This window comes from Vipera ursinii, assembly GCF_947247035.1.
Source record: "Vipera ursinii genome assembly, chromosome: Z".
NCBI lineage: Eukaryota > Metazoa > Chordata > Lepidosauria > Squamata > Viperidae > Vipera > Vipera ursinii.
This window is the reverse complement of record NC_139517.1, coordinates 13,968,179-14,038,901: the sequence shown is the minus strand read 5'-3', so window position 1 is coordinate 14,038,901 and position 70,723 is coordinate 13,968,179. Positions and strand designations below refer to the sequence as shown.

General features: G+C 42.0%; 4 protein-coding genes across 11 annotated transcripts; 2 read left to right on the top strand and 2 right to left on the bottom strand.

The window, feature by feature from the left end:
* Positions 1–11,576: 11,576 nt before the first annotated feature.
* Positions 11,577–29,719, top strand: MAZ (MYC associated zinc finger protein). 7 transcript variants are annotated; one of them, XM_083376524.1, is made up of 7 exons: positions 11,577–13,083; positions 15,488–15,574; positions 21,025–21,815; positions 25,094–25,157; positions 25,360–25,531; positions 27,381–27,588; positions 28,400–29,719. In XM_083376524.1, the coding sequence occupies exons 1-6, from the start codon at positions 13,048–13,050 to the stop codon at positions 27,566–27,568; spliced, it is 1,338 nt and encodes a 445-aa protein (XP_083232650.1). In that variant the 5' UTR covers positions 11,577–13,047; the 3' UTR covers positions 27,569–27,588; positions 28,400–29,719. The 7 variants fall into 7 exon arrangements, with proteins under 7 accessions (XP_083232650.1, XP_083232649.1, XP_083232647.1 ...); XM_083376523.1 differs by having other exon boundaries at positions 15,485–15,574; XM_083376521.1 differs by lacking the exon at positions 11,577–13,083 and adding an exon at positions 13,703–13,925.
* Positions 29,720–40,372: 10,653 nt separating this feature from the next.
* Positions 40,373–45,532, top strand: PRRT2 (proline rich transmembrane protein 2). The gene is made up of 3 exons (XM_083378014.1): positions 40,373–41,725; positions 43,349–43,481; positions 45,135–45,532. Exons 1-3 carry the CDS (start codon positions 41,144–41,146, stop codon positions 45,143–45,145), a joined length of 726 nt encoding a protein of 241 aa, XP_083234140.1. The 5' UTR covers positions 40,373–41,143; the 3' UTR covers positions 45,146–45,532.
* A 6,931-nt stretch (positions 45,533–52,463) lies between these two features.
* On the bottom strand, positions 52,464–62,072 carry CDIPT (CDP-diacylglycerol--inositol 3-phosphatidyltransferase). Of its 2 annotated transcripts, XM_083378485.1 has the most exons (7): positions 62,063–62,072; positions 61,822–61,913; positions 61,097–61,231; positions 57,763–57,916; positions 56,008–56,089; positions 53,912–53,993; positions 52,464–53,807 (listed from the first exon to the last, which is right to left on the bottom strand). In XM_083378485.1, exons 2-7 carry the CDS (start codon positions 61,862–61,864, stop codon positions 53,656–53,658), a joined length of 648 nt encoding a protein of 215 aa, XP_083234611.1. In that variant the 5' UTR covers positions 61,865–61,913; positions 62,063–62,072; the 3' UTR covers positions 52,464–53,655. The 2 variants fall into 2 exon arrangements, with proteins under 2 accessions (XP_083234611.1, XP_083234612.1); XM_083378486.1 differs by lacking the exon at positions 62,063–62,072 and having other exon boundaries at positions 61,097–61,146; positions 61,822–61,971.
* Positions 62,073–65,021: 2,949 nt separating this feature from the next.
* LOC310648578 (uncharacterized protein) lies at positions 65,022–70,236 on the bottom strand. Its single transcript, XM_083376481.1, has 5 exons — positions 70,109–70,236; positions 69,739–69,820; positions 69,563–69,641; positions 67,090–67,164; positions 65,022–65,360 (listed from the first exon to the last, which is right to left on the bottom strand). Exons 1-5 carry the CDS (start codon positions 70,152–70,154, stop codon positions 65,238–65,240), a joined length of 405 nt encoding a protein of 134 aa, XP_083232607.1. The 5' UTR covers positions 70,155–70,236; the 3' UTR covers positions 65,022–65,237.
* Between the last annotated feature and the right edge of the window lie 487 nt (positions 70,237–70,723).

The window sequence follows — 70,723 nt, the reverse complement described above, 5'->3', positions numbered from 1 at the left end:
GTGGACATGTGATAAAGCAAAGGAATATTGGAGTAGACTTCATATTTTAATACAGAAGATTCTTAAAGTGAATATAAAGATAAAACCAGAAATTTTTCTTTGGAGTTTAATGGAAAAAGACTTGGTAAAAAAATGGAACTTTGATATTATGTATGTTGATGGCAGCAAGATTACTTTATGCACAAAAAGATGGAAGATGCTTCTGTCCCCACAATAGATGAATGGTTGCAAAAGCTGGTGGAGTTAGCAGAGTTAGCTAAATTGACTGTTTGATATTTTTTTTAAAAAAGTACTTTTGTTTCTACTTGGACAGGGCTTTTCAACCAGTGGTAGGGGTACCACCTGGGGTACATTGGCACCTGGCAGGTGGTACGTGACCATCCTAGAAAAGTGGTAGCGGGCGAGGGGAATGAGCTGAACCGGTGGTAGCACCACACAAGCCTGAGCGAGAGACGGCTGGAGCTGCAGGGCTGTCAGGACTCAGTGGAAGCACCAGGATCAGCGCCAGGCTCCAGCTGGAGCTCGGCGCTGATCCTGGCACTTCTGCTGAGCCCAGAAGAACCGCCGATCAGCTGGAATGTTGCAGCATCTCCAGGGTCTTGTGATTTACATTCAGATGCTTGGGAACTGATTCATATTTATGACGGTCACAGTGTCCCAGGGTAATGTGAAGTGACCAAAACCTGCTACAACCACCCAGCAGACGGGGGGAATAAAAACCAAACACCCCCCACCCCACCCCACCCCCACCGCCAATCCTCAACAGAAATGCTCACAACAATGAAAACCTCGGACAGGAGGAAGAGCACTGCCAGGCGGGCAGGCAAGTGTCTTACTCGGCTGTGGCTTGGGGGGAGCACTTTTTCAGTGCCATTGTAACTTCGAACAGTCACTAAGCGAACTGCTGTAAGTCGAGGACTACCTGTACTTCATCACTTTTTTCCTCTTTTTTTTGGTCAAGTTTTTGACACCTTGCTAGGCGACTGGTGGTACTTGGATGTTGCCATATCCTAAAAGTGGTACAATGGGTGAAAAAGTTGAAAAGCCCTGTACTTGGAAACCACTTCTGGACTTTGTGCTTGAGATGGGGAAAAAAATGAAACTTTGATTTTGGGTTTTACTGATTAGGTAGATCTGTTGTTATAGAAATGGGTGGTTTATGTTATTATGTAAAAGTAAGTTATTCGTGCTATTTGAAGTAAGTTCCGGTTTCTCACATAAACACTGCAGGCTGATTTATTCATGGGGGTTTTATTTCTTAGCCTTATAGTCCGCCTCCGCTGAGGATCAAAGCATGATCGTCTTCCAATGGTGCCGATGCTATGAAGTAGGCTGAGCTGACAGAGACAGAGAGTGGCACATAGTCAAATAGTAAGCATGCTGACTAGGGAATTCTGGGAACTGAAGTCCACATTGAAGAGGTTCCTTAGTCCTAATCCAACCCCTTTCCATTACAATATGCAGATTCTATTTTAAAAAATTATTAGAAACTGTCACTTGACAGTTTCAACCTTTCAACCTTGGCAACTTTGGTAGACTTCAATTCCCAGAATTCCCCAGCCAACATGCTGGAGAAACCTATGGCTAGATCTCTGTATTATAGTGAACTGTAAAATGACATAGATATGCCACGACACACACACATCCATGGTTTGTGGACCACAGTGATTTGTAAGGTGTTCAAACCTCCAGCCAGCATAGCCAATAGTAACGGATACTGGGTATTTTGCTCAGCACTTTACCCAGCATGGCTGGGGGGGATTCTGGGAGTTGAAGTCCACAAATCTAAGTGTTGCCAAAGTTGGGCACCCCTGAGCTAGATGATTCTAAACAACTCCTCTGGTTTATTCAGTAAATTATAATTAAATAAACCAAGGGTTGGCAGGATGGATGACTAAATGACAGAATTTATCATCTATATATTTAGAAATTCTGGATTCAATAATTAGCTTAGTTGACTAAAAATGTCATTTAATCCAGCAGAGGAAAAAAGTTGAAACTTCAGAAAGTGATAGCAAATATTCAGAATATTCTGGATATAAGTGGGCTTGAAGCTTGTGAAAACTCTTTTAACATTCTGCCTGGCTCTGGATTTTGACAGGTATGCAAATCCTACTCGCAACAAATAGATGAACAAGCTTCCTTTCCTTGGATATGTCAAAACACCTTCATTTTAGCTGCTGAAAAAATGAGACAGCTGGTCCTTTTTTCCATCATTAGGTTTCCATGCAAGACAAATTTGGCCCAGCTGTTATAAACATAAGTGTAGCAAGAAAACAGTTAACTACAGTTCAGCCAAGGTACATCAGATCAGAAAACAGACTCCACGATGTCTGATTTAGTGATAGATAGATTATAATAACAGAATCTTGCAGGTCTGTCTCTGTTTTCCCTCCCCCCCCCTATACTTCTCCTTCCCTGTTGCTTTCTCTGTACCTGTTGTCTTAACAGCTTCTGGATGACTTCTCAAAGGTCATCTCCATGGCTACCTCTGCTAACATTTATTCAGCTGGGTAAATTGATCACCATTCGGGTTAAAGAAGACTTCTTTGTTGAGGAGACTGAAAACAGAATTGTCATAGACCAGGGGACTTCAAACTTGGCCCTTTTATGACTTGTGGACTTCAACTCCCAGAATTCCTCAGCCAGGCATGCTGGCTGAGGAATTCTGGGAGTTGAAGTCCACAAGTCATAAAAGGGCCCAGGTTTGAAGACTCCTGTCATAGAATCATACCAGTGGAAATGATCTAAGAAGTCGTCAAGTTCAACCTTTTGCACATTTTTATTTTATTTTAATCCCATGTATATCCCGCCCTTCTCCGAAGACTCAGGGCGGCTTACAATTTAAGCACAAACCAATGTGCTTAGCAATAGCCTTCATTCTATGTATATGCCTGCTTATTAGGGCTTTCGCCTCCCCCCCAAGCGGCATTATTACAAAGTCAGCTTATTGCCCCCAACAATCTGGGTCCTCATTTTACCTACCTCGGAAGGATGGAAGGCTACTCAGTCTCCATTTAAAAACCTCCAGTGAAGAGAAAGAAACCACTTCCACTGACTGATGGCTCTTCACTGCCAAGAAGGTCTTCCTCATACCAGTAACTAATCTAAAAGCGCCATGGTGGTGCAGTGGTTAGAATGCTGAGGATCCAAGACACCATCCCTAGGAATTTTAAAGGAAGGGTGAATGAGAAAACAATAGTACTTAAAGGACTATATTACCCTGTAATATGTGGGCTGAAAATTACAATTAATTTTTTGTACATCACTGATATCATCCATAGATTGTCTGGATTATTATGCCCCAAAATCCCAAATAACGTTGTTGACTGCAGTCCATCAAGTCATGGGATTAAGAGCAGTTCCACGTGCATCCATAGGCTTTGAATGTAGGCTAAATCTACTTTGAAAAGGATTTGGAAGATGTGATTCAGACTTCCTGTAATCCTAACTCCTCTTTATTGTTGATTAAAACTGTGTGCTTTTCCACACTTTGATGGCTGCTGTTTTAAAGAATCCACCTATTAAAAAAAATTAAAATCACTTCTAAAACACCTTTTGATTATTTGAAGTGTGGAGACCTTTTTTTCAAACCATGTTCTATTTTGATTAATGATGCAAGAATATTATGAACTACATATACAGAGAGATTGCTCAGGATTAATATGCTAAAGCTGTTCCTGATGATGTGGGATGCATACTTTAAGTCAGTTAATAGGATTAAATTATACATTTTTGTTATCTGAGGTGTCGCAACATAATGCTCATTTTCATCTGTTCTGTTGTTAATACTATAGAAATGTCTTACCATTATCTTCTCCTGTGAGATTCTTTTGACTTCCCAGACTCCTATACTGTAATCTCAAAATAATTACTATTCTCCCAATATATAACATACAAAGCGTATTAAGTGTGCTGTTCCTGATTTGACTTATGACAGCAAGATTTCAGCAGGAAAAAAATTTCTGTTCATTAACCTGAAAGAAGATGCACTTGATGGAATAAATTCAAGTTTCTGGAATTTGGAAACAGCACAATTTCTTTCTTCAAGAATGGACAGCCTAAGATGAGTTTGGAATTCTGCTCAAACAATAACTGTATATTACAGGTAGTCCTTGAGTTTACAACAGTTCTTTTAATGACCTGTTCGAAGTTACAATGGCACTGAAAATGGTGGCTTATGACCATTTTTCAAACTTATGACCATTGCAGCATCCCCATGGTCACATGATCAAAATCCAGAAGCTTGGCAATTGACTCATATTTATGACAGCTGCAGTGTCCAGTGGTCATGTCAGCAACTTTTGTCAGCAACTTCTGTCAAGCAAAGTCAATGGGTGAGCCAGGTTCACTTAACAACCGTATTACTAACCTTACAAAAACAGTGATTCACTTAACAACAGTGGCAAGAAAGATTGTAAAATGGGACAAATTTCATTTCACCATGTTGGCACAGTGGTTAGAATGCAGTATTGGAGGCTAATTCTGCCGACTGCCAGGAGTTCAATCCTGACTGGCTCAAGGTTGACTCAGCCTTCTATCCTTCCGAGGTCAGTAAAATGAGGAGCCAGATTGTTGGGGGCAATAGGCTGACTTTGTAAATTACTTTGAGCTGTAAAGCACTGTGAAGTGCTATATAAATCTAAGTGCTCTTGCTAGTGCTATTAACTGTCTCAATTAGCAACTGAAATTTTGGGCTCAATTGTAGTCGTAAGATGAGGACTGCCTGTATTAATTACTGAATTAATCCGGTTGTTGACTTCACACAACATAGTGAACCCCAAATAAACATGCCACATGTTAATTTAGCATATTCTATGAATTCAGGTATAGGGATCTCTAGAAACTTGAGAAATTTGTTTACTTTTATTATTTCCAACTCAACAGACTGTTGAAATGATGGTTTCACTCATTCATTTATAACCAAAATACAGAAAGAAAAACAAGAAAAAGGGGGGGAACCACCACATTTTTTGCTATTATTGAAAAGCCAACTAAAAGAATAATAAAGGAAATCATGCAAAAAGTGACTTTATTGGTCAGCAAAATAACCCTTTGAAAACAGTATTGGACAAGAATTTAATGAGAAATGGGAGGATTATGTTACTAAAGAATGGGTGAGATCCAGCTGGGGACACGGAAAAATAGAAATCCTGAAAAATTATTTCTCTTCTATGGGAAATGCTAATGAGTGGGTAACACTGCTTCAGTCTCTAAGCCACTCTTTTGGTCATGTGACAGAGAATAAAGCACACAATACAGTAGGCAGCCTACCCTGTGCTTCCCTGTTCAAATGTATATATATAGGCACATGGTAGGTAGTAGACACATGTAGACAGATAAATATGGTGTTGTGCAACTTAGTGTTGTGCATCAATTACACCCTTTCCTGCAATGCACTCTACCTGGGGCTATTCTTGAAGAGTATTTGTAAGTTACAGATGGGTACAGTGAGCAGTGCAAGCAGTTTTGGGTGCCTCTTGAGTTATGGGTGTTACACCTCTGCCGCAGGAGCTGCATTGGATGTCAATTAGCTTCCGGGTTCAATTAACATCTTGGTTATCACCTTTGAAGTCCTTTATGGCATGGGATCGGGTTACCTGAGGAACTGTCTCATCCCAATCACATTGTCCAGTCCCACCTGATCCTGCAGGGAGGGTATGTTGCAGATCCCATCAGTTAAAAGAATTTCAACCGGTGGGATTCAAAATGGCAGCCTTTTCTGCGGTTGTGCCTGCTCTTCGGAATATCAGCCCAGAAAAGAGGTGGAACGCCCCCCCTCTTCTGGCCTTCCAAAGGAGTGTTAAAGACCCTGCTCTGCCAATTGGTGTGGGGTGTGTGTGTCAAAGAGTGTGATTCAATCCTGAGGGTGGTTGCTGATATGAGGGTTATTCCTCTGCCTTTTTAATATTTTAATTTTAACGTTCTTAATTCTATTTTACCTCCATTTTTATTTGTTTTTATATCACTTTTTATGTTTTTATTATAGATAATCCAGAGTATGTGAGATGGATGGTGTAGAGATGTGAAAAATAAATATAATCCAAGGAAAAAGCAGAAGACAGAGGTAATGTAAATATGCACGCCCTAATTAATCCCTACAGAGAAAGTACACACAGTTAACATGTTATTTCATTTCAAAGAAGAAAATAAGAGACCTAGTTTCTGGTTAGAGGATTGGAAAGAATTCCCAAAGTCAGGCTCTTTGGGATGTCCCTATTTTATTTGTGTTTTTATATTTTTATTTGCTTGACAGTACATTCTTATATTTACACTTTCTCACAAAGTATTGTAAAGAAATTGTATAAAGGAAGGTTAGAACCTTGCTTGTTGGTCAGTAAAATAACAGAAACATTAATGGAATTGGTCAAATTTTGGGAAGGAGGGGAGTTCAAAAATGGGCCAGACCAGAGAAGATTGGGGCTGCAGAGAGAGAGAGAGAAAAAAATCACCTCTGTGATTTTATATTCTCGGAAAAGGAAATTGGAAAGTCATTCTTTTTCTGTGTTTTTGTTTTCTTTTTTTCTAAATGACTTTTTGCACATTTCTCTTTCTTTCTGATTGTTAGTTTGTTAGTTTTTATTTGCCTGTTCTGTAAAAAAAATAATTTATAACAATATTTATAAAATTATTAATAAAATTAATAAAAATTAATAAATTATAATAGAAGACAATCCCCTCTCAGAGAAAGAGTTTGGTAATGGCTTGGGATGCTGGTTACACTCCATTTAACATGCCGCCACCCCCACCCCAATAGCCCAGAATAGGAGGAATAACTCATATAAACCCAGAATAATCGAGCATATGAAGCAACCCCCTGCTTTCCAGTGGGAATAGGGGCACTACTAGTAAAGGAGTTGCAAAGAATTCCATAAGCCATGCTCTGCATGTTTTCTTTGCCTTATTTTTATATTATCCTTTATGATGTCACCTATATGCCTTTATATTTTAAACTATCCTATTTATCCTAAGTACATCCCATGGGCATTGCTGACATTGCTTCACATGTGAAGCTGAGTGTGTATATGAATTTTTCATACTGTAGTTCAGACAATGATATTTACCCAGCAGAAAAGTTAAATAGTTGGAGACATCATCACAGCAAAATGCAGATGTCTTTGAAAAAATAAATAAATAATAAAACCTTTATTGTCAAAGTACAACGTGTACATTGAGATTAGCTGAGGTGAATTTAACCCTTTTGAGAGACTTAAGCAAGACTTCTGTTTTTCTTTCTCTTTCTGTTAACTTTCCCACTTAATTTCTCTATCCAGTTATGTTCTCGCCTCTTTTCTTCCCTTCTAAGTGTAACTTTTTAAAGCTCATTTTTAGCTTAGTGCTACAACCTACAATACTGTAGTCAATAAGTACATATACTGATATAAGTAAAACCACCTCCTCTATTTCTACCAGACTAGAGGAAAAGAGGGGAAAACTTGTACCGTAGGTATGTGTTTATTTATTTATTTATTTTTATTTTTATTCCATTTATATCCCGCCCTTCTCCGAAGACTCAGGGCGGCTTACAAGCTTAGCAGTAGCCTTCATTCTATGTATATGCCTGCTTATTAGGGCTTTCACACACACACCCCAAGCGGCATTATTACAAAGTCAGCTTAATTGCCCCCAACAATCTGGGTCCTCATTTTACCTACCTCAGAAGGATGGAAGGCTGAGTAAGAGAAGTCTGGGTAAGAGAAGTCTGTGGGTGAGAAAATTGTTGATATACATGGATCAATTACTTATGTGAGTAGGCTAACTAATTTTACAGACAATTGATTTTATTTATCCAGTTGAGTATTACAACATTTTTATAGTGCCCTAATTTCTGATGACTCAGGTATGTAATGTCAAATATACTGACATTTTAAAAAGCCTATGTGTATAAAATAATATAGATAATATGTCTGTTTCAATTGGTTTTTAATTCAGTGAAATATGTGCCTATTTCTGGTTCTAGAGCAGGGGTGTCAAACTGAGGGTCCATGGCCAGATGCATCATAGCGAAACCGTGCCCACCCCATTGCTGACAATGGCAAAAAAGTCACGACACATCACGTAACATTGCAGGTTTGACACCCCTGTCCTAGAGTATGTCTTCTGACAGATATATATATTTACAGATAGATGTACATTTGAACAAATTACATACATGTAAGGGTGGGTGGGTATCTCTGTGTGTGTGTAATCTTCAAGTATGTTTTCAGCTAGAATTGGCAATTGAGGGGAAACTGAGCACTGCAATGAATTTTTGTCTATGTTTATTTGTATTTGCTTTTTCTCAATATACAGTTGTATTTCTTTTAGCAATGAATCTAATAAAGGTAGAATAACATAAGACTTAAGATATCCATCTAGTCTTTATTCTTTTCCCCTGCATATGTCTTTATAGATTTACCTAATAATTTATGGCATCTCATGCCTGTCTTCTAATATTTATTTCTAGCCTTTATTTTTATACATAACTCAAGGTGGCAAACACACCTAATTCTCCTTCCTCTTATTTTCCCCCACAACTACAGAAATAAAAGACAAATGTCACATTTCTGGAATGCCCTTGTTAGAAGTTAAAAAAAACCCTCTGATCTGCCTGTTAGGCAGATAAGGGAAATCTTTTATGTCAATACTCGTTTGATTCCCTCATTATAAATCCACACCTAGGAAGGAATCTATACAGCTGAAGGCAACCTTCCTTTCCTTTCTCCGGATATTACATCACCTCAGACTAACATCCTAATATATACATCCAGCATGCACTTCAGGAACAAAGCCCAGGGCAGGAGCATCTGGATCTGCACATGTAAACATCAAAGCCCACGTCATGATATATTCCTCTACTGGTAGGCCCCTAATGAGGTAGGCTACCTTTAACCACTGTCTTATGTTGAATGAATAAAATACTTTACTTCCAGCAGCTGCCATTTGTGTTTATTGATGACTTGGCTCAGAAAACCAGACCAAGAAAATTCTTCTGATAAAGGTGAATATTTGTAGGTCGGGCTTGAAATGAGGGGTCCATGCTGCCCTATGAGCTTGGTTGTTTTCTTGCAGAGGTTTCATTGCAAAACTAGGTAGCATAATCAATGCTAAAAGGGGTGGGATTTGCTCTCAATTTGTATTCTCACAGGGAAAGCCACTAGAATATAAATTGAGAGCAAACCCGACTCCTTACTAGCATTGATGTTATCTAGCTTGGGTAATGAATCGTCTGCAAGAGAGCAACCAAGCTCAGAGAGTAGCATGGATCCCCTCAATTCTCCTAACAGCCTCTCTGAAGATAGTTGGAGTAGAGTGAAGACTTCAAAAGGAATCTTGCAGTACAGTGTGATGGGACTGGGTATTTATTTATTTATTATTTTATTGGATTTGTATACCGCCCTATTATCATAGGACTCAGGGCGGTTTACAGGGTACTTAATCCATCCGGAGCACCATCGAACTGCAATTATTTAAGGAGCCGTGCAAACGTTCACCGATCTCGCCTAAGCATCCAGTGAAATAGCGACCCCACGTCCAGTCGCCACCCGGAAGTTAGAATTACTAGCTAGCCGGTCTTATTACGCATGCGGCATATTGTCCCCGCATTCTCACGCTTGTGGAAAAACGCATGCGCAAAACGAGCTACTTTGCACACCGCGGCGGACGCGGTGTAAATCTGGAATCACAAGACCCCTGAGACGCATGCGCTTTACTTTATTTACAACTTCTCTTGCGCTCAGGCGCGCACGACAGTCGAGCACGAGCATATTGTTTTCGCAGTGCCTCCGCATCTCTCCGTGCACGGTTCCGTTCCTTCCTGGAGCGCATGCGTCTTTCTGATCTACGAGCGCGGAATTGGCGTACGCAGCCCGCATGTGCTTAGAGAAAATTGGTTGGTGGAATTACGGAGATGTAGTTTGTTACTATGTATCTGTAAGTGACTCAGCCAGTTGAAAGGATTGAGTGAAACAAAACCGGGAAGTGTGTGTCTCTTCTAGCTCGTCAGCCATTTTCTTTGACTTTCTCCTATTGAGGCACGAGACGTAGTATTGCTCCTACGATAAACATGAGGCGTTCTGTATGTTTCAGCACATTGCATCAATTCGTTATATTTGGTCATAAATATTACTGAATACTGTAAATATGCATACATCTGGATTGTACAACTGCAATGAAAGCACTTTTTATTGTCATCTGGTAATAATCTGATAAGATAAACTCTAGTCACTAGAAAGATATCTAATTTGCTCAGACCAGATAAGTATAAAGAAATGCCGAGCTTGTATTTTGATGTGCTTTTAAAACAAGGTTTTTAGAAGCTGCCAGGGCAGAATTTGGAAACCTGACAACTAAGAAAATATCTGCAACAACTGGAAACGATATGGTGATCAGTCCACAGAAAATGGTTGTATCAAAAATGGATGAGCATTTGTAGCAAGCCCGTGATATCAAAATGATACGTGCATGATGAGAGGATCACAAAAATGCCACCATTATTTCTCTCTTGCATCCTGTCAGCTGTGAATTATGTATGTGGACACTGGCCTGATAACATGCGCATTATTTGTTTCCTTTGAAGATATCCAAGGATTATATCTGCAGGATGTGGTTTTATTCAATACAGTACAGCTTTCTGATCAACATACCATGTCATAAAATAACCACATACAAAAGCAATTTGTGATCCAAGATGCTGTGTGAAAACAGCTTATCTGGACTGTGGTGAAGTGGATTTTGAAGACTTCATTAAATATTTTGTACTGCATGCAATTCAAAGTAATAAATACAAAAACTTATCAGTATTAGAAGATTGGGAGCATATCCTAATCCAGTGATGTTAATTGGTTTGAGAACTACTAAAAGGGTTCAGGTCAAGTTAAACCATGATTTAACCATGGCTAAATATGCACATCATGGCAAGTCATTATACTTGGATCTCTTTGTTGTGGTCAGTAGCCATATATATTTTCCCAACATGGCAATCCTGTTAAATTTCAGCATGGCAGGTATGAATTCAGGGACTATATATCACTGGATTTCCTTAGAAGAAAGCAAACAAAAGTAAAATAAGTGAAAATCAGAATTGCAATTTTTTTCAAGTGTAAAGAAATATTTTATTTTAGGTTATTGTTCACTAGAAATAAATTATCTTTCAATGTAAAAAATGACAAATTTCCAGCAAACTTTGGCAATATATAAAGACCTGTTCAGAGCTCTAGCTTTAAGTTCTGTTATGCAGCTCTCACAGCTCTGGAGTAGCATATCTACTATTGCTTATTAATACTTAATACTCCATTTTCTACTCCATTTTTCTTGAATTCCTTTTTTTCTTCTGTTGAATTGTGTCCGAGTCTTGGAAACTGCCTAGATAAGTCCCTGCAATTTTCTTTTTTTCAGAATTGGCTTGCTAATGCCTTCTACTGAGGGCTGAAAGAGAAGGACTGGCCCAAGGTCATCCAGCTGGCTTTGTGCAAAAAAGGTGGCACTACAACTCCTGATTTCTAGCTTGATTCCTTAACCACTTCACCAAAGGGGCATGCAGTAGTATACAAAAAGAAAAAAAATCAGTTTAAAACATTGGATCTATCTTGCTTATTGTTTTTCACAATGATTTATATCCCATTTTTCTATCCAGGGAGCAGGTAAAAATAGTTAAAATAAAGTATTTAAAAATGCACTCAATTATGGCCCAACAGTTATCCATCAGTGGAAATTTATTTTCATTGGAGGTATAGGTAGTCTTCCACTGACAACAGTTTGTTTAGTGACTGTTCAATGTTACATAACTGCAAAAATTGACTTCTGACAGTTTTTCTCACTTAGCATCTCCATGGGCAAGTGATTTACATTCAGATGCTTGACAATTCACTCATTTATGATGGTTGCAGTATCCTGAAGACAAGGACTCTCATTTTGTTACCTGACAAGTCAATGAGGAAATCAGATTCAGTTAACCGTTACTAATTTAACAACTGCAGTGATTCACTTGAAGTGGCAAGAAAAGTTGTAAAATGGGGCAAAACTCACTTAAACATAAATTTTGTGCTCAATTTTGGTCGTAAATTGAGTACCTGTATTGGCTTGCCTAAAGCTATCTTTGGCTCATCAGTTAAGAGATACCTTTTCACCCAGGCATTTATAGGGTAACACTGCTAGAATCAAGATCACTTAACTTGTTTTTCCCCCAATAATTTTTAAATCAATTTGTCTATTATTTAAACATTGATAATGCTTTATTTTGTATACTGTCTAAATTACAAGAGAGGAAGGTACTATGCTTCCTGAATAGGTTGGTTAGAAGAAAAAATCCCGTGTTACAGCTTCTCAGAACGCAAGGTACATGTATACTTTACATTATAAGGTACTTGTCCTCTGCAATGGAGCTCTTTACTGGTCAATACAATAATTTAAACTTAACAGGCTAATATGGACTTCGTTAATCCTTGTCGCGCTTTTTCCAGTAAAGATTAAATCGATGTAAAGCCGAATAATATGGACGGCTGGCAGCAAAAATGTAACCAAATTAGAAGGTGAAAAGATCAAGTCTGGCGGCCATTTTGTAAAACGGGTCCATGTCACTCAGATAAGAAAAAAAAAAATAACGGCGAAGAGACAGACAACCGTTACTCGCGCGCGGCCGTCTTGGCATTGGCCAATCAACTTTAGTCTTTAAAAGAATGAGCCCTACGGTCACAGCGCTCGCCAGTCCGCCCAATCAGCAGGCACCACACGTGGGATCCCTTGTACGGTTCCCCGCACGTCGGGAGCGAGCACTACAGCCCCACCCAATCACTACCTGCCGCCTTCTCCACACCCCTCCTTTCCCCCTCCCGCTCAGAAACGCTGTGGCGCGGGGGGGGGGGAACGCACGCGCGCGCGCGCGCAGAAGGGGCCAATCAGCGTGCGCGCCGAGGAATCCTCGCGCCGCTGCCTCCTCGCTCTATCCCCCCTCCCACCTCACTCCCCCCGCCCGCGCGACGTTGCTGCTGCTCCCCACTCGCTCCCCCCTCCCTTCCCGACCCCCCCTCTCGCCGAGCCGAACCCCCTCCCCCGCTCGTTACCGCCGCCATGGACCCGAGCAACTGGAGCAGCTTCATCTTCCAGGTAACCCCCCCCCTTTTTTTCCCCTCCACCTTCCCCCTCCCTTCTCCGCAAAAAAAAAAGGGGGGGGGGAGCGCGAGCAGGGAAGGACAAGAGAGCGCAAGCTGCAGCTCTAGGCTCCCTACTCACACCCTCCCTGCCCCGCCCCTCCCCTCGGGAATCTCAGCGGGCGGGGGCCCTTGCGCGCGCGGGCCAGCAGGGCGCACTCGGCACGCGCTCCCCCCCTCCACCGTCCGCCTCGCGCTGCCCCAACGGTCACCTCCCTCCGCCCAGCGTTGCCTTGCGCTCCCTCTACCCCCTCGCTCTCTACGCTCGCTGTGCCCAGCCCCTCGCGCTTCTCTCTCCCCCCCCCCCCGCCAACGGTCACCTCCCTCTCGCGCTTGCTCTGCCCAGCCCCTCGCGCTGCTCCCCCACCTTTTTCCTCTGCCAGTTGCTACCTCGGTGCCTCCTCAGCCCCGCTCCGAGGGAGCTGTCTTTCCAAAATGCCCCCCAAGATAGGCGCGCCTTAGTCGCCTCGCCCTAGTTTTGCCACACGCGCGTAACCCTCCCTTTTCCCGCTCCCTCCACGCTCCCACCACCCTCTGCCAATATCATGCCCCTTCTCCGTGTTGGCTCCCTGCTTGTCAGGCCGGTATCCCAGGGGTTTCCGCCCCGCGTTAGTTTGAACTTGGCCACTCATGCTCAAAAGGTGCTTCCTTCTTCTTTTCCGGTCCCCAGTATTTGCTTGCCCTCAAGCGCATGCACTTACGGTAGGGGGTGGCTATGGACTACCTTCTGGGGCCAACAGGTGTAGTGTGAATTTTCCACCTGTTTCCTCTCATGTTTTTTGGTATGAACTCTCAAGGGTAGGTGGTCTGCCATAGGATAATGCAGAAAAATCCCCAAGTCTTCCATCTGACCTAGTAATAGAGAGCTATAGACATCACTGGGAAGAGGCATATTGACTCCATTTATTTAACTTTCCAACATTTGGGGTGAATTGGGGTGTGTGGTCAAACCCCACCCCCAGGTGTGTTGCCTTGGACTTGCCTTGACATGCTGTCCTTTCTTCACTCCGTTGAGTTGTCTTAATTTGTTCCCCTTTGGTAATTATTTAAGCCTGTTTTAGTCCATTCCCCAACAGTTTCAAACATACATGTAAATCCTGGATTCTGCCGTTTTGCCAATAAATAGTTAATATTATATAAATAGATGTAGATATGCCTAATAAGAGGCACGTCTCTTCCATTCCTTTACTCCCCAGTGTTTTGGGACAAAAATGTGCATATGGCTCAGAGGCCTCAAGTCAGTTGATTGTATTTGCTTCAAAGTCTTTTTTCCACCACCTTTAACTATTTGCCTTAATTTGCTACCACCTTTAATTCCTTGAACCTCAGTTTTCAGTGTTTATCAGCAAAGACTAGCCTTTTCCTGTTATATGCTCCCCCAAAAGAAATGCTGTATTTCTTTCCAGTACCTTTTCTTTCTGATCAGAAATTTCTCTGCAGAAGACAATCAAGGCCTTCTATTTTTCAGATAGACCACCACTCAGTTTTCAAACCACTTCTAAATAATTCTCCTTTAAACTGTTTTCTTAAGTTTCATACACTACACCTCAACTTCATCTGCAGCTTTCTCTTTATCTTCCCCCATCATAGCCTTTATTCTATACTTCAGAAATGTAAGGCACATACATATACAGTGACTGCCTATATCTATTGCTACCAGTTATCTTTTCTGGTCTCCTTACAGAACATTTTCATACAACTCTAGTATTCTAGATAGAATCTCAATTTATTTTGGCTGCAAACATAATCAACTATCTGTTTTGACACCATGCTGTTTCATGTGATTTGAATTTGAATGCTAATTGATGTACTTAATGTTATAAATTCTTTTTTTTCCTGCTATTTTTTTCATTTCCAACTCAATTTCGCAATGTATTCATAATTTGTTCATACTTGCATACAGTGCTTAAAATTACTTAGCTCAGATGAAGAAAAGTTTGAGCTTTCTCCCAATCCAAAAATTCAATATGGCTGACATTTTCAAAAATATTTTTATTAAAGAAGCCTTTTTATAAGGTAAAAACAACTCAAATTTAAAGAGAAATTTAAGGTAAAAGAAAAGTGATAAATAGCAAAGAAAAAATGAAGGAAAGAAAAGGGTATAAAAATGGTTTCTGATCTTTACAGCAGTTACGGTATATTTGTATTTATATTTTATCCTTTCTAAGGGTCATGTTGCCACCTGGTTTAAGGTATTTTATTTTTTATAATGAGCTCCTCTTCCAGTTTAAATCAGCTTTCCTGTGGAATCACTAAGTTATTTCTCTCTATTGGTTTTTGAATTTAACTCTTGCAGTTGCCTGTCATAAGAGTTATTTTTTTATTAAAATTCCCTGATCTTTATTTTGTTTTTTTAGCAGAGTCATACTCAGAATCCTCTACAGGTCGGGTCTGAAATCCAGTCAAGATTTTTTGCTGCTCAGGGCTGTAGTCAAAGTCCTTTCCAGGTGAGCTATTTAGGCAATAAAGGAAAATCAAGTGATTCTTTGGAAAACAATTGCTAGAAGCAACCGTCTCACTATTGCAGATTAGATTTTATGTATATCAGAAGTAATCGTACCCTTTGCAAGACTTTTATTGAAAGTTGTTGCTGTTGCTATAAATGAGTTTTATAATAATCTAGTCATTATTTAAAGTCACTTTCATTTTGATACTGTTGGCTCTGAAATAATGATTAGGCCAAGACTAATAAAACTGGTGAGAGTCAGTTTAGTGTAGTGGTTAAAACATCAGGCTAGAAACTAGGACCTCCTTAGGCACGAAGCCAGCTGAATAATCTTGGCCTAGTCATTTCTTGCAGCCCTAGGAAAAGAGGCAATGACAGACCACTTCTAAAAACCTTGCCAAAAAAACTGCAGAGACTAATTCAGACAGTCTTGAGTATTGGACAGGATTGAACAGAAAAAAAAGTTTGACCCATCATTTTGGATTTGTTCTGCTTTTTAAAGTAAAGATTAAAGTATTCAATGGGGCCTAACTCCCAGTATAACTGCACCCTAAGATTTCCTCATGATTATTTAAAAATAAAGCCAATCTGCATAAAAATGGTACTGTATTTCTGGAAAATGCAAAACGTTTGATGCTGACAGATGTCTGACAGATGAGTGTTGCTCAGCCCTAGGAAAAAAATGCTTCCGTGTACTTACTATCCAAACATGGTTTGAGATGATGTATCCCAAAACACAATACATCTGGAATAGCTTCGTCACGTAAGTCTTGCAGTCACTTGGAGCTTCATTTACCAAGCAGGCATAAACATAAACATCCATGCCTTTACTGCTTATAGTAGATAAATAGCATGAAACACAGGTTGCTATCTTTGACCTTGTAGCTGAGATGCCAGTTTTTTCAGGGATAAGTCAAAAGTCTACCCACTTTTTCTCTTCATTTTGTGGCTTGATTGCTTTGGATTTTTATTTGTATCCCACAAGAACAAGTAGCAATTTGCACCCATGTTTAGGACTATGGAAAGAGGGGGCTCCCTCCTCTCCCCCCCCCCCCCCCCGTTACAACTGTAATTTTGAAAGACTTAGAATTGCTTATCTTACCATTTTGCCATCTTTTGTCATGGACACAGAAGCAAGTGAGATTGGCATACTCTATGTCAATAAATTGTTTTGCTTTTTAAAGATTATATTTAAATATATTTTTTCTTTATAAAGCACTAAAACCTACTTGTTAATAATATAGCTAACATCATTTTCTGAAATTGTAGGTCAAAGATTATGTAGCGTTTTATGGTCATTTTTTTTCTAAGGCATGTTACCGTAATTATATCATTTTAGTGACAATATTTCTTTGCATGTTTCATGACTATATCTTGCTGAACGTATTGAGATTTATTTCCAAATAAAATTAACTCGTTCAAAGTTACAAAAAATGTCTGATCTGGACACCTACAGTGCATTCAGAAAGTATTCAGACCCCTTCACTTTTATCAATTTTGTTATGCTGCAGCCTGATTCTACAGTTTTTGAAGTTTATTTTTTTTCTCATTAATCTACACTCAGTATCCTATAATGATAAAGTAAAAACAGAATTTTAGAAATGTCTGTAAATTTATTAAAAAGGAAAAAACAGCAAAATCACATTGGTATAAGTATTTAGACCCTTTACTTTACTTTACTTTGTTGAAGTACTTTTGGCAGCAATGAGAGCCTTGAGTCTTTGGGGTTATGATGTGACAAGCTTTGCACATCTGGATTGGGGGGATTTTCTACCATTCTTCCTTGCAAATCCTCTCAAGCTCAGTCAGGTTGGATGGCGACCCTCGGTGTGCAGCCATTTTCAGGTCTCTCCAGAGATGGTCAATAGAGTTCAAGTCAGGCCTCTGACTGGGCCACTCATTCACAGAGTTGCCCCTAAGCCACTCCTGTGTTGTCTTGGTTGTGTGCTTAGGATTGTTGTTATGTTGGAAAGTGAACCTTTGGCCCAGTCTGAGGTCCTGAGTGCTGTGGAACAGGTTTTAATTGAGGATATTCCTGTACTTTGCACTATTCAGCCTTCCCTCAACCATGACTAAACTCCCAGTCCCTGCTGCTGAAAAACACCCCCACAGCATGATGCTGCCACCACCATGCTTCACTGTTGGGGTGATATTGGGCAGGTGAGGAGCGATGCCTGCTTGTCTCCAGACATAACATTTAGAATTGAGGCCAAACAGTTCATTCTTTGTTCCATCAGATCAGAGAATCTTGTTCCTCATAGTCAGAGAGTACTTCAGTTGCTTTTTTGCAAATTTGGGCTTCCATGTGTTTTGCACTGAGGAGAGGCTTCTATCTAACCACTCTGCCATAAAACCCAGATCGGTGGAGGGCTGCAGTGATGGTTGTCCTTCTGGAACTCTGTCCCACCTCCACACAGGATCTCTGGAACTCAGAATGACCTTTGGGTTCTTGGTCACCTCTCTTACTAAGGTCGGTCTCCCCTGATTGCTCAGTTTGAGCGGGTGACCAGCTCTTGGAAGAGATCTGGTTGTGCCAAACTTTTCCCATTTATTTATTGATTGATTGATTGATTGATTGATTGATTGATTGATGGGATTTATATCCCGCCCTATCTCCCGAAGGACTCAGGGCGGCTAACAACAAAACATATAATAAGTACAGAAATCAAGATAAAAATAAAATTAAAATCATCTGTGCAATAAATTAAAATTAAAAACTAAAAATAAATTAAAAATTCTAAATATAATTAATTAAAATGCCTGTCAGTCCAGGTCAGCCTGGTGGAAAAGGAGTGTTTTGAGGCCGCGGCGAAAGGATTGGAGATTTTGGGCCATCCGAAGCTCAGGGGGGAGCTGGTTCCACAGGGCTGGCGCTCCCACAGAGAAGGCCCTCCCCCTGGGGGTCGCCAGCCGACATTGCCTAGCTGACGGTACCCTGAGGAGGCCTTCTCTGTGTGAGCGTACTGGACGATGGGAATTTGTTCCCGGCAGCAGATGGTCCTGAGAATTATGGAGGCCACTGTGCTTGTAGGAACTTTCAGTGCAGCAGAAATTTTATTATAGAGGTTCCCTGATCTGTGCCTTGCAATAATCCTGTCTGAGCTCTACAGGCAATTCCTTTGACCTCATGGCTTTTGCTCTGCTACAGCATGCATTGTCAGCTGTGTGTGTGCCTTTCCAAATCATGTCCAATCAATTTAATTTACCACAGGCGGACTCCAATCAAGGTGTAGAAACATGTCAGCAACAATTAAGAGAAATGGGGGGCACCTGAGCTAGGTTTCAAGTGTTGTTGCAAAGGGTCTGAATACTTATGCCAATCTGATATTTCAGGGTGTTTTTTTTTCTTTTTAATAATTTACAGACGTTTCTAAAATTCCGTATCCACTTTCTCATTATGGGATACTGAGTGTAGATTAATGAGAAAAAATGAATTTCAACAATTATAGAATCAAAAGTGAAGGGAGTTTGAAAACTTTCTGAATGCCTTGTATATTGATTATTATATCACAAGATTATTATATCACAAACAAGAATATATATATAAATCTAATAAGCGGCATTTTTCTCTACTTTTTCACAAGTTTATATGTTCAATCCTACATATGTCTTAGAAAAGTTAAACTATATGATAGTTCCTGTTCCATGCTTTCTGTTGAGTGGTTAGAGCAATCACTATAATACTGAGAATCTGTCTTTGAGATAGGTATGGCAGTATCACTGTTCACTTATACCTTGGATTGTCTGGACTATACTTCTGCCCTTCATTTTAATCAGCAGTACAGATAATATGCAGAACATAATATTTATACCTTGTGGTGTGAAGATGCACTTCTTTTGTAAGTATGAAAGGCAAAATAAAATGCCTAAATATGACAACAGTATCTACATGTTTTTGTTAGAATTGATTGATTTTTGAAACCTAGGAATCGTTCATATATATATATATATATATGTTTATGTTTAATTTTAGCAGTGCTGTAATCTCAGAACTCCATGCTCTGGGCAACTAGAGAGAAATTAGATAAACTTATTGAAATATGCATGATTGAGGATAATCATGCATTTTAAAATGCAACTAAATTTTTCCTAGATGGGTTCTATAAATCTACCTTGTAATAGCTGATCATCTGATGCTTCTGAGGAAGAGGGTAGGCCTTCCCTTACTGATTTTGCCTATAAATTTTCTGAAATTGTGAAAGCAAGCATGTTTGAGCAACAGGGTGGTCATTTTTATGGAAGCGGTTTCAAGGTTGATTTAATTTAAAAAATAGTTTTTGAAACTGACTCAGAAACTTATTTAACAGCACAGACTTGAGAGAGTATAATTAGTTTTATACTAAGAAAACTGTAATATGTGCTGCAAGAGAGATCACTGTTCAGTATCATTTAAAAATAAATATTTTAAGTTAAATTTTATTACTGTAATTCTTCAGGATAAATTAGAAGCAGGTCTGTCTTAAAAAAATGAAAATATGCTCCCTATCACTGTGAATGAACATTTCTGCAGTGCTGAGAACATCAAGGTAAAATTAAAGTGATTCCTCCAGGAAGCTAAACTAGTGGTAGGCATTGTTTAAAAAGAAAAATAATTATAAACTGCTACAGTTTTTTTCACATTTTAGGATGCCTGTATTTTCACTTCACAGTACAGTACAGTACATAGAAATTCCCAACCATTGGCAAAAGTATAATTGGAAAGTTCAACCTAGTCAAAAGCATTCATTTCTAGAGAGTACTACTACATGGACTTAATCTCTAATACATAGTACTGAAGGAAAACCATAAGAAAAATGAGATTGTTCTGCCTTGCAGGTATTAAAACATAAAAGCATCATTTGGGCATTTGCACATCTATATACCCTTAAGTCTAGATGACAGTTGTTTGTGCACACATTAAAACTGATCACCTCTGTTTAGTGTAGAGAAAGACATTCTCTGGAAAACAAATGGGATAGAACTCAACATATCACAATATCTTTCTGCTGAACTGTGGAATTACTCCCTCCACTGCACTGTCATAGACAAAAGCCAGCTACTTTTCTTCTACTCTTATTCCACGGATATTTCACAGGTGCTGATTTTGTTCCTTATATTTGTAAACAATCAATTTTAAATACACACACTGTGTCACTTATCTGTTATGCAACAAGGAAACTATTTTAGTCTCAGTAGTGGGACATTGTAATACATTCTGGGAGCAGAAAAGGGAAATTCTCCACATGATGGAACTCTCAAATATTGGTATATTAAAAACTAATTTGCTTTTATTTTGCTTAGTAGCACATGCTGCATATTGATTAATCCAGCTCTTTTTGCTAGGAAAAACTATGCTTGCTTTTGAAGTGAGAATTTACTTAGCTTTGTATTTAAGTTGCTAGATTACTGTAGGGTTTCAGACTTCATTGTTCATCACTATGTTACTCAATTATACAATCTCTCTTTTTTCAGACTGCCACCACAACTGCTCCTCCCCAACAGACAACTACCCCTGCGGAGTCCCTCCAAGTGGACCTCCTGCCTGTTTTGGCTGCAGCACAAGAAACAGCAGCTGCAGCTGCTGTGGTTGCTGCTGCCACTGCTTCTGCACCAGCTGCTTCCACAGTAGATACAGCTGCCTTGAAACAGCAGCAGCCTTCTGCCTCCGAAGGTGGGAGTGGGCAGGTAGTGCCATCCACTCAGACCACGCAAGCCCCTACCCCACAGGCAGCTCCTGCCAACCCACAGGCAGCTGAGGCCCAGAAGAAACCGAAGAGTAAAGGGCCCTACATCTGCTCCTTGTGTGCTAAAGAATTCAAGAATGGCTACAACCTGCGGCGTCATGAAGCTATACACACAGGAGCAAAAGCTTCTCGCGCTGGACCCACAACCATGAAGATGCCCACTATGGTTCCCCTCAGCTTGCTTAGCGTTTCTGCCATCGGTGGTACAGCCCCAGCAACACCTGCCCCTGCTGAGGGTACTGGAAACACAGCAGGGTCAGGTGCAGGCCTAGTGACCACTACAGCATCAGGCAAACGTATCCGGAAGAACCATGCTTGTGAGATGTGTGGGAAAGCCTTCCGGGATGTCTACCATCTCAATCGGCATAAGTTGTCACATTCAGATGAGAAGCCCTACCAATGTCCTGTCTGCCAGCAACGGTTCAAACGGAAGGACCGCATGAGCTATCATGTCCGTTCACATGATGGTGCTGTGCACAAGCCGTACATCTGCAGCCACTGTGGGAAGAGTTTCTCTCGGTATGAGGGAGTTGAGGGTTCAGGGAGGATTTATTTATTTATTTATTTTATTTTATTTAATTTGTATACCGCCCTTCTCCCGATGCAGTTCATATGGGAATTTTTAAAGTGTTTGCACGAGAAATGTGAGAAAAATAGTTCCCCTTTTTGGTAAAGACAAATACACATACCACATGCCAAACTGACTTACGAAGGCATAATAATATAGGAGTGCAAGTTCCCAAATCATCTAGGCAGGTCTGTGGGCCAGACCAGGCCCCCCTCCTTTATTAACTTCCCCATATATCTTTACATAACATTCTAAGAGACACTGGTAGACACTTAGTTCTATGGGTCTCCATAATAGTCAACTCCTTAGGAAATCTTTGCTTTCTTTTCATCATTAACCTTAGCAACAATTTCCTTATTCTATATAAATAGCAGCTGAGAGAAAAATAGTGAACAAATGTGAGAACATATTTCTCCTTGGTGTGGCTACAGGTGACAATGTGCAACCTTAACTTGGAAAGCTTCCCAATTCTTGCCATAGTTCCGTTGGATTCTGACATAAAAGAATCTCTCAGGCAGTTTTCTGATTATTATGTGCACAAGACACCGAAAGTGAATTGAAATGCCTTGGCAGGCTTAAGAATTAGGTTTGGAACCTCAGAAAACAAAAGATCTATTGAATTTAAAAAGAAATGGGGAAAAAACATTTTAATCTCATTCCAATGCATACTCATTTTGATATTACCTGTGAAATTACCTCGTCAGCTTGATACAGTTTGAAACAATTCTTCAAAGACATTCTAAAAAAACCTTGCTCTTTAGGTAGTAAATGACTTAGAATTTCTCCAAATAAAGAAGTCTATACTAAGAATGTTATGGGAAGTGGGGGGAAACAAAATTTATCATTGCCAGCATACTACATTTGGGGAGATCTTTGTTTTTAACTCTGAATTGCATGTTAACATGGAATACCTTACATTTTCCTCAAAATGACAGTCTGAAAAGATTCCAGGCTGTCTGATTTTTACATATTAGAAAATATTCTTGGATCAAGCAGCAAACCATGTGGTCAGTTTGTGGGAAAAGGAAATGCCACATTTTCAGAAATAAAACCTTGCAAGTGTATCAAGTAATGACATTATGGTACTGTATTGGCAACAAGCTTATAAATATTTGTCAGTGTGCTGTGGTTAAAAGTTTTAAATACTTTGGCACTCCGGGATATTTCAACAAACACCTGCCCAGAAGAAATAGAACTATAAAATAGCAAGAGTCTGGAATACCTTGGACTAAAATACTGAAACTGCTTAATTTAGGGCATAGATTGTAAGAAAAATAAATTATTTAAAACTAGCATGAGCAGAAGTGAGAAATCTCAAACGGTATTTAGACCTAGAGTCTGCACAATTTCTTCAGTTCAAAATTAGAACTGAAAAGCGGGGAAGACTCAGGATTCAAAACAAGACACAAGAGGGAAAGGGAAATTGGGATTTTGAACAGGTCTAAGATTTTGCCTCTAAAGTGTTTGGTTGTTAAAATCACTCCAAAATATACCAAAGAAGTCGGTTTTGATCCTGCGTACTCTGGAGGCCACCAGACAGATGCTGATGAGATGCATATGGCTTATGAACTACACTTTTTTACATCCTTGCCCTAAAGGCAAGTTCCAAACAATAAGAATGTGTGTTCCACTTTAGAAATGCAAATAAGCTTACCAGGTTGGTGATTTTCAGACATTCCCACAAACGTTGAATTAAAAAAAAATACACAGGAAAAATAGTTCCGGCTGATAAGTCTTAGCAAATAAAATTAAAAGTTATGTTGCTTTCACTTGCCTACTAACAGGGATATTAAATTTTTCTGGCTGTTTTGGAAAAAAAGACTGAATAAAAGTTGCACCTTGTATGTGGAAGGCAAGGGAAAAATGGATAATAGCAATCAAAAAGGTTGCTGGTACTCAAGAAACTTCCTTGGTTTCTATTTGCTGCCCTCACTCCCCCTCCCCCCACTATGGAAGCCATGTGCTTGCTTTTTAAATATATGATATTTTTAATGTTTACAGTATATTCATGTTCTGCAAATGCCAAGCATTTGTAATTTTGCATCCCAAATAAATTGCCAGGTTGATCAATTATTACATTTTACTTAAGGAAAGCTCCTTTTAAAAAGAACCAATAGTTATAAACCAGTTTGTTTTATAAAAGGAATTGATTCTTTTGGATTCAAAAATACAAGATATCTTCAATATTTTTAAACACTTTATAATAATTAAAAACTTCTATTAAAAAAGTCTGATACCTTTGATACTTGCTGGGTTAGAAAGATTTGTTAAAGGTAGTCCTCTAGCAACCACAATTGGGACTGGCAATTAAGTCATTAAGGGATGGAGTCACTAAATGAAACTGCAACTGTGCTTATGATCTTATTTCAGTTTTTCTTTGCTTTACAAACCTGTGAAGGCTATAAATGTTTGAGCTGGTTAAGTTACTTTTTCATTACTGTGATAATTGCAAATGGTCGCTAAATAAGACAGTCATTGAATTCAAAATACAAGTATAGTCTGAAGCAAAAGAAATTGCATAAAACAGGATGTACCACTGTCTGCAATAAATCCCTCCTGCCTACTTTTATTTAATATTTATAGCAGACACTACTTGAATCTATTTACAAATTGTTCCCATTATTATGAATGCTAGAAGCAAAATCTTACAGAAATTAGTTCCAATTGAACCAGGTGTAGTTAAACAGTCTCATTTTTAATAGTAAATGTTCTGACACGTGAAAACCATAATGTCACATCCAGGATTCTGATTTCCAGACTTGCTCGATATGGGCCTTCCATAAGTCCAACAGATTAATTTCTTATGAATTGCTCAGCATATAATTATCTAAATTCTCATTAGTTAATTCTTTAAAGTGTCAAACATGTATTTTCCACCACTAGTGGTATGTATTGTACATAATGAGAATTTCCAGAGTGGAACTAAAATTCTGAAGGCTGTTCCTATTATAAGTTTAAGTTTTATTAAATTTTTATACCGCCCTTCTCCCGAAGGACTCAGCAGCATTGTGCTGCTTTTGCAGCAGTTAAGTACATGATTCTTCCAAGTTTTTTAAAAATATATAAAATCCTACTACAAAATAAATTTACCACTGTTATTCCAGTCTTCCCCCAAATATTCCTCAACACAAGGTTTTTTTGGTGGATAAGTAGGATCACCCCAACCCCTTTTAGAGATTGAATAAGAAAACCACTTTTCATCTTACTTTTTTTTCCTTTCCTCCCACAGGCCAGACCATTTGAACAGCCATGTTCGACAAGTCCACTCAACAGAGAGACCCTTCAAATGTGAGGTATTTTTTCTCCATTGATAACTGTGTTCTATTTATTTATGCTCAAGTGTTCTGGGGAATCTTCCTGATGCAACAGGGAGCAAAGATGATCTCCACCTTAACACCTTATGTGCACTTTAGTCTTTAGTTGTTAAATGCATTGAGCAATGGACCAATGGATATAACATTCATTCATAGGATTCCTTTGCTCCTATTTTTGCAGACTTGTGAAGCAGCTTTTGCCACTAAGGATCGCCTACGTGCTCACACAGTCCGTCATGAGGAAAAGGTCCCATGTCACGTGTGTGGAAAGATGCTGAGTGCTGCCTATATCACAGACCACATGAAAGTACACAGCCAAGGGCCGAATCATGTCTGTGAACTGTGCAACAAAGGTAAGAGAATAGGGCTCAGATGCGTAACATTTGAACTTAACTGTAAATATAAATATTACTCTTTTTTGAAATGTGCTAAGAGGCCCTGTATGTAAATGTGTACAGGTTTTCTTAGGTTTCATTCAGTTTCACTGGAATTTAATCCCAGGTAAATTAGTTTTTCAAGCTTTACACTTACACTCTTTTCTTCAGGAATATCTCAATCATAAATCTCTTTGTTCTGGACTAACCTGTTTGAAGATAAATTTAAGTTCAACTTTGTTTCTGGGTACTATTCCCAGCCTCAGCCCCCACCCCAATTTAATCTCTGTTCTGGATATTACTTTCCCTTTTTTTCAAGGGGGTATCTTCAAGTCAGTTTCAACTTCTGGCAACTGTCTGAGTGAGTCATTTCAGTTAGTGGGTTGCCATTGCCTTCTTCCTAGAGCTGAGGGAGAATGACCGGCTTAAGTCAGCTCATTGGCTTCATAACCTAATGCAGTACAAGAATTAGTTTCCTAGTTTCTAGCCTATTTGAATATTACTAAATTTCCATAAATGTTTTTAAAAGCTGCATAAAAGCTCCCCACCAACCAAGTTTTAACTTGGGCATTAATTTAATTATTTTTTAATGTTTGTATTGGTGTTTATATTTATGCCCTGTGAACCGCCCTGAGTCCCTTTGGGAGAAGGGCGGTATAAAAATCTCAATAAATTAAATTAAATTAAATTAATTTCCATCAACTAGAATACAGCTAAATAGCTTTATATAAATGACTCAGGCCTTATGGAAAGGATATTAAAAACCTTTAAACATGGAACCAAATTTGTTGCCCATGAGCAGTTCTGCAAAAATGCAGATGTGGCCTGTTAAGATTATCCATAATACACCTTGGAAATTGTGAACTAAACTTTCTTAATACACAAGCGTTAATCAGGCTGCCAATTTATATTTGTTTACAATAAGCAAACTGCTGGGCAATACAAATGGTTCCCAGTATTTCTTTCTCCCATTTATGTATCAAAGCATTTCCTTAGTTTCATTTTGTAGGACACTGAAGAGATTTATAGTATGCAGTGTAAGTGAAAGATTATGCTTCTTATTTCTGTGGATATAGTCCAATGAATTGATAGACGTGGATAAGAAATAATTTTAAGAATGGTTGAAAGGCATCTGCAGTGGATGTGTCTGTTTCCGCTCTATCCATCTGATAGATCAGTATCCCAAATGATCTTGACAATGCAATAGCCTTAATACATTAAAATTATTGGACAATGTGCAAATTAAAAATTGTGGAATTTTTAAAAGTTTTAACAGTGCTTTTATTATATCTCCTGGATTACATTTTTGACTGATGTGTGTTATCCATATATTTATAATTATATGTTCATATATCTGGAATCTTGGAAACATAAAATAGCAGTTAATTATTAATTTTTATTCAATTTTAGCTCTGAAGTTTGTAGTGAATTAAATAATAGAAATACAACATTATAAATCTCTTGTAGGGGGATTCTACTAACATTCTCTTACCAAAATGTCTCTGTTGAAGGTTTGATGATTTTATGTTAAGAGGTTTAGGTTATTTGTACTATATTGATTTCCTTAGTAGCAAGATGCAGCTGCCCTTAGGGTGGGATGTGCTGTTTGTGCAGTAATAACCTGCTTGGTGGCAAGAAACAGCTGTCTTTGGGATGAGAAGCTGTCTCTGAAATTAGGGAAGCTTGTTGCAATAGATCCTTCACTAAGTTTCAAGACACAGCCACCTCTAAGATGAAGCACAACCAAGCATTGCAGGACACCGGGTTAACGCTTTCACTAGGCCGGACACTGACCTGGCTGGTTTTTGTCCTTCTCCCCCTCCCGTAGGGTTCACCACAGCGGCCTACCTCAGGGTCCACGCGGTCAAGGACCATGGACTAGCCGCCCCGCGGCTGGAGCGTTTCCTTTGCAAGCTGTGTGGCGTGCACTGCAAGACCCCAGCTCAGCTCAACGGGCATCTGCAGACGCACGCAGGAGAAGGGGCCGCGGCCACTGAGGGCCAACCGCTGCGGTGAAACACTGGCCGGGCCACCAGGCAAGAGCCACTTCCTTCTGTCCTGGGAAGGGGGAGGGGAGGCCCATTTTCCCCCTAAGGTTGTTTAGGCATCCTTATATGTTGAGTGAGAAAAGGGAGAATCCCAGCTCCTTGGGGGCAGCTGCATCCTAACTTAGCATCTCTTTGCCAGTTTAAAGTGCTGCGTATAGCAGTATCTGACTAGTGTGATTTGACTGATCTTCCTGCAGGTTCATCTTCAGGATTTGAGCTCTAGTTTTTAAAAAGCCACACATGGTCCATTGAGTGTTGTATTTATCTGAATATTTTTCTACGGGATTTGTGTTGTTGTTTTTTTAATGTTAAAACCAGGAGGGTTGGGGATATCAACAAATACCTTTATGTTATCAGCAGATACAAACCCATTGGTAAGTGTTTGAGCTTCTTTTTGCCTTTACAGACCGTTGCTTGCACTGCATCCTGGACAGATCCATTTTATTTTATATTGTACTCTACAGTTTCCTAATCCAGGCACTTAAGCGATAAACCAAGTTTCCATATTGTCTTCAGGCTTAACAGTTAGTGCCAGCCTATTTAATTAGCATACCGCAGACTTAAAATACTTAATCTGTTCAGCTTTTTAGAGAGAAATTCTACCAGTCTGTGGCTAAATAGGGTATTTTGGAGAAGGGACAGCTGCATCTCTCCTTTACCTCATCAAACCGGATGATTAAACCCGAACTAGTTTAAGGTAGTAATAAGAGGATGTAGGAAGCAAGTTGAAAGCTTGGGCCAATAACAGTAAGAGTTTGGGTATGAACACTCTGACTTTTCTATTTCTCTTCCTCCACAGGTACGGGTGAGGTCTGCCCCCTCGCTGCAGCCGTCTCGGCTCCACCTCCAGCTGCCGTCACGGTGCTGCCCATGGAGGGAGCTTCGGTTGTGAGCCAAGCCCTCCCCACACAGCCCTGGTGATTTCTGGGAGTGGGGAGACAGAAGCCAACCCTCCCAGACCCGTCCCTCTCCCTCACTGGCAGCTGGAGCCTTCCAAGCCCAGATGGATACTCATTGGCCATATATGGGTTTCTAATGTAATGGCAGTTTCATTCATTCTTTTCCCCCTGCCTGTGCTCATAAAATAGTGGAGCTGGGAAAGCATCTGCTCAGCCAATGAAGCAACTCTTATTCAGAGGGCCACGAAAGGACTTTGTGCGTTTTGAGAGCACCCTCATTTTATCGACTCTCTTACTCTGTTACTCTTTAACTTGTGGCTCTCGGAACAGTCCTGGAAATGCTTTCATTTCTGTTGTCCATGGTCTAAGCCAAATAACGATAGTCTTTTTATCAAAGTAGATCTTGCTTATTCCAGCAGTGCCCCCTGTGGCCCCCCCAAGGGAACTACACAAAAAGAGTGAAACAACGAGACCGAACGACTTAGTAAGCTCAGCTCACAGACCAAGGGGGACTGAAGACTGGCATAGTTGTGAGACGTAGTGTAAGCAACATTGCAGGAGAAGGGAGTACTGAGTTAGAAATAATGGGGTTGGTTGAGGGATTGACAAAACTTGGGGAGCCTACAGAGAAGTTAGAAGGGGGTGCAGGTTGGGATTATCACGGCATCTTGGGTGCCTTGTGCTCATGGCTGGGGTTGTGGGGGCTGCAGTGAGATGAGATGGAGAAGGGCTGTACTTCTTTCTCCGTGGCTTCAGTGTGGAGTGTTCTCCATTTCCGTGCTGAGAATCTGCTCTGAATTCCCCTCCTTGCCCAGCGCCTCATTCTTCCATGGTGTCTTTTAATGCTCCATTTCCTCAGCTTCTCTCGTGATTCGTGTTCCAAGCGCATCAGCCCTTCGCACCAAGCATTGATGCCCCACCTGCTGAACACCCCCCCTTGTTGCATGCGACCCCCACAGTTCGGGGTTAGAGTCTCTCGCTTTTTTGTATTATATATATATTAAAAAAAAATCCCCTGACATTTAAAATAACCCTCCTTTGTGGGTTTTTTTTGTTGTTAACACAAATGTAATGAAGCTGTGTCCACCTATATCCACTCTCCCTGTTCCTTCTCTCGTAAGCCCTTCCCGCTCTCCATCCTTTCCTCTTCTGTGAGCCCTTTCTGGATCTGTGTCTCAGCAGCAAAAGATTTTAGTAAAACAATTGAAGGGAAAAATCCACACTTGTGTCTATTTATTGTCAGATTATTTTGGTATCACTTGGTGGGCGTGGGGGGAAGTATCCTGGTTCCTGGCTTCTCTCGCACCTCCTTTTATTATCATATTATCTTGGGACCTCTCATATGTATTTAAAATGTGTAATGGATCAAACATCAGGTTGCCTATCTCCATTCTAAGTGAGTTCCTAAACCACTTCCTTATTTCTTCCAATTACTCATGAGACTGCTTTCTGGGTTATGGCTTAGTGGGCATAGCCTTCCTTATAGGAGAAAGAGCAATTCTGAATGTTTTGGAGCCAGAAACTGTGGTGTGATGCAGTTGCTGTGCCCTGGCAAGCCGTTAAATGCTGCACTGGAGCTCTGCTGTGCTTGGAGTTAATTTGTGGGCTCTTTTTGTCCTCCCTCCTGCAGCAGCCTGGGCAGCTTATAAATCATTGATGAAAGGCTGGAACCGAGAGATTTTATATAATTTTCTCCCGAGGAAGCAGGATTTCCCCCTGAAAACATTTTTCTGCATCAAACCTCCCACATCAGCTTGCTGAGCTCCTTTGGATCCGAAGCATAATTAATTAGTCTGGTTTCTCCCATCTTTCCTAGGCTGGCGTTTCCAGTTCTGCACCTTCGATGGGAGCTTTCAGTTCTTCCTAATTTGGCCAGGTTTTGATTTGCGCTGGGCAGTCCCAGAGGAAATGGTGTTCAATTGTTCTGGGACTCTCGTTCTTCCATACTCTCTGCACTTGTAGCTTGTCAATGTGAAGTTTTTATCATTGGCAAGGAAAGACAGGCATAATATATATATATATATATATATATATATATATATATATATATATATATATATATATATATATATATATATATATATATATATATATATATATATATATATCCGGGAATATATGGGACTTTCCAGCAACAGCACCATCTCTGCTAATCTCTTGCCCCTGCCAGATCAGCTGGTTCTTCATAAAACTCAAAACCACAACTACTCCCCCCACAGCTTGCACTGAAGAAGCAGGGTCGATGAGACCATTTGACGCGCACCAGTGCAAAGGGAGGGGAAGGGGCGTCCTTGCAGACAAAGCTGCCGAGCGAGCAAGTAAGAGGAGTGGGTGTGGGGGGGAGAGGGAGGGAGGGAAGGGGGGCGGAGGCTGCATTTTTTCCCATCTACAGTAGCCTCACTGTCCGTGGAAGGGGAGAAAGGAGGGTTACAGCAGCAAGAAGGAGGGGTGTGATGTGTGAGTAAGGGAGGGGGGCCATCCAACCTTCTAGCTCTCTGTTCACCCCACCTCAACACCTTCTGCCAACCGGACATAGCCAGAAGCTCAGGTAGGAGAACGGGAGACCTTGCTTGGGTCCAGCCTTTCTCTCTCTCACACACACAACACACACCCGCCGCCCCAAACCTCTCTCTCTCTCTCTCTCTCAATCTCTATAACGGGAGACCGGTTGTTGCTGCGGCAAGCGGGCGGGGGAGACCAAAAAGACCGAAGCGAGCTGGGGGTGGGTGAGAGGAGTGCGGCGCTCGCTGGTAGATGAAAGGGCGTCCTGCTCCTGGGGGGCAGCAGGCTGTGGGAAAGCGTCGGGATGCGGAATTAAGGGCAGGGGCAGTCAGGAATGCTGGGTGGGCGTGGATCCCATCCTGGGATGAGGTTCCCTCTGGAGACCGGGAAGACTGAGCAGCAGGTATAAGGGCGTGGGAGGGGGGGAGAGTGCGTGGGAGGAAGGAGCTGAAAGAGGAAAGTGGCGGGTTGGCGGAGGCGAGGAAACATCGGCGACGAGAGGCGCTTCGGCCCCGTGTGTGTGTGTGTGTGTGTGTGTGTGTGTGTGTGTGTGTGTGTGTGTGTGTGTGTGTCTGTGCGCGCGCGCCTGCCCGGCGAAATGGCTGAGGGGTGGGTGGGTGGAGAGACAGGGTTTTGGCCCTCTTTGCTCCAAGATGGGTGTGAACTAGGGATGCGGGAAGAGGGCGTGCGATGAAGTTGGAAACTGATGGAGGGAGGGCTCGGCAACGGAGGCTTTTGACTGAGTTAGGGGGTCTTCCAGACGACGCGCCCTACCTTGAAAAGGGAGAAAGCGAAGGCTGGTGGGACACACGGAGTAACGCAAGGGTCCTTATGCGCGCTTAGTCGCGGGTGTGGAGCAGAGAGGGGTAGGGTGACATCAGGGCTTTCTGAAGGCAGCAAAGTGGGGAGGGGAGCGAACGGCCTGTAGACCGGAGGAGGGAGCGAGGGATCAACTTGGTGGAGGGAGGGAGTAGCCACGAGGTAGAGCAGAAAGAAGAGCAAGAGGGAGCGGGGCGGCGGGGATTGGCGGCGGAAAGTAAGAGGTTCCCAAGGAGCTGTCCATGGTAAAAGCCAGATCTGAGGGAGGGTTGAATGGCGGAGAAGAAACGCGTGTAAGCAAAGGGTTTGTGGAACTGAGTTCACCCTCAAGAGCGGATGGGAAGTGTGGGGGAGAAGGGAAACAGCTGATTCAAGCGATTTGGGTGCTTGGATGATGTTGAGTGATCTGAGATATGTACGATTCCCCAGGCAATAGTTATGGGGCCGGTTGAGAGAGAAGACAGAGGTCAAGACGGAGGAAACAAAAAAAATCAAGGTGGTTATTGGAGATATATCCGTAAAGAGAAGGGAATCAATACAAGCCGTTCAAACCTCTTTAGACAAGAAGGCTTCCAATCAGTGGAGGAGTAGAGAAAAAAAAGGCATCTGCTTAGAATGGAAAGCATGTACACAGGTTGGATTCGCACCAACCCCAACCAACCCAGCCAAAAGAAAGAATGGGAGTGGGGGAGACGATTTTGAGGACCATAAGTCCCATCTTTGTGTCAGGTGGTTTTTTTTTTGTAATAAAAAGAAGCTGTTCCAATGTAGCTGTTCTGTGATAAGTGACTCTAGCACCTGTTCTCCATCCCAGATGATAAAAATTAATCTGGTTTTAGAAAACTTGCATAACTTAATACTCAGATATTTTCTATTCCTTGTGCAAGACAGAGCTGCTGAAATTCCATCCGCTTTTAATTCTTTCTGTGAAATAATGTGGCTTTATTGTTAGGAATCTCTTTGCAAGCTTGAGTTATGGTTGCCTCAGAGAACAAAACAGATGAATTCAAAATATATAGAACTGCATCAGATTAAAAGAGAGAAGATGATTAAAAATACCAAGATTTGGGGCTGGGCATGCCTTTTATCCTGTAGTGCTTTTCAATCTCAGCAACTTTTAAGATGCATGGATTCCCAGAATTCCCCAGTCAGCTTTGTCAGACAAAGATGTAGGCATTGGCAAGGATTTTTTTTCTTGGGATTACTCTTTTGCCTTTCGATGAGCAGTCAAAAAGTTTAGAGAATCAAGTCAGATGTTTCCTTTTCATGAATGTGTGTAAATAATGGAAAGAGACACTTGTACCACCAGGCCATGTGCCACAAATTTGTGCCAGCTAATTAATACAAAATAACGGGTTAGCAGTTGTTTTGTATGTGCTGGTGACGCTGCTCATAAGACTATCAGCAAGTCACTATGCCTTTTTATACACAAGGAATTTCCCTGTCTGAGGGTTTTCTCTACGGGACAATTGTGTCCATCAGAAAATCAGTTATGACATTCATGTGCCAGCATCAGAAGCTGGTGATTGTATGTTAATTATATAGCATGTCAGAAAAAAATGGGAATGTGCCATCTGGAGACATATGCTATATAATTACTTGTAACAATAATGGTTATTTTTCTAGCCTGTTTATAAAAGGGTGTGTGTGTATGCATACGGAGATAAAGCATAAAATACCACGTTGTAAATACAGGAGCATGTACTCGTTGAGAAGATTACTTTTCTAATGTTGAATTCCGAAGTAAACCTGACTGAGTTCTGTTGGAGTCATTTCCAGGTAGGTGTGTATACAGCCTTTCCCTATCTTGGCATCCTCTAGATGTGTTCAGACTGCAGCATTCAGAATTTCCAGGTGGAATTTTTTCTGGCATCAAGAGGGATTGCACAGGATGTGTTGAAACTCTCTCACATTAGCTGAAACATCACTTGGGCCACATGCTGCATGAAGCCATAGGATGTTTTATTTTGTGGAGTGTGTTTTGTTAATGAGCAATTGTGCTTTGCAAGGCACTATTTATGACTTAGCGTCTTGTGCAAACCTAGACAATGTAATAAGCCGTGGTTAGCCAAACCTAAACTAATTTAAACTAAATTCTGAGTTTAAGATGACTTAAGGATGACATTAACAGCAGCCTGTAACAGCCTCATCCCTCCAGAATTCATTGTTAACTTGCAGTTCATGTATTCTGTATTGGATCAACATCTGATTTTGTATTCCTCATCTCTTGCCCAGTGAGCTCTGTAACATGGTACTCTCTCTGTTTTGATTAGGTGTAAACTGCCCTTTATGATTCCTGATTATCTGAGTCAATCTTTGCTACACCCCCTATTATGGATCTTGAAAGAAGAGTTGTGGGGGCAAAAAAAATTGGAATCCAATAGTACCTTTTCCAGTTAACAAACATATTAAAAGGCTAAATGAATAATAAAAGAGCCTGTTTGCTCTAGTGGTTAAGGCACCTGGCTAGAAACTGGGAGATAGTGAGTTCTACTCCTGCCTAATGCACGAAAGCTGACTGGATGACTTCGGGCCAATCACCAGAGACTGAGAGTTCTAGTCCCGCCTTAGGCGTGAAAGCCTGCTGGGTGATATTGGACCTGTCACTCTTTTTCAGCCCTACCCACCTCACAGGGTTGTTGTTGTGGAGCAAGGAGGAGGAGGAAGGAGTCTTAGATATGTTCACCACCTTGAGTTATTTGTAAAAAAGAATAATAAAGGTGGGGTTAAAAAAATATCTAAATTTTGGATGAAGCTTATAGCCTTTCATACAAATTTTAGCCAGAAAAAAATGTACCAGATTCCAGATGTTTTGCATTGTTGGTCATTTGACTCAAATGAGTTCATCTCTTTTGAATTAATATATTCTGCAATAGATTTACAAGGTAATAACTCAAGCTAAGTAGATTTGGCAAGGATGGCTAAATCCATCCATTTTTATTCCTGTTTGCTTCTCATTTTCAATTGTTTGTGTCCCACTTCTACACCACTTTGAGCTTAGAAAAACCTGAAGAGGCCTAGTCTCTTTTCTTTTTTTTTCCTAATCTGCACTTTTTGGAACACAATTTTGTCCTAGGCATACTTTTTCAAGGAATCCTTTTCTTGCATAATATATGTGTCTATATCATTTTTATCATTACCGTTTTATGATCTCTTTCCTTTTATTTATACATTTTTACATCTTTAAAACTCTACAACGGCATTTTTTTTTACAAACAACTAAGTGTTGTTTGCATTTTGGTTTGAAACTAAATTTGCACTGAAAGGTGAACTGATGTCTCATTTATCCCTTGGACTGAATATGCTTAGAGACTGGGTGACTATTATTTTGAATTACTGAATGAAGGCACAATTTATGTACAATTAATAATATGTACTGTTGAACTTCCACATATTCCTCTGAATCATAGCTCCTAATCTTGATTTACAGTTAACTATTTTATGTAAGATAAGAATCCGTTTTGGTGCTTTAAGCTTAATGTCTGGCAGTTCTTGGGGAAAATATCCCAACAATTATATCTTGTTTTTATTTCCTTATTTAACAGCTGCCTAAAGTGTTTATAAAGCTTCAGATGGTCTTATTGTTTTAAAAACAAAACGCATGTGCCAATAATGAAATATTAAGTAGATATAAAAATGGAAAATTGGCAATCGTGTATCAAAAGAACGGGGCTAACAAGAATTAAGAAGTGATAATGAGGGTCACCTTCTGCAAATTCTTAACACATTTTTGAAAAGACATTTTGGGGGAAAAGCCAGTTGTGCCATCTAAAATGTTTCTGGTAAATCTGACCTTCCAATGGAAAACATTTACTTCTACTGGAAGTGAATCAAACCACTTTGTAGGATCTGAAGAGGCAGGCTGGGGTGGGAGAGGAAATTACTTTCTTGCAGAAGGATTTTTTTTTCCATGGATCATTTGAACTCTAGCAATTACAGAGTTAAGAGGGAGGATCCAGTATTGAACTGAGCTGAGAAACTAATCAGCAATTTATGCAGACTTCTCAAATGGATGATGGGTGAGACCATTAAATTGCTTCCATTAGCCTGCCACACTCGACCCTTGATGAAGTTCCTGAACTGCCTTTAGCTCCATAAAAAGTGCATTACAAGCCTCCAATCTGGAAGACACCAATGCAGGAATTATAGCAGTCTGCATGGCAGATGAGCATCAGGCAACCTGCTCACACCAAGCAAGGCACGTCTTAATGCAAGGCCAGTTTAAGAAACAATTCGCATCTTTAACTTATGCCTAAGTTAATGTGAATGCCTCAGACCTTTTTTTAAATACGTATCAGGAATGGCCACTGAGCAGGGAGTTGGATCTTAAGATGAATCCCTGACCATCGAACCTGGCGGAAAGGTCCACATCAGCTTCCTCTTCCCAGTTTCGTGTCTGCATGAAAAGGGGGATGCAAAAGTCTTGAACCTGGAAAGGAAGCAGTAGGAATTGAAAGCCTGAAGAATTTAACACAGCTGAGGCTCCCTCCTCTCCATGAGTGCCCACAACTCTTTTATATCCTCAGCATCGGTGCAAGAGGGCATAAATTTTATGTAAGATAAAAATCAGTTAGGAATCAGTTTTGGGGCTATAAGCCAAATGTCTCCTGCTATAAGCTTGATATTAGGTCTGCATTCCAAAATGAAAATGGTGTGTGTGTGTGTTGTCTAATTATTGATCCTTGGTGAGTTGCAGTGCAACCACAATAGTTCCTGTGAAGTATGAATTACTATAATAGTTTCTTCCCCAGCCTGGTCTTGCCAAAGTTTCACGTTAGCTGACAATGGTAGAAGCTATAAGCTCGAATATCAGGATGTCAGAGATGAGAAGGAATGATGTAAGTTTTTAAAATTAAAATAATGTCTATATATATATATTTAAAAGTCTTAGTATATTATTTCTTAGCAGTTTTCCTTTATTTTGCAAATGCCTAAACATGTTGTAAGGATGAAGGGCTTTATGTTAGCTTGTATTCAAACATTAATTTTGAATGTATCCCAAGTTTTGACATTTAGGTATTGTGAAGTCCTGCTGACCTCCAAAAGCAAGCACAACCTGGTTAATATTTGAAAAGGGGATCATTAAGAAATCTCAGGATAGGATAGGATAGGATAGGATAGGATAGGATAGGATAGGATAGGATAGGATAGGAAAGGAAAGGAAAGGAAAGGAAAGGAAAGGAGGAAAGGGAAGGGAAGGGAAAGAAAGAAGGAAAGAGGAAAAGGAGAGGAGAGGAGTCCCCATGGATTTTACTCCACTAATCATTGCTGACAATAAGGGGTGGCATCTCATCTCTGTTTCAAGGCCATTCAGACAGTGCTGTCCGAAGATGTTCCCATGGTCATGTGGCCAGCATGACATAGCGGAGCTTCCTCCCCACTGAAGTGGTACCTATTTATCTACTTGCATTTGCATGCTTTCAAACTGCTAGGTGGGCAGAAGCTAGATGAAGATGGGCCTTCATTCTGTTGCGCGGCACTTGGTCTTGAGTCTTGAACCCAAACTGTTGGCCATCCAGCCAACAAGTCCAGCGTCTTAACCACTGAGCCATTGCGTTGCCCTGGGAAAGCAGATAAGGTGGTTAACATTTTTTTAAAAAACCACTATCTGGGAGCCTTGGTGGAGCAGTGGGCTAATGCCTCCTTAAGTAACACCAGCTGCCTGCAATTAGTACAGGTTTGCATCCCACCAGGCTCAAGGTTGACTCAGCCTTCCATCCTTCCGAGGTAGGTAAAATGAGGACCCAGATTGTTGGTGGCAATTAAGCTGACTTTGTAATAATGCCGCTTGGGGGTGTGTGAAAGCCCTAATAAGCAGGCATATACATAGAATGAAGGCTACTGCTAAGCTTGTAAGCCGCCCTGAGTCTTCGGAGAAGGGCGGGATATAAATGGAATTAAAATAAAAAATAAAAAACAGCAGTAACTCTCTTCTATAGATTTATTTATTTTCCTCTATTTGTTCAATTTATTTGGTGCTTATCTCACCATGAGGCTGCTCTAGGCATCTTACAGTAATAAAAGCAACCACCTCCACTGTAGAACTTTCCCATTGGGTTGCCAGGCTAACTGGCAGAGTCAGATCTTCAGGTCCTTGTGGAAGGATAGGAGTTAGGACCAAATCTCATCCCAGAGGGCAGAATGTTCCAAAGGGAGGGTGCTACAGCAGAGAGGCTCTTTTTCTGGATCCCAATGGTTGGAGTTTTTTTTACTCTGCCAGCACAGGTTAGGACCGCTTATCCTAGTGCAGGGGTCTTCAAACCTAGTCCTTTTATGATTTGTGGACTTCCACTCCCAGAATTCCTCAGCCAGCATGGCTCAGCTTGGAAACCTCTCCCTTTCCCCTCAGCATGGCTGGCTCAGGAATTCTGGGAGTTGAAGTCCACGAGTCATAAAAGAGCCAAGGTTGCCTACCCCTGGCCTAGACCCAAGGTGGGGGGACTATGGCCAATTTGTGACTTGTGGACTTCAACTCCCCAAATTCCCGAATTCTGGGAGTTGAAGTCCACAAGTGATAAAGGGGCCGTAGTTCTCCACCTCTGGCCTAGACCAACAGTAGAGACATTTGTGAAGTCACCAGGTGTGCATTGCAACACGAGGGTGTATTTTTTAAATTATTATTAAATCTTGTCTGCCAAACGTGAACTTCCTCTTTGTTTCCCTTTCTCTCACCTATTATTCAACTCTACGTTGGATTGATGTTGGCATACTTAACTTAAATTATGTTAGCCAGCATAAGCATAAGCTTAGCCAGCATAAGCCCTCTCAAGTCAACCTGAAAAGTTAAGCTGACAGTTTGAAATTCTGTTCAGTTTCAGATTAGCTACTACACGTAAATCTCAGAGCTGTTCTTCTTCCAGATGGCAATCACAATGGGTCAGGTTTCATCTGATGCCTGGAACTCATCACTGTTCTTCCCACCGTCATTCAGGCTGACTCTCAACACCTCAGAATGAGGTGAAAGATGGTGGATGGGGATACAGGTAGTCCTTGACTTACAATAGTTTGTTTAGTGGCCGTCCGAAGTTACAACGGCACTGAAAAAAATGACTTATAACCGGTTTTGTACCTATGACCATTGCAGTATCTCCACGGCCAAGTGATCAAAATCCTATACTTGATAACTGTCTCATATTTATGACGGTTGCAGTGTCCCGGGGTCGTGTGATCACCTTTTGTGACCTTCTGATAAGCAAAGTCAATGGAAAAGCCGGGTTCACTTAACAACTGTGTTACTAATGCAGTTAACAGATGCAGTGATTCACTTAACAATTGTGGCAAGAAGGGCCATAAAAAGGGGCAAAACTCAACAAATGTCTTGCTTAGCAACATAAATTTTGGGCTCAATTGTGGTCATACGTCAAGGACTATCTATATGAGGCTGTGTTGGTGGTAAGGTGTCCTTGGGCTGGATCTTCACGTTTCATCCTTATGTTAGCTATAACTCTTCAGTTTAATTGTTATTTGGAAAAAAAATCAATTCAAAGTGTGAGAAAGCCTTGTGCAAAGGAAGGGTATTCTGCAGAAGCTCAAAGTAATATGTTTACAATCTATGCCTTACTAAACATTTTTTATTTATATTTTTTTTAATCCCATTTATATCCCGCCCTTCTCCGAAGACTCAGGGTGGCTTACAATCTAAGCACAAATCAATGTGCTTAGCAATAGCCTTCATTCTATGTATATGCCTGCTTTATTAGGGCTTTTGCCCCCCCAAGCGGCATTATTACAAAGTCAGCTTATTGCCCCCAACAATCTGGGTCCTCATTTTACCTACCTCGGAAGGATGGAAGGCTGAGTCAACCTGGAGCCTGGTGGGGTGCAAACCTGCACTAATGGCAGGCAGCTGGTGTTACTTAAGGAGGCATTAGCCCACTGCTCCACCAAGGCTCAATTTGTCTATTTATTATAGAAATCCAAATGAATTTATATTTAATATGCATACATAAAATGTCAGTATATCAATTTCTGATCAATAGGATGATGGGTTTTTCCCCCCCAAATTTAATACTACGGAAAAATGAAAGGCAGTTTTAAAAAGTAACTAAGGTCTAACGCCAGTTCTGGATTTATTATTCTAAACATAATAAAAGCCTTTATTTCTAAAATGCAAATTTCCATCCAAAATGTACCTCATATGAAAGCTTAATCCTATTACTCTGCAGAAAATAGAGGAAGGAGGAAGACCTGGACCTTTTGTAGTTTTGCGTGTTTGTGTGTACCAGCGCTAGATGGAAATTTGGAAGTCATAAATGTTGTTTCAAGTACTGGAATTGAATAAACCTCACACCCTTCTTCATTTCAGCACCATATATTGCTGCTGTCAACATCCTCTTGTCTTGTTATTATTTCTGAAAAACAGACGTCAAAACCCTCGTGTTGACTTTCACCAGCGGTTTTTAATTTACCTTCACTCTGACCCTGGAAAACCAATCACATGGAGAGGAGACAATATCCGTTCCTGGCAGTATGAAGAGATCAAAGGGATTGCAAACATTTCTCTTTTTTTCCCCCCGCAAATTTTATTAGTTAATCAAAATACAAAATACAGAGAAACAAAGAAAACGAAGATAATGTGAAAATAGGGGAAGAAAAAAGTGTTGGGTAAAGGAGGGGGGAAAAAAGGATTGACTTCTGACTCCTTTTGGCCCAGTAGAACAAGGTAATAACACCTTGACTTTTTATTTTTATATAACACCGTGCTATATGGTAGCCGTTTCTATATCAAGTCAGCAAAACCCAAAATCAGAAGTTTCATATTTTTTTTCTAGCTCAAGCACAAAGTCCAGAAGAGGTTTCTTAGTAGCAACAAAATTAATTGTGTTCTTTTCTATAACCAAAGCAGTCGATTTAGCCATCTCTGCTAACTCCATCAACATTTGCAGCCCTTCATCCTTTGTGGGAGGATTGCAGACATTTCTCTGCTAATAGCCATTTCCGTGTCCAAGTCCTTATCCCCAAATTATCACTTTAGGAATTCTAAAGGTCTCCTTGAAAATCTTGGAGCCTCGGGTTGAAAGACATGGAAAGAGGGTCTCTGTTATTCCCTGTTTTCCTCACGGCAATTCAGACATAGAGAGCAAGCTCTGGGGTTGATTCAATCCAAGGTATTTCCTTTTGTTGTTGTTGTTGTTGTTGTTGTTAGCTGCGAAGTTGTTTCCGACCCATCGTGACCCCATGGACAACGTGCCTCCAGGCCTTCCAGTCCTCTACCAACAACGCTCCTCCAGGCCTTCCTGTCCTCTACCTAGTTTTATGGTATCTCCTAGTTTGATGTTATTGAATTCAAGCCTCCTCTAATTTCCCCCAGATCCTTGCCTGTCATGTCAGATGATGTGGAGAAGAATGAGGCTCCTCCAGAGCCAGAGGCAAAGCAAGATGAAGGAGAGAAGAAAGAGCCGGAGCCAAAAACTGAGTCAGAGGGAAAGCTGGACCAACAACCAGAGCTGGAACCTCCACCTCGTAGCCCCCCAGCACCAGAAGCCCCTCCGTCATCCATGCTGGTGACCGTCACCGTTGAAGAGGAGAATGTGGGGGGACCACAACTGAATGGGGATCCTTTGGGGCTGAGGGCCGGCTCAGCGGAGGAATTAGGAACCACCCCAGCCCCTCCTGGCAGCCCCCCGGCACGGTCCAAGTCAGCGTCGCTGAACGACCTGAAGCCACAGAACAGCGTCAATGGAGGCCCGCGGGCAGTTGCAAGGGGCAGCTTGTGCGGCTCTCAGGTGCATATTGCGGGCACAGCAGCATCTTCGCGGGCCAGTCTGAGTCGGCAGGCCTCAGCAACTGGTTCGGCAGCTGGGGAGGCTGGGGCAAAACCCAGAGACTACATATTCTTGGCTGCTCTGTCCTGCTTTTGCCCCATCTGGCCGATCAACATTGTGGCCTTCGTGTACTCGGTCATGGTAAGTGCCTAGGCGGGATTGGGCAATTAAAAGAACGACCGGCTAAGCAGATCCTGCAAAACGCTTTCCCCAGCATGGCTGAATGCTGGTTTGCATGCACCCTTTCCACCCAGCCTACCTACTGCTGCATCCAACACTTCATCCCCACGAGACAAAAGAAGAGAAGTACACTTACTCATGCAGGAGTGGAACAGGCAGGATAAGCTACTGTATATAAACAGGAAGCAAGCTCCACTCCCCCTCACACTGATGATGTTGCCTATTTGGGTAAGGAGATGTCTGCAAACAAAGAACCAAGCTCAGAGAGCAGCAAGGACCCACAGTTCAACCCTGAGCCAAAGATACAGGCAGTCCTCAATTTACAACCATTGGTTCAGTGACCATCTGCAGTTACAACAGCACTGAAATAAGTTACTTACAACTGGTCCTCACATTTATGACTGTCACAGCATCCCCACATCATGTGATCAAAATTCAGGCACTTGGCAATCAGCTTGTGTTTCAAACAATTGGAGTTTCTCGTAGTCAGGTGACTTTGCCATTTGTGACCTTCCCAGCTGCCTTTCTGACAAATGAAGTCAATAGGGAAAGCTAGATTCCCTTAACAACTGCAGTGATTTAATTAAGGTGTGTGGCAAAACAGATCCTAAAATCGGTCTCAACTCACTTAACAAGTGCCTCGCTTAACAAACAGAAATTCTGATCCCAACTGTGTCTGTAAGTCGAGGACTACCTGTATTCTCTTCGATTTCCATTTTTGGCCCCTCGTGCCAGGGGAGAAATAGATCCCGCTTGCTTTGTCAAAAAAGAAAGGACAGTACAATGCTGTGGCCTGTGTAAAATTTGCACATGCTAATCTGTCTATATATGTGCGCATATGCACAAATGAAAAAAAAAAATCTATCGTGCAAACAAGTTCGGCTTAGTGGGCAAGGATCTGAGGGGAGGGGGGCAAAAAGTCAAAGTGGTGTCACAACCATGCAGTTAATGCACATAAAGAGGGGATGGGTTTGATTGTGTGGTTCAGGCTGTCATCCTGACTTTTCAGATACCCCGGTACAGACATGTCAAACACAAGGCCCGGGAGCCGGAGCCGGCCCACGAAGTGGTTTCATGCGGCCCACGAAGCCATCCTGGAAACAGTGAGGGAACGGCCCCCACTGCCTTGGCCCTGGCCAGAGACCCTCCTTCTGCCAGAGACCCCCAGATCTGTCCCACTCCTGCCCAGGCCCCCATAGGCACCCTTGATGCGAACGATGTAGAGCTGGCCACGCCCACCCAGTAGGCCATACGCACGCTAGCCACGCCCACCCAGTACGCCACGCCCACCCTGGCCATACCCACCCGGCCCCCTGAGGGCAACCGCGATGCTGATGCTGCCCTCAATGAAATTGAGTTTGACACCCCTGCCCCAGTAGATGATTTTTTCATGCCTGATTGAGAAGCTGTCTAACGGTTAATATCTCAGCTTCTCCTTCTTCTGGGTCTCTAAATCAAACATGGCCTTTGCAGTCTTTCAGTCAGAGCTTGAAAAAAATGCCCAGGGGTCATGTGGAAATGGTTGAGGTGCTCAGGTGAGCTCTTATATTTTTAACATCATTTTTCTTTTTGTTCCCTCTTCAGTCCCGTAACAGCTTTCAGCAGGGAGACATTGATGGGGCTCGGCGCTTGGGACGGGTAGCAAAGCTGCTGAGTGTCGTGGCCCTGGTCGGGGGCTTGCTCATCATTGTGGCCTCTTGTGCCATCAATTTTGGAGGTGAGTGGACAGGAAAGCACCGCATGACGGGAGGATTTCTCTAGAGCAGGGTTTTTCAAACTTGGCCCTTTTATGACTTGTGGACTTCAACTCCCAGAATTCCTCAGCCAGGCACGCTGGCTGAGGAATTCTGGGAGTGGAAGTCCACAAGTCATAAAGGGGCCAAGTTTGAAGAGCCCTGCTGTAGAGAGTTGTGATGCTTAGATTTTAGACCAGTGATTCCCAATCTCAGCAATTTTAAGATGTGTGGAGTTCAAGTCCCAGAATTCTCCAGCCAGCATCCTGGCTTGGGAGTTCTGGGAGTTGAAGTTCTCCCTTCTTGGTTGAGGAACACTGTTTTGGACTACTTCAGAAGATGATTTCAGAATAAAGACTTCCTTTTCTTAAAATGGAGTCTATGTTGATACTCTGTGGAGTGGACCCCACTGGGGAGGACAAAGTCAGATGAGGTACTGTGTTGATTGTGCTGCAACCATTAATGGCTGCTAATGTTCCCCCAAGAGAAATAAACTGCTATAATCATCATCATCATCATAATACATTGAAGAGTCTTGTTGTGGCAAGAAGTTACATAATTATGACCCAAAAGATCATTGACAGAGAAGCAGCCCACATCTACAGTACAAAGTCTGGCTCATGGAAATCAGCATTCTTATTAAAACCTGCAGCTGCTCCAGAAAAGCTCTTTTTTTTGGGGGGGGGGTCAGTCTTTTTTTCTGGGGAGGCCTATGAGCCAACCAGAGCATTGTGAGACTTTGAGGTAACCAGATAAGATATAATTATCAATATTAATTATAATAGATAAAGCCCCAGCCTAAGACCTTTACCACTGACGATAGCAAAAAAAAAAAGAAGAAGTCAAAATTGCAGTCAGGGCATCAAAGCCACACCTGGTCTATTTATTCATTTGCCACTGTTATTACTTTTATACATAACTCAAGGTGGTATATACACACACAGTATTCCCTCTTCCTCCTAATTTGCCCACAACAACCTGGGGGGGGTGGGATGGGCTAAGAGAGAGTGATAGGCCCTAGGTCAGCCAGCCAGATTTCATGCTAAGGGAGGATTAGAACTCATAATCTCTTGATTTCTAGCCTGGTGCCTTAACCACTAGACCAGGGGTAGGAAACCTTGGCTCTTTTATGACTCGTGGACTTCAACTCCCAGAATTCCCAAGCTAGCCATGCTGAGGAGAAATGGAGAGGTTTCCATACTGAGCCATGCTGGCTCAGGAATTCTGGGAGCTGAAGTCCATGAGTCATAAAAGAGATACCCCTGCACTAGACCAAATCTTTCTATATATCACCTGTGCAATCTGTATAAAAAGAGGGTGGGGCTTTGATCACATGATCACAACTGCCATTTTGACTTTTTTGACCCCTGCACACACCTGAATCTCACAACTTCCCTTGAAATAACATCATGAATCTCCCCTTTGCTTTTCCTAATGGTCTGCTCCTGCATGCTTCGGGTTCCAATGAGTGCCAGGGGTAGGGAGGGTGAATTGAGCACATCTGAGATACTAATCCCTCATGTTTCTCAACAAATAGTAAATAAGTCCCTTGTTTTGCTCTTTTTTCCTGTGTTCATCCTCCCCTCCTCGATTCCTTTGCCCTTGTCCCCTTTCCCTCAAACCTTTCTCCTTCCCAGTCTTTCAGTGAAGGCGGCCCTTGGCTGCTACTGCACCCCTAGCCTCAAAATTTCCACCTTTGGAGCAGGGGACCTGTATGACTACAGCGCACCCATCCCTTCTCATCCCACCCACCTTCCCTGCATCCCAGAACCATACAAAGCAAGAGCACAAGGATGGAAACGAGAGGGAGAGAGAGAGGGGGGGGGCGGGGAACGCAAATGAAAGAAAACCCGCAGAAACTGGAAGCAACCCCCCTCCCCATCCAATGGAGAAAGAAGGAAAATGGAGGAGCAGGTTTGCCACTTTCTCTCCCACAGTCTCTCTCTCTCTCTCTCATTTTCTTTTCATCCCTCCGTCCATCCATCCATCGGTTCAACCGATGACCTGCCTGCCCATCTTCCATCGACTGCCAAATTTCAACAGCAAATAAAACTCTTTCAATGTTCCATGTTTACAAGAAACTTCTGGAGAAAAGCTCTTCCCCCCCCCACAGTCCCTATGAAGATAGTGGGGGGGGGAGCATGTTTACACGTTTTTGCTGGGAACAAAGGAAAAGAAAGAGCCTTGGAAAAGAGGAAAATCTGATCTCTCCTCTGTGGTTTTTACAAAAGACAACAGACAGGGATGTGAAGGAGTGGGCTCAGAGCCATGAATTGGTTTACAAACTGGCAGTGATGGAGCAACTTAGAGCAACTTACCACAACTTCAAAGATGAGGTATCCAGGTGGAGTATAATTCAAATAGGTGTGTTTGCACACCTATAAGACATCCAGAAAGGCTTGTATAACCAAACACACCATCCCGCCAATCAACCAGTGGAAAAGAAACGACAACGGAATGGATGAAATTGTCTGAAGGAATCAATTAAACCAACAGATAGTCAACAGCTTGAATCACAAATGTATGGTGGAAACTGGTGTGAAAGTGAAGATGAAAAAAAGGGGGGATTCCCCCCCCCACAGAGCAAAAGAAGGAGGTGATTGGCAGAATGGGCTTTACGGAGAAAAATGTTACAGGTCCAACACACCAGAGTGAAATGACAGCAAAAGAAGTTGGAAGAATTTGGCAACAGAGCTAGTGGAGGACATGAAATACCTGTCTTGGGAATCCTACAGAAAAAAGTGAGATTGCAATGTTTAAAATGTGAACGTTCAAACTTGGCCCTTTTATGACTTGTGGACTTCAGCTCCCAGAATTCTGGGAGTTGAAGTCCACAAGTCATAAAAGGGACAAGTTTGAAGACCCCTGCATTGGAATGAATGAAATGAAGGTTGTAGTAGAAGTAAGTGTTGGGGGGGGATGTTAGCAGGCATGCCATTCAGAAGTTGAGAGCATGAAAGAGATAAAGACCATTTCCCCCCTCTTTTTAAAGGACCAGCTGTAGCCAGAAAAATAGGATTGCAAAGCATGAATTTGTGCAGCGTCTTTAAATTGGTGAACCGACGTATTAACCTCAGAATCAGGCTGTGGGAAGAGATGAATCTTGGCCAAACACTGCTTAGAGAAACCCAAATATTTAGCAGATGTGAGAGACAGCTGGGGTATGAATGTAGCAGGAATTCAGGGTGGCTATTGGGCGAGTTGTGGAACGTGCCAAGAAATTGTGGGGAAAGACGGTTCCAAGATCTTACGCTACCTGAAACAAAAGATAAAATATTGATGTGCAAAAGCAGATTTAAGTATCCCATTGTACTTGTAACTTAAAGAGGACAGGACAGGCTGCACAGCATTCATAGTTTGGTTGTCCAGCATATTATACACAGTGATTGCTACCCCCTTAAATCTTTGTGAAGCATCTGCCATCAAAGGCACGTTAAACAGGATATCTTTCACATATCTAAGTCCAGACCCACCCAGAGGTCATGTGCACACTGGCTGGACTTGATGGGAGTTGTGGTCAAAAATATCTGGAGGAGTCCAGTTGAGGAAACTGAAGTTCAGTATCTCTTCTTGTTCAGTCCTTTTCTTTGGTCAAATAAGAGATTGTGAACTTTTTTGCTCAGTTGCTTTAAAAGGCAGAAAAGGCAGAGAGAGGAAGGACACACACACACACACACACACACACACACACGTATCCACATGCTCTCTTTCACACACACAACAGAGGAGTTACTGTACTGTACACCTTCACCCTCACCATGAAGAGTAAAAACCCTACACATTGTGAGGATCAGAATTAAAGCAGCGACCAAGAAGATGTGTGAGGGAAGCATAAATGTGTTTATATAGAATAGATACATACAGGAGTGAAGATGTGATAAGAGAGTAATATATGTTTCCACCCTGTATATATATTATATTATTTCTTCTCTGCTGGACAAAGGAAGCGTATAATTCTAATCTGCCATCGGAACTGTGCTATTAAAAACAAAATAAGGCACCCCTGTTATTGGAAGTGTACAGATCCTAGTCAACATTATCCACAGTGTAAGAGTCAAAGACAAGAAGGAATGGGATAATACCACCTAGTACTAACAAGTAAAAAAGCAAGACATTCTCTAAGGGGGGGGGTAAAGGAGGGGGGAAGCCTGGGATAGATGGAAGTTTGCGTGATTCAGTTTAAAAACCAAGACAGGTGGAACACAACTATCCTTGGAGAAGGAAAGGAAGCTGGGATGATACAGACCCCTCCTTGGATGGAGAGAAGATCACTCCAGCCAGAGAGGGAAGCACATCTGCCCAGTGGGCTCACCAGATGTGACGCAGCAGCACAGGGAGGGACAGGTTGAACGATGTTGCTTTGCTGAGAAATTTATTCTTGAGAGGCCAAATGCTCCATACAAGCCAGAAAGACAGAATATCTTGAAAAGGGTCAGATAGACAACCACGTATGTGATTGGACAGAATCTACTTGGGGGGGGGCGAGGTGGGGATGGCAGGGGAGGAGAACAGGGTGAGGGAAGGACACCAGCAAAGAAGTTGTGTGTAGCAGACACTAAATTTACACCCAGCACAATGTGAGTTTTATTTCTTTTCTTTCCCAACCCCCACTGGCTTTGCTTTCCTGCAGACTGTTACACAAAAGGGATGGGGTGGGGTGGGTGGGTGGATGGGACACTAGCAGCCTCGTGGCAGCCTCCTTTATAATTTGTACTTGGGAGACAGCATGGAGCATTACTTAAGCGGGAGGAGAGTATGAAACTCCTTCCACTATTAATCCCATCTGCACGATGTACAAGCCTCTGGCTCCCCCCTGCCAACCGTCCTGTCCAATTAAGCCAAGGAAAACCAAAATGGCCCGTCCCCCGATAGATGCATGGTGCAGGTGGGAGGGCAGTTTTGGTGGAAGGAGTCTTCTCTTTGGCTCACGTTAATCTCTAGGGGGCCGAAAGGGACGGCTGGCAGGGTGGGGCCCAGGGTTGTTGTATTTTGATGTTGAAATGCAAGTATTCTGTCTGCATGTTTTTATATGCTTATATTTGGGGCAGGGAGGGAAATCAGGATCTTGGAAGGGAGAGAGAGAGAGAGAGAGAGAGAGAGAGAGAGAGAGAGAGAGAGAGAGAGAGAGAGAAAGAGAGAGAGAGAGACGTTAGGGTAGTGAATTTCTCAAGCCTGGCAACTTTTTGACATGTGGATTTCAACGCCCAGAATTCCCCTGGCTGGGGAATTCTAGGAGTTGAAGTCCACATATCCGGGCTTGAGAAACACTGTGTTAGGGGAGTGAGATTTAAGACAAGATCATAGCATTCAAACATGGATCAGTTTGGGGAACAGGCAATTGATGGAGCTGCTAGCTAGGAGGTGCTTTGGAGTCACTCAGGATGGAAAGAGGTTCATCTGAGGGGGATGCAGGGCTGTGGGTGCCAGTAGCGACGGTGGGTCAGGAAAGGATTGGATCAGTTCAAGAAATTGAGATTTCACACAGACCTAGATCTAAATTTTATAGATAAAGGACCGTTTAAGAGTTCAGAACAGACCAACCTCAACCGAACAATATGAGAACAAACAATTGTCAGCAAACTGGGCTTTGCTGGGCCAAATCCTGTGAATTTAAAGGGAATTTATTTCAACTTCTGTTGCCAAGAAGGGGAATGGAATAACCAATTCCTCCTCTGGAGCAGAAAGTCAGTCCCCGAATCCTAGTTCTCTCACTCAAGGTGACTTGTTAGTTGACTTAAATTTTAAATTTAATCTTAAATCTGAAGATATGAGGCCAAAATATTATTTAGACGGGCAACCTTGGTTGCTGTCCTCCCATGCTAAAGGAAAAATGCTCCTTGATCGTATCCACTGAAATAGCTACAAGGGCGATCTCAGGAGAGAGAAAATGCAGATTACTGGAGTGTGTAACAAGTAGAATTTGGGTGAAGAGGTAAAGAAAGAGATGTTTAGAGTCCCATGGGAAGAGAGGAAGGAAAGAAGGACCTAGAATGAAGGAAAGGCTGGTTTGTAAGGGGTTTTGTTTACACATATCAGTTATTGAATGAAAATCACATAACCTATATCTTTGACATGCTGCTTGATAGATGTTTTCATATCGGGGTGGGCAATGGTTTGGATGCTAACTGATAAAACTTTGCTTTAATATCCTATTCAGGGAGGAGAATTTAGGCTTTTCTATGGGGAAAGAACAGGGGAGACTATTTTTTATTCCTTCCTTCCCCTTCCCCCTTCCACCAAAGTGTAAGATGTAAATTAATTTCCTGCTTTGTCGAGAATTTATTGTGCTTCTGATGGTGCAAAGTTGAGGGGCCAAAGCAGAATACATTATCCATTTAGTCCTCTCTCTTCCTGGGTATATGTGGACAACGAGTTTCCTGTCTACAGAGAATCAAATCGTGCCATTATTCTAAAACAGCATCCAGTTTGTTATCTAGATCCACTCTTCCCAAACTGGTGTCGCCATAGAAGTGCTCACCTGCAATTCCCATCACCTGAAGACAAGAGACATCACAATTGAATGCCCAACAGGTTTGGATGTCATCCAGTTAAGGCTGACCTCTACGCTGCTCATCAAATATAGTTATGAGCGAAAACCTGACCAACAGGTTTCATTACGATTTTGTAGATGTTGCTGTTTATTTCCTTACATGTCCCATTTGGTTCTTTTGACATGATTTGTTCTCATCAATTAAAAAAGATTCCAATCAAAATAAGGAAGGGATAGACTGGTCTTGAATCTGGGGCTCACCAACCCTCTTGGTGAGATTCAGAATTCTATTCCTTTCGCAGGTTGGGTGGGCTCACAAAATATTATAAATCTTAGTACCAGTTTGTATAAAGGTAGTGGGTGGGTGGGTGGGTGGGTGGGTGGGAGAATGGACCTGATCAAATTATAAACTGCTACAGACTTTTGTATCAACGCATGAATCGAGTAAAATAAACTCAGATGCATGAAGTGGTGTCAAGTGATTCTTCTGAGAAAATTGGGGGACGTCCAAGCCATATGACGTCACCAGCCTTGTGTAAATTCACAGCCTTTTAAAATCCACAATGAAAATGAAAAAAATAAAAAAAATAAAAAATGCACACTCTTGTTAAAGCAGATGTGTTTATTTCTCACATTGTTCTGTTTCTATGAGTCACAGCCAGCAATTACGTAGCCTCGGGTACCAACAATTTTGGCTTCTACATCAACCAGGCATTTTCAGATGGACGGCTGGAATTACTGGAGCAGAAATTTTAAGTAAGACCCCAGGAGAAGTGAGCAACCCTCAGCAATTATAATGCAACTAACAGATGCAGCCAAGATTTGGAAAAAGGTCGTCCTCCCCAGCCAATGTCTCAATGCAAACAGACACAGAGCATAAAATGACATATGGAACAAAAAAGGAAGTTTGCTGTAGAAATCTTGGAAACAGCTCCGGCCACATTACAAAATGATGGACACAACAGTCACAAACCCATAATTTACCAGAGGATAAATTAAGCACTTCGGTGAGGTTCAACGGCAGGACTGCATCTAAATATATTAACTTGGTCTGTTGCAGTATCCTTCCTATTTTTAAATAGCTTCTTATTTTTTTATTAAGTGCCTTCTAAAAAGTTGAGCAAGTGAAGGAATTGGTGGCCATCTGGAAGTTCTGTTGCCCAGTTATCACGTTGCCCATCCCTACTTAGCACTAAGCACGACTGCATTGAGTCTGTATACACATCTGAGATTACTGTGTGTGCTTTAGTGGACCTTTGAGTCCATCTTAATAAGTGCAGTGTCTGGGCAGAACATTATCCTGTAAGAGAGGAATTAATCTTTAATGCAGATTTTTGCAGGCTCTCTACGTATCAGCGCAAGTTAGCTTTAAAGTTCACAGACCCTCAAAATGATTACTGTGTTAAAAAAAATTAAGATGATCAAAATTTCAGATTTTTAGTCACTTCTTTTATATTTTGGGGCATCTGTAACACTACAGGGGGGAAAAATTGCTGATCACTGCTGCAAAGTGTTCTAGATATTTTATAAAAGTTACAGTAGCAACTATGGCAACAAGGCCTTTCTCTCTTCAAATGCGGTTCTTTAGGCCCTCTAAGATAGGAAAACAAAACGACATGTAACAATTTGACTTTAATTTCTGCAGCCTCTTGGGAATGGAAGAGGTGTCTTGGCAAGAGTTGGGTCTTGGCAGGGCAACAGACTGCCTCTTTTATCTTCATTCGACTTCCTCCCTTAGGTCTTGTTGACAAAGAGGCTTAATCTGCAGACATCAGCCTATTTTATGGCTCCAAGAATGTTGGCTTCTGCTATACTGAAAACATTTATTCTCCCCTTGATTAGGTGGTTAATCTTCTTGGTCTCCAGAAGACCATTAAATACTGAGCTAGGAATATCTGCCACATTTATACTTGGCTGTCCATCCAGATCCTTCCACAAATAACCAGAGACAACCAAATCAAGACAATCATATGATCACCTCAATTTTGTTGCGAGAGAAAGAGGGTGTTGTGTTTTTTTTTATCGGACAACAGTTTTACACTTTAAAAATCTACATACAATATGCAGACCCTCAGGTTTGAAATGTGCAGCAACACCACTGTGGATTTAGGAGAGCTGTTAAGATCAGCCCCTGCCTGGAGGAGACAGGGTGAGAATATTACAAGGAAGGACCAAAAATAACCATTTCAATTTCAGAGGCCTGCTTGCAGTTTAAGCAAAAGGTCACGGCATTCTAATTTGGCTCAGTCAAAATGTTCTCCATGACAGTCTTCACATTTGGTTCCTTCAATACAGCCACACGATTAAGCGATGCCCAGGGCTCTGGTCTCTCTCTTCTATTCTGGCCCCAAGGTAGTGCTTATGCTGTGAATTTCTAATTGTGTAAGCCGCCCAGAGTTACCATGTGTCTACCGTGGGCAGCCATAATTTTTTTTAAATAAATTAAAAACCCTGCCTCCATCATCTCCATCTTTTATTTCACGAAAAGCCAGCTTTTGTGGGAAAGGGACCTTTAATAGGTAAGGAGCTACCACGGTAATGTAAACCTCTTGCTGAAAGCCACAGGAGGAGAGCTTGCTAATGCGCTAATGCAGAAACGAATGAGGAAAGAAAGAAAGATAAAACGGTTGTCTGTATAAACGAGTTACTAACTACCTCAGAAAAGTACTGAATGTTCAGAATCTTGGAGAAAATAAATAGGTAAATACATCTCTGCCACTGGTAAATGTCAGAATCGTGGTGGAGAAGTCAGACAAGGACTCCAGAAGGGCGAAACCGATGCTGAAAGTTGTCCTTATTTAGTTCACTTCAATATTGCACATCCCAATGACATGACTGAAGGAAAGGAAAGTACAGCCGTCAGCTACAGTCAATCTGAATTGCTTGAGAAATGAAGCAATTTGCCACCGCTGGTCTATGTATTTCTAATTTAAAAAAAATTTACAAGAGAAAAGAGCAGATAATCTGGGTCATGAGCTAAAGTTAAACTGAACATTCAGAGATAATTCCAAGGAAATAATGCAAGATATGATCTTAAGACCTCCATGGTCAACAGGGAGCCTACCAATACTATATCCTTTTTAAAGCTGCGTATTCATATTGTCCAAAATAAATGACTTCCTAATGGTATCTTTGCAGAATGCAGGGGATTAATACATTCTCCTCTTCAGAGATCTGCTCCTATACGGTTTGGGAACACAAAAAACCCTAGTCCAGGTTTCAAAAGGTGTTCATTTGTGATCTTGATTTTTAGGCAACAAAATCCTAGTTTGGTTTATTATATCAAGACAAGTGCAGTCCTATATTTCATTCTCCCCAAAGATACCCCAAAAGTGTGAGGTAAAAAAGCGTTCAATTCCAAAACCACAAGCTCTTCAGCTGCCCCTAAAAAGGGTAGATCAGGATCCTCCTCAACAGCCAATTTTTAACTCAACTGCTCATACTATTATGGGAGTAAAACCAGAAGAAGCCAGGAGGAGCAGGAGTTACCCTATTGCCCTACACAGATATTACAAAAGCATCATGGGAAGGTGAAGTGAACACATCAGAGAAAAACTGTACAACCGGAGTGACTGATCAGAGGCAAAGATCTCATTCCTTCATCATGAAGATTGGGAGCTGATCTCTCTGGAAGACTTAGGGGAGTTCCTTCCCACAACTTTGAAATCCTACATCTTCTTTACCCGTTCAGCAGCATCTAAGGCAGCCATATTGCACGAGGCCGAGACCAAGTGAATTAAGCTGATGAAGCTCTTGGTGATGGCAATGGGGCTACAAACCCACAGAATCAGGCGGTAGAGTCCAGCGTATCCAGACAGGACTACAAAGTAGAAGAAGAAAAAAGACAAGGGTGGAAAAATCCAACATGTTCTTCAGCCCTAAAGCCTCCCCTCCCCCTCAATCCCCTCAGCTTTCTGTACTTACTTTCTGGCCCTTCACCGAAACACAACAAGTATAACATGCAATAGAAGAGTTCGTTACCAGCACACATAATGAAAAGAACAGGCTGAAAGGAAGGAGAAACTACATCAGATCAAATCAGGCAAGAAATGGCAGCCAACAGAAGCCAGTTTAAATCAGATGGCCTTTATGAGGGCATCAGCTGGGATTGCACGACAAATCATGATGGCTTTATGGAAACATTTTTCTATGTAAATAAAAAGGTAAAGGTAAAGGTTCCCCCGCACATGCGTGCTAGTCGTTTCCGACTCTAGGGGCCAGTGCTCATCTCCGTTTCAAAGCCGAAGAGCCAGCGTTTGTCCAAGGACGTCTCCATGGTCATGTGGCCGGCATGACTAGACGCCAAAGGCTCACGGAACGCTATTACCTTCCCACCGTAGTGGTCCCTATTTTTCTAGTTGCATTTTTTACGTGCTTTCGAACTGCTAGGTTGGCAGAAGCTGGGACGAGTAACAGGAGCTCACTCTGTTACGCGGCACTCGGGATTCGACCCGCCAAACTGCCGACCTTCTGATCGACAGGCTCAGTGTCCTAACCCACTGAGCCACCGCGTCCCTTTTTCTATGTAAATAATCTATATTAAAAAAAATAACCTACTGCATACGATAAAAAATAATATTCCAGAATGCACAAAATTCATAAAAACAGCAGTCGGATAACCCTTTCAGGAAAGAGATGGCTTGGATGGCCATCTAATCAACATGGAAGAAGAGAAGCAAATTGTATCAACAAAAGAGAATACTTGTGGCTCAGGGTTGAACTGTGGGGTCCATAGCGCTCTCTGAGCTTGGTTGTTTTCTTGCAGACATTTCATTACCCAACTAGGTAAGATCATCAGTACTAGATAGTGCTAGACATCAGTGCTAAACAGTGCTTCTAGCACTGATGATGTTGCCTAGCTGGATAATGAAACATCTGCAAGAAAAGAAGCAACCTTGGGAAGCAAATTGATTAGTAAGGGATCCTATAACACTGGTGCCATCCCACAGAAGAATCTGGTCTCACTTCAAATGGGAAGGAGGCATCACTCAACCATGATACAGATTGGTTTACATAGGTTTTAAGCACTTGATAGTCAAGGTCAACATCTTAAAATTAGCTTCACTGGAAGTCTACCAAATTGCCACTTTTCCTCCCATTTGAAGGAAATGATTCGTGAAAATAAACATGCTAGAACAGCGACTGACATGGCTGGAAATATCTCTTTCCATAGCGGACTTTGGGCACTGGGGGAATGGGGTAGAGTGGGGTGTGTCCAATGGTAATGTGTTACACTGCAAACTCCCCCCATTCTGTACTTCTGTCAAGTCACTGGCAATTAAACCCACATGGCCTGGGTCCGGGGTATTTGAGGGAACACCTGCTGCCGGCATCAAACGCCCTTCGCCCAGTGCGCTCCCACAGGGAGGGTCTGCTCAGGGTCCCGCCGGTAAGAGATTGCCGGCGGGTGACACCCAGGGATAGGGCCTTCTCAGTGGGGGCGCCTGCCCTCTGGAACCAGCTGCCGGTGGAGCTGAGGACTGCCCCCGACCTCCAATCATTCCGCCGGGGCCTGAAGACCTGGCTCTTTGAGCTCTCGGGCCCAGGCTGAGGAGACATTTATTTTAATTGGGGTTTTTAATAGTACAGGGTTGATTTAATATTTTTTAAATTGGGTTTTAACTTTTTTATGGTTGATTTTTAACTCCCTGTAAACCGCCCTGAGTCCTCAGGGAAAGGGCGGTATATAAATGCAATAAAATAAATAAATAAATAAAATAAATGACAGATGGAGCTTGCATTGCAATTCAGCTTACTGCGGAGGCCAGCGGGAGTGGGAAAATTTACTGAACACAACTCTATTGTTCATTAAAAATGAGAAATCACCCCAGTGGTGCTTTCTCTCCAAAGCATTTTGAATTAAGAGAGAGATCTTAGGAGAGAATTTCATAACAAAATTGCCGAGAAAAAGCCTGCAGTGGGGTTTTGGTTTTGAGAAAACAGAATGAGAGGAAGGTTGGGATGGGGTTAGTAATGCAATGCTGTGAAGACTCCAAAGAGACAATTTTTGTGACACTCACCCGTGAGTTGTAATACACTCTCAAGATCGGATTTCCTGTTAAGTCAATACTCTTATGGCTTTCTCCACCTTTCACCACAGTGCTAAGGGGAGGCAGGGGAAGAAAATTAAAATGGGAATTAAGAATAATCAGTTCTACCTCAACTCCCCTCACATGCCTGTATATCTCTTCCATGTGAAATCCTCCGAGAACGACTTTCTCCGCTGCACAGGAAGCATGTTCTAACTTTCACATCACGTTTCTCCAGGTTGTGTATGCTTTAAAAACAACTCGGCCTCAAAACTGCAATTTTACTCCCTTTACCCTTATTTTCTTAAGAAGCCAGTCTTTCATGGGCATCAGATCCCTTCCAACTCTTTACACAATTTTATTAAGTTTTAAAAATTTTATGCTGTCCTTTAGAACCAAGCTTTCTCACCGTACCTTGCAATACATTAAAGCAATGCATTCGTTTATTAATAAAGGGGAGTCAGTTTGGTCTAGCGCAGGGGTAGGCAACCTTGGCTCTTTTATGACTCGTGGACTTCAACTCCCAGAATTCCTGAGTCAGCCATGCTGAGGGGAAAAGGAGAGGTTTCCAAGCTGAGCCATGCTGGCTCAGGAATTCTGGGAGTTGAAGTCCACAAGTCATAAAAGAGCCAAGGTTGCCTACAGCTGGCTCTAGCGGTTAAGATGGGCAATAAACAAACAAACAAATAAATCTGATGGACATTATGAGACTTAGAGAACTTCTCCAAAGGCCTAAAGAATTTTTGGGAATAAAGAAGAGATGTGAAGGGCAGCTCAGTTTGTAGCTCCATCTAGAATACAGTCCTACACCTGTACCCATGACTCAGCAGAAGAGCCACCAAATAGAGCTCTGTCTCAGGAAAAATGTACAGGATTACAGGTAGCCCTTGACTTCTAGGACCACAAATGAGCCCAAAGCTTCTGTTGTTAAGCAAGACAGTGATAAGTGCCTTTTGCCCCCTTTTCACAACTTTACTTGCTACAGTTGTTAAGTGAATCACTGCAATTGTTAAGTTAGTAACACAGTTGTTAAGTGAATCTGGCTTCCCCATTGATTTTGCTTGTCAGAAGGTCGCAAAAGGGGATCACATGACCCCGGGACACGGCAACCGTCGTGAGGCAGTTGCCAAGAGTCTGAATTTTGATCACGCGACTATGGGGGAAACGCTGCAACGGCCTTAAGTGTGAAAAACGATCATAAGTCACTTTTTTCAGTGCCGTTGTAACTTTGGTCACTAAACAAAAAGTTGTAAATCCAGGACTACTGGTCACACAAGTAGAACTTTGTATGTAAGCACGAGTGCCTGTCGCTCGTGCAAGTGGAGCTGCGCGCCTGCCGCTTACGCCGTCCAATTCCAAACGGGCCGCAACCCGAGGGTTGAGGATCCCTGCTTTACAAGGTGAAAGGGTCTTTAAAAATGTGCAGGCAACACAAGCCTAAGCTCCTCCAGTCTGAAGACCCAAGTGACGCTAAATCTGAAGTGAACTGTCTACCCCACTTTTCAATGCAAAGCTGAACTGGGTTACAAGTTCAACTGGATTTGAAGGAGGAGGAGGAGGAGGATCTAAGTAGAGGAGGGCCATTCTACCCATCGCTATTTAAGAGCGGCGTTTTCCAAACTTGGCCTCTTTAAGAGGCATGGACTTCAACTCCCAGAATTCCCCAGCCAGCATTGCATCGCTACCTAAATTTGATAAGACAGCTAAATAAACTGCATTCAGTTCTGCTATTTCCCCAGCCGATACCTGTGGAGATGTAGCCAATGGGAGGCCACATCCAGGCTCATGCTCAGCTGAAACCAGAGGGCAGACTCTGGATAGAGCATAGCCAGGTTCACCAGCAGACACATAGTAGTGCAGCGGTCAGTCAGCATGTCCAGCATGGCGCCAAAGCGAGTTCCTAGGAGGAAGGCCATAGGTTAGGAGAGGAACAGTGCTTGGGGTTTTATCGTTCATTTGTGCCTTTTAGTATAATTTTATTAAGTAAAAAGCAACAGGAAAAAAACACATAAAAAGGGGGAACCATACACGTAATCACATACATAGCAACATGAGCTCAGCTCCAACTTCAACTTACTGATCCTTTTTAAAAAAATTAATATTAATGCTGTTGCGTAAGCTCCATGCTGAAATGAAGTCTGAAACAAGAGTTTCAAAGGACACTGCGTGTCCAATACAGGTAGTCCTCGAATTACGACAGTTCACTTAGCGACAGCTCAAAGTTACGACACTACCCCCCCAAGTACTTACGACAGTCTCAAAGTTACGAATGTTGCAGCACCACAGAAGTCGTTCGCCCTTACGACTGACCGCAGAGACACTGCAACATTGCCCCTGCCTATTCCACCCCCACCCTCCCCACGGGGACCTAACAGGCACTGGCCCTGATATGCTAGCCCATCGGCTCCTCCCCACCCCATTACTGATTGCTCACTTAACTTTCGAAGATCCAGAGTTCCAGAACAGGCTGATCGCGCCTTCTCTCTCCTCAAGCGAGCTGTCTTCTCTCCAGCCTCTCTGCTGCAGGGTTGGCCTGCTCCCAGCGCTCCAAAAGTGGAGCAATGAGGGCAGAGGCAGAATAGGACAAGCGCGCCCTGCTCAGCTTCACTGAGTCACTGAGGATGCGTGTGCAGGACATCCAGTCTGTTTTTGGAGCACTGGGCAATCTCGGTGACTCTAAAGGAGTGCGAGATCGCGCCTCCGAAGGCCGCCGTCCCTTTGTAAAAGCTTTTGGGCTGGAGGACAGAGGCCCGAAGGCATGTGAGATCACCCCCCCCAAAGGCCTCTGTTCTCCACACCAAAAGCTTTTGCAAAGGGACGGAGGCCTTCGGAGCTGCGATCTCGTGTGGCTTCAGGCCTCCGTCGTTTCACAAAAGCTTTTGGCGCAGAGACCAGAAGCCTTTGGGTGGGCGTGATCTCACACTCCTTCAGGCCTCTGTGCTCCGTGCCAAAAAGTTTTGCAAAGGGACGGAGGCCTTTGGAAGCACGATCTCATGCTCCTTCAGACTCACCAAGGCTGCCTGGCGCTCAAAAAGTGGAACAGGGATCCTGCACAGGCAGCCTCGGTGGGTCAGCCAAGCTGAGCAGAGCCCACTCGTCCCGTTCTGCCTCGGCTCTCAGCGCTTTGCATTTGGAGTGCTCGGGAGCAGGCAAAGGAACCACATCAGAGAGGCTGGAGAGGAGAGAGTTCACTTGATCATCAGGATCTTCAAAAGGTAAGTGAGTCTCCCTAGGGCCAGTGCCTGTGGAGACCCAGTGGGCAGGAAGGGGGAGAGGGAAGCATGAGATATCTCAGTGGATCGGGGGAGGCCCTGGGTGGCTGGAAGCACTAGCCCCCCCCCCATGGTCTTTCCCACCCTCAGATACCTCATGTGCATTTAATGACCTGTGCATTCGATTAGCAAATGGACTGGGTAAAGCAGTGAGGGATCACGTTAATTTAACATGATCCAATGAATGAATCCTCGGGTTATGAATTTAATTGGCAAGTTCTATTACATTCATGAGGATTACCTTATTAAGAAAAATGACCATACTCAGCTTGGCACTGTAGCCCCTGAGGTCTTGGCCCAAAACTCCCAGAATTCCCTAGCTAGCTTAATTCTTTCTTCAAATGGTTGTTGAATTTCTTTTGACTTGGAGGATCAACATGTCTTTTGTTTCAGATATCTCAGTAAAAAAACAGCCCAAACTGCTGGAATGGGTTATATAGCTTGATAAGTAATTTAAACATGTTTTTGTAGAAAGCTGTTAATTTGCTTTTTTTCCCCCTGAATTTCAATAGGGGAGTTGAAAATTTTTGGAGACCAGCATGACAAATCCGAAGGTACAAATGGAAGTTTAATGAATGAACCTTTATTGTCAAAGTACAACCATGTATACATTGAGATTGGCTGAGCCTCCCTTCGTGCCCCCACCACCACCACAACTCACAGTGACAACAAACCCTCCATCTTGTTACACCATGTGAGCTAATTGCACAACACACCGGCCTTGCAAGTCAGTCATACATAAAATTATAAAATTATTTCCCATTCAAGAGCCTATGGATAAAAGCTGTTCTTCAGCCTGTTTAACTTAAGTAAGCTTAATTATTTGATTAATCCATTACTTGGTTATTTAATTAGTGATACGATAAAGGGAAGCCATAGGAAAGGAACTCAACCAAGCCATTTTAAAATCTTCCTTTCAGATATTACAGCTTTTTACAGGAACTTTGTCTTTCATGTTCACATATACAATTTATTTTATAGATTGTTTTATTGGAGTTTTTAGACTGTAAGACTTCTTAATTTATTTGCTATAAATATTTATATGCTATTCATTCAATAAATCCCAATAGGTAGATGTTATAGCAAATCCTTGTTTAAATCAAACAATTAAGCAAACTTATCACCTATAGAAATATAACTTGACTGGAAAAAAGCTGACAAAATCTAACATTCATATTTTGATATAAATACTAGAGGCAGAATCCTTTCCCTACATACTTGAGGTAAGGTTTGCACTAACCTTCATTTAAATGTACATGAATTAAATGTTTCTAACTATAAAATGCTCCTTAGCTATAGAGAAGAATTCTCAAACAATCCCTTCTAAAGCAATCAAACAATTCTCTGAGGTGATTCAAGATCTTCTCCCCTAAATAACAGATTTGAGAAGACGGCAGGGGAGAGACAGCATGAACGACAATCTAATCAACTTAAAAATATACTGAGATTGCTTCCCTGTTGTAACCAACCACAACGATAGGCCAGTTCTCTTTTTGGGAAAGAGACAAGGGCTTAATGGTGGATCACATATTTTAAAGATGAAAGTCCCAAGGTCAATTTCTGGTAAAAAATGATCAGGTCCCCATTAATGGGAATTGTAGAGAGCTGGTGATGCTCTCGGAAGTAAAGCAAAAAACATGGAGTTTGACAGCCAAGACTTTGTCACTTCCACTCTCTTCCCCTTCCTTCTTCCCCCCCTCCCTCTCATCTTCCCTCCCTCCCTTTCCCATTCTCTCTTCTTCCAGCCCCCTCCCCTCTCTTTCCCTTCCTTCCTCCCCCACTATTACCCCGCCACAGTCCAGTCCTACCTTGGTTAAGAGCCCGAGCAGCATGACCATCAAAGGCATCAAGGAAGCCACTAAGTAGGTAGAAGAATGATGCCAGCAAGGGGGAAGTTGGCATATAATAAAAAGCAATAAAAGCGAAGATTATACGAGCATAACCTGCAAAGGAAAGGCAAGCAACATAAGCCACCATTCTTCAACCCTGCACCCCATGCAGAGACTATAGTCTCCAACTCCCCAAATTTCAGCTAAATCCACCCTACAATCATCCACATTCCCCTTCCCCATATTCTTGGCAGAATTCCCCCCATTTCTCAAATCCCTGTCACATAGACAAGAAACAAGGAAGATGTTAATTTAGAGACTTTTCTGGGAGAAAGTACAATCTGTTCAACCATCAAATAAGGGGCTGGGCTGTTTGCTGGTGTTTTCATCAGGTTGTGTGTGGCTTCCCTTAGGGACAGGATCATCACTGCAAGAGCCATGAAATGGAAATGGACGAAAGCTATTTTTCTCAACCTTGGGTGACTTTAAAATGTCTGGATTTCCACTCCCAGAATTCCTGGCTGGCTGGGGGAATTCTGGGATGTTGAAGTCCAGCCATTTTTAAAGTCACCCCAGGTTGAAGAAAGACTGAATTAAAGAATAAAGTCAAGCAAAGAGATCAGAGCTAGAAGGCGAAAATATAAGCAGGTCCACCACGTCCAGCATTTTGGGACTGGCTGCCTGGCCCGCATCCCATCACTCACCAATGAGGTTGGGAACGAAGAGGAATATATTCTCTTGCTTCATCTTGCTGCCGGCGGCTCTGCGAAGATCGGTGATGCCCTGCAAAACCAGCCTTGGTCCCAGGTCCAAGGCGAGACTGAGATCAGGCGACACCCATCGCAGCCCTCCCAGGAGCCCTCCCGCCGCCACAGGGGTCCCTACCCCACCCCTCCCGGTCCCTCTTGCTCGCAGGAGGAAAGCAAAAAAAGCCGCCCTGCTTACAGACGTTCAGGCGATTCACTGCCGCTTCCTGGTCTGGACTATCTCTGAAGCAGGAAACGCCATTTTTAAATCGGGAAAGGGGAGCCGTTTGATTCTAATGAATAATAAGGTGATAACCCCCTCCTTCAATAAGGCGCCGGTCTGGTTCTTTAGCTTCAGGATTGCTATTTGGAGCTCCCTTTCTTTCTTTTCTGTCCCTCCCGGAGAGCATTTGCTGCAGTAAATGTCCTTGAGATTCCCCCAGCATTTCGGATTGGTTTAGTCCGACTTTCGAAAGTCTATTCCAGGGGTCTTCAAACTTGGCCCTTTTATGACTTGTGGACTTCAACTCCCAGAATTCCTCAGCCAGCTATGCTGGCTGAGGAATTCTGGGAGTTGAAGTCCACAAGTCATAAAAGGGCCAAGTTTGAAGACCCCTGGTCTATTCACTGTGTGTTGGGGGGAAGAGAGCACGGGGGGAGGCTCAGCTAATCTCAATGTACACATGTTGTACTTTGACAATAAAGGTTTATTATTATTATTATTATTATTATTATTATTATTATTATTATTATTATTATTATTACTATTATTATTATTATTATTAAAAAAAGGCTAGATAAGTGAGAGAGAATCTACGTTTCCCCCCCACACACTTAGTTGGTCTTAGTCCGCTGCAAGAGCGCCTGCAGAGTTCAAATTTGGAAAGCGAATTTTGCAAATCCGAAGAGATCAAAAGAGGCTTTTTTTAGGAAGAATGATGATTTTTTTTTATGGTCACTATAGATTCTTAATGGTTCCCTTAGTGCAGGGTTTTGTCAACCGTAGGCATTTGAAGATGTGTGGACTTCAACTCCCAGAACACCCCATTGCTGACTGCGGAGTTCTGGGAGTTGAAGTCCACACTTCTTCAAATGGCTAAAGCTGGGAAACGCTCCCTTAGCGGATCCTGATGTCTAGCCCAGCCAAATACATGAAAGCAAAACGGAGACATCAAACGCAGGTTCTATGAAGATTCTTATAATTTCTGAGCAAAATTCAGGGCATCCACCCTGTTTATATTCTCATAAAAGTTTCAAATTGTTTGTGAGAAGATAGTTGAGAGCGATGGTTTTAATATCGTGTGTTCACAGTTCTGGGAATACAGAAATGATCATCTTTAATGCTTTCACCTAATTTGCTGCTTTATAAAAAATAAATTATCTTTTTTAAAATAAAAAAAAATCTGTTCATTTATCATGAGGTTTGAAAATTTTACTATTTGAATATTTTTTTGAAAAAAATAAGTATTGACTTACAAAATGGACTTGAAAAAATTCTGGAAATGGACACGGCAGTTGTAAAAGATTTTCAAGAGATTGATAAGGGAAATATACTTAAATCCAAAATTCTTAGTTTTTCTTTTTACAAAACCTTTAATTTGAAAATAGTATATGCTGATCGGTAATTTTACATGTCACTTGGACATATTGATTTAAAATATATGGCGTGGGAACACAATGTATACATTAGAAAATTTCACCAAATGTGACTTTTCTTGTCAAATGGTGCCCTGATAGAAGAACAGAAGATGACTAGAGAAGCCTTCTAAACATCTAGATCTGAATATCCTATGTAATCCAACCTACAGGATCAATAAACAATCGATTTTGGGCCAGTCATTTTCTCTCAGCCCAACCGACCTCACATGGTTGTTGTGGGGAAAAAGAGAAGGAAGTGTTATATATATTTGCCATCTTGAGTAACTTATAAGAATGTACTAACCAACCAACCAACAGCTGGGAAGGAAAGAGATTGACTGGATTTGTTCATTATACTAAGCAGTTTGCTTAATTATGATTATTTGAATAAACCACAATTGGCTGATTTTACCCCACACATTGAACCTGGCCAAATAAACCACCTTAGGGTTAAATCAATTTATTCAACTTAGCCATCCAGCCTACTGTTGGTATTGAATGCTGTAGTTTCATGCATCTGTTACAGTTGTTTACTGAACAGCTGACCTTGTAGATGTAACAGAACTGAATTAGTCGGTCTATCCAAAAACCACACATTGAGAGCACTTTTCAAACTAACAAATATTAAATGTATACACATGTTTCTAGCTTAATTTTTATTAAAGTTTATTACGGAATAAAATACAATGGAAATATAGATTAATTGCTTCCAAACTTTATGCTCCAAATAGAAGAAAAAAAGAAACAAACATTGACCTTAGTGTGAACGTTGAATAGTTGTGTGGATATAGAAATGGCTTGTAGTAACAAAATATAACACAAAAACCTGAGGCTATAATGGTAGTCAATACTTGATTGTACAGATAGTCCTCAATTTACAAGTTTGTTTAGCTACTGTTCGAAGTTACAACAGAATTTTAAAAAGTGAGTTATGACTGTTTTCCATACTTATGACCATTGCAGCATCCCCAGGGTCACATGATCAAAATTCAGACGCTTGGCAACAGACTCGTATTTATGATGGTTGCACTGTCCTAGGGTCACGTGATCCCCTTTTGCGACCTTCTGACAAGCTAAGTCAGATTCACTTAACAACTATATTACTAACTTAGCAACTGCAGTGATTCCCTTAACTGTGGTAAGAAAGGTTGTAAAATGAGGCAAAACTCACTTAACAAATATCTCACTTAGCAACAGAAATTTTGGGCTCAATTGTGGATGTAAGTCGAGGACTACCTGTACTGGAAAGAGTCAAAAGTCAACGGTTTTTTTTTTGTTTTCTTCTTCCTTTTATCCTGCCTTCCCCCCCCCCCCCACATACACATTTCCCCCTTTTTCTGATCTTTTATTTTCATTGTTTTTCATAGCAAAATAAGCTCCAAGATGCTTCCTGATTGCCAAAATAGTTGCAAATAAATATTCTGGCTATATATATATAAAAGAGCAATGGCTAGAATTTGGTTTGTCTCATTTATATTTTATTTATATTCACTTGGTGGGGGAAGAGGTGACAACCTTGGGAGATTCTTCATATCTCTTCTTAGATTGGGTCAGCATTGAGCTAGAATGGCTCTTGGGAAGAAAATGCAAATGACTTATTATAACATTTCTGTCCAGCTAAACCTTTGTTGCAATAATGCTGGACAACTAATAACGGAAAGTGGTGTCTCTTTCTTTGCTTTCAAGCTGACGGTTTCGGATTGTACCCAGAACATGCAGCTCTGGGCACAGCCAACTTATCCCATATCCTTGGCTGTGGTATCTGGCTGGTTGTCGATGGTGGTGTCACTGTCGAAATTCTCCTGCTGGGGGGCAGTGTTGCAAAGAGTCCCTTTGCTCAGAAACTTGCCGGACTCAACCTGATGGGAGAGAGACAACAGATCAGGATCTGCAGTGTAGGAAGTGGGGGAGGAAGGAAGGAACAATATACTGTAGAGTCCCAAGTGCCACTTCCCCCACCCTCCACCCCGCTGCAGTTTTATTTCTTTCTTGGCAGACAGTCTCACTACCTTGATCACAAGCAGTGGGGAATATAGGTAGTCCTCAACTCACAACCAGCATTTGAGGTTGCTAAGTGAGATAATTGTTAAGTGAATCTTGCACTGTTTTGCAACCTTAATTGCCCTAGTGCAAGGGTAGGCAACCTTGGCTCTTTTATGGCTCGTGGACTTCAACTCCCAGAATGCCTGAGCCAGCCATGCTGAGGGGGGAAAGGGAGAGGTTTCCAAGCTGAGCCACGCTGGCTCAGGCATTCTGGGAGTTGAAGTCCACGAGTCACAGAAAAGCCAAGGTTGCCTACCCCTGCCCTAATCACTGCAGATATTAAGTTAGTAACACGGTTGCTAAGTGACTCTGGCTTCTCCATTGACTATGCTTGTCATAAGGTCTCAAAAGGCGATCACATGATCCTAGGCCTTCCCAGTTGTACAGGTAGTTCTTGACTTATGACTACAATTGGGACCAGAATTTCAGTGGCTGAGCAAGAAGGTTATTATGTGATTTGTGCCTGTTTTTGTGACCTTTTTTGCCATGGTTGTTAAGCGAATCACTGCAGTTATTGGGGTTAAGCAAATCTGGCTTCTCTCATTGACTTTGCTTGTTAGGGGTCGGCTAGGAAGGTCACAAATGGTGAACACCTGACTCTGGGATGCTGTCACCATCATAAATACATACCGGTTGCCAAATACCCAAATACTGATCACATGACCATAGGGATGCTGCAATGGTCATAAGCGTAAGGACCGATCCTAACTTTCCTTTTTCGGCACCTCTGTACATTTGAATGGTTGCTAAATAAATGATTGTAAGTATAGGACTTCCTGTAATCAATTTTAAAATGAAGATGGTTTATTTATTAAAAGTATATCCTACCCATCTCACCTAGAGCAGAGGTCCCCAACCTTTTGGGCACCAGGGACCAGTTCTGTGGAGAAAGGTTTTTGCGTGGACCGCAGGAGGCGTGGTTTTGTGTGCTGCCTGCATCCTGTGAATGGGTTTTCCTTGTTTGTGTGAACCGGTTGTTGGTATGCTGCAGCCCGGTACCGGTCCACAGACCAGGAGTTGGGGACTCCTGACCTAGAGGCATTAATGTGTTAAGATGTATTGATGTAGAAAAAAACAGATAAGAGTTTGAAAAGCCTGTACACAGTATCTGATTTTCAGTGGGTTTAGTGTTTTTACAGGCTTAGTGTTTTTACAAAAATTAATTACAAAGCAGATCAGTGGATATACTCAGGTGATAGAGAAATGGTAAACAGAACCTTAAATAAGGGGATCAAAAATTGACAAAATACAAGTAGTATAGGATCATACTACTTGTATTTCGTCGATTTTTGATCCCCTTATTTAAGGTTCTGTTTACCATTTCTCTTCTGTTAAGGTTACTAGAGATACGTTTAATATAATTGGGAAAGAACGTACTACTTTTCTCAAGTTCGTGTTGTAAGAAACCTTTAGGCTTTAGCGTGCTAGCTTTATTCCACAGGCAGCCTCCCAAATGCCATTTAGACAGAGGTTAGGAAAGGAAATTTTCAGGCTAACGTTTTTGCATTTTGTAATTTAGGAAATTAAATGAAAACTGAGTCCCACTTTTTTGTGGTGTGACGGACTTTGGTCTCGAATCTCCACTGATTGATTCTCCTCTTCATCTGTCCTGTTGTCATTCTGTGATAAGAGTAACAAGGAAACATTGGGATGAGGATGTAAGCAGCTCTCACGAGAGATCGATGGGCCGTTAAGGTGCTTCCAAGTAAAAGAGGCAGGATGCAGAGATGCAATCATTATGAAGCTTTATTAATCGATATATTATATAGAAAGAGCTATATGGCATGGAGGCATCCATGCTTGTATGATAGAGAGAGAATGCATGCAAGAGAGAAAAGAACAAGATGCAGAACAAGAACAAAGAGCAACCATAAAACACTCTCTCCAATGGGGCTGCAGGGGCCTGGGACCCCTGACTCATCAGTGGAAGCAAAGAAGCCTCTTTGCTTCCATCTGATGACCTTTTTGGGTAACTGCCAATGGCTGGCACAAAACATCTAACAGAGGATCACCTACAGAATATCATCCCTCTTGGTCCTATTCTGTGGCCTTGGATCTGAGCCACTCCTGAACCAACTTTCATTAGGGTTCGGCTGATCAATTTCTAAAAGATCCCAGCCACAGAAGTCTTCACTTTATTCACAGGGACAGTTTCCTATTAGAACAGAAAGCCCATACAAGAAATCTTATCTACACAATTATTTTTCCATTGATCTTATTACAGAGTAAATACTAAGGATCACAAATCAGTTCTCATCTAATCTGAATGCTTCATTTTATTCCCCATAATAGAATATTCTTTATATGTGATGTAAAACAAAAAGTAGGCCCCAGTCTGCTCTTGGTTTATGGCTTGCTGCATGAACTCAGTTAACCATGATTAAAGAAATCATGGTTCAGCTGTGTTTAGTTCCTATTTCTAGTTTTGCCTGTGTCCAGAGTCCTTTCTTACAATTAACCTATATCAGCTCTCATCGTGGATCTCTACTGAAGGGAACAGGAGATGGAGGCTTTTTTGAGTAATTGTTTTGAGTAACAAGGAGTGCCTTTGATTAATGTGTCTAGTTCTTTGAAGTAAGGAAGGAAGAATAGAATAGAGATAGAAATTGCCCAGAAAGTTGAATTTTAGTAACCTGAAAACTCATTCTACTATGGCAAACACATCTCCTGTAATTAGGCATTAACAAGATCATGCTAAGGATATTATGGGATGATATGAATTGTTACAGGGAACATATAAAGTTACTGAGCATGTTCTCCAGATGCTTGATGACTCAAATGGTGCTGGCCAATTGAGGAACACATTCCAAATCCAATATGTTTGTATATCTAAAGAGATTTTTTCCCCCTTTAAGGGGTCCCTCACCTTGTATCCATGGGAGACCTTGCTTTTACTTATGCATAAATAGATATTAATCTACTTTTCCATCTCGGATTGGCAAAAGGGCACACTGCGCTAAGAATTTCACTGTTTTTCATGTCTAAACAGTACTTAATATTTTTCCTGTTGTTTAGAGAAATTCTTTTAAAAATTTCCCATGCAGCTTTGAGGGTTATTTTATGTTAGCAAGGCACAAGGAGTATTTGAAAGGTGATTCACGTCCATCAAGCATTCTTCTGGTTGGCGTATGGACTTCTCAAACCTGCTGCCCTTTGATCTCCTGTTCCAAGTGGGTATGTGCAAAGCTCACTCTGGAGAACACCTCTCCTTTTTACTAACCTCTATTGATGAGAAAGCCATAGTACAGGTAGTCTTACAACCTTTTTTTTTAATGGCCATTCAAAGTTACAACAGCAGTGGAAAAAAGTGACCTTTTCTCTCATTTATAACCGTTGCAGCATCCACATGAAAATGTAATCAGAATTTGGGTGCTTGGCAGCTGGTATACCTTTCCCATGGTGCCAGCAGCCAGTGATCATCACTTGTGGCTTTCCCACCCAACTTCCAACAAGCAGAGTCAGTGGCGTAGCTGGATGGGCTTAATAACCAAGACAAAAGAGGTGGCCCAATCAGGTAGAACTCACTTAATAAACTGCCTTGCCTCTGGTCCCAATTCTGGTTGTAAGTCAAGGACTGCTTAATTTCCTCCACATCCTCATCTCCACTTCAAGTACAATTTAAGTTTTGACTGCCTCTCCAGTTGGTTCAAACGGTGCATGTTATAGTATGCGTGTCTTTCTTGCACATGTATTTAATATTGTCAGATGTTTTACAAAGGCAGTGGAACATAGCTCTCCGTCTCAGAGTAAATTGACGGCTATCCAACTTTGGCAACTTTTTAAGACTTGTGATCTTCAGGTTCCAGAATTCCTCAGGTGGCCATGGTGGCTGGAGAATTCTGGGAGTTGAAGTCCACAGGTCTTAAAGTTGCCAAGGTTGGACACTTGTCATCTGATTGGTCCTTCCTACAGCAACCCAACTGGCCCCGCTTGCAAGCAAACCCTGCTCTTCAGATACTACAAAATGGAACTTTTGACTGCAGACGTTTTCAAGTCTGCATGGATGTGTTTTACTTACCGTTTTGGTGACACAACAGGGTTTAAAGAACTGGAGATCAGGAAACCCTCTCTGAAGACCATCATCGGCAATGTCTGGTCTGGGAAAAGAAGATCGAACCAGGATGGAAATGATAGGCCAGAGATTTGTCTCCATAAGCAACCCTGAACCCCAGCTCCTTCCACAAAGTCACTTACGGCCAGCTGCATTCAGAACCTGGGCTGGGTTCCCGTCGCACTCGGAATCCCGGCTTGCATTTGAGAACAGGGTGTAGGAGGGCTAGGGGTGGCAAGAAGGGAGATGCATTTAGAACAGAATTTCTCAATCTTGGCAACTTTAAGATGAATAGACTTCAAATCCCAGAATTCCCCTGTCACCAAGGCTGCCTGGGGAATTCTGGGAGTTGGGGGGCGGTCTGTTTATCTTAAAGTTGCCAAAGTTGAGAAACCTTCTTTTAGAAGGACTTGAATTTCTTGACAATGAGCGGGGGCTGTTAAGTAGTAGGTAGAGGGTACAGTGGTACTACTCCAGAGTAAGAGGAAGTAGCAATGCTGGGCAGTTGCTTACCATTTTCTGTCCGTCGGATGATAGTGCAAAACTCAGAATATGGCATGGGGGGCTGTGAGAGTATCTGGAAGAGTCCCTGGAAGTCAGGGGGGCTCAAGAATCCTAAAAGTCGCTCAGCCAGCCCCTTTGCTGCCATGTAGCTCAGGCGGGCTTGGGTCAGTGCGTGCTCTGCATGGAAACAAGCTAGCTGAAAAAAAGTGGGGAGACAGATCAACTTGGAGCCCTGTGCTTTCCTATGGAAGACTATTCCTGTAGACAGGTAGTCCTTGACTTACAACATTCGTTTCGTGGCTCAAGTTACAACAGCAGTAAAAAAAGTGACTTATTTTTCACACTTATAACCATTGCAGCATCCCCATGGTCACATGATCAGAATTTGGATGCATGGCAACTGGTTGATATTTATGATGGTTGCAGCGTCCCGGGGTCCTCTGATCCCCTTCTGACAGGCAAAGTCAATGGGGAAGCCAGATTCACTTAACAACCGTGTTATTAACTTAAATGCAGTGATTCACTTAACAAATGTGGCAAGAAAAGTCATAAAATGAGATGAAACTCACTTAACAACTGTCTCGCTTACCAACAGACTTTTGAGCTCAATTGTGGTCGCATGTC

Coding starts and splice junctions, on each gene's coding strand:
- MAZ (XM_083376520.1), top strand. CDS start 13,758: ATGCTCAAAAGGTGCTTCCTTCTTCTTTTCCGGTCCCCAGTATTTGCT. Junction 13,926..15,484: donor TTTGGTATGAACTCTCAAGG/GTAGGTGGTCTG, acceptor TTGTTTTTTTAG/CAGAGTCATACTCAGAATCC. Junction 15,575..21,024: donor GTAGTCAAAGTCCTTTCCAG/GTGAGCTATTTA, acceptor CTCTTTTTTCAG/ACTGCCACCACAACTGCTCC.
- CDIPT (XM_083378485.1), bottom strand. CDS start 61,864: ATGAAGCAAGAGAATATATTCCTCTTCGTTCCCAACCTCATTG. Junction 61,232..61,821: donor CTTCGTTCCCAACCTCATTG/GTGAGTGATGGG, acceptor TTTCCTTTGCAG/GTTATGCTCGTATAATCTTC. Junction 57,917..61,096: donor TGCTCGGGCTCTTAACCAAG/GTAGGACTGGAC, acceptor CCTTCCTCCTAG/GAACTCGCTTTGGCGCCATG.
- LOC310648578 (XM_083376481.1), bottom strand. CDS start 70,154: ATGCCATATTCTGAGTTTTGCACTATCATCCGACGGACAGAAAATG. Junction 69,821..70,108: donor CATCCGACGGACAGAAAATG/GTAAGCAACTGC, acceptor TGCCACCCCTAG/CCCTCCTACACCCTGTTCTC. Junction 65,361..67,089: donor GTCCGTCACACCACAAAAAA/GTGGGACTCAGT, acceptor CTCTCCCATCAG/GTTGAGTCCGGCAAGTTTCT.
- PRRT2 (XM_083378014.1), top strand. CDS start 41,144: ATGTCAGATGATGTGGAGAAGAATGAGGCTCCTCCAGAGCCAGAGGCA. Junction 41,726..43,348: donor CCTTCGTGTACTCGGTCATG/GTAAGTGCCTAG, acceptor TTCCCTCTTCAG/TCCCGTAACAGCTTTCAGCA.